This window comes from Rattus norvegicus, chromosome 4 (assembly GCF_021556685.1).
Source record: "Rattus norvegicus strain SHRSP/BbbUtx chromosome 4, alternate assembly SHRSP_T2T, whole genome shotgun sequence".
In the NCBI taxonomy this organism is placed as follows: Eukaryota; Metazoa; Chordata; class Mammalia; order Rodentia; family Muridae; genus Rattus; species Rattus norvegicus.
Genome location: NC_141537.1, coordinates 152811062 through 152883150, shown reverse-complemented (window position 1 = coordinate 152883150; position 72089 = coordinate 152811062). Strand labels below are relative to the sequence as shown.

At 44.7% G+C, this 72089-nt stretch overlaps 2 long non-coding RNA genes across 2 annotated transcripts; one reads left to right on the top strand and one right to left on the bottom strand.

Annotated features, from left to right (window-relative positions):
- The first annotated feature begins 17003 nt into the window (after nucleotides 1-17003).
- Nucleotides 17004-67632, top strand: LOC120102372 (uncharacterized). Its single transcript, XR_015686128.1, has 6 exons — nucleotides 17004-17186; nucleotides 17573-17886; nucleotides 63421-63665; nucleotides 66027-66728; nucleotides 66801-66973; nucleotides 67024-67632. It is a non-coding gene; the product is annotated as an uncharacterized LOC120102372 (long non-coding RNA).
- On the bottom strand, nucleotides 55494-62137 carry LOC134486836 (uncharacterized). The gene is made up of 2 exons (XR_015686129.1): nucleotides 61878-62137; nucleotides 55494-55724 (listed from the first exon to the last, which is right to left on the bottom strand). It is a non-coding gene; the product is annotated as an uncharacterized LOC134486836 (long non-coding RNA).
- Nucleotides 67633-72089: the final 4457 nt, after the last annotated feature.

Here is a 72089-nt window from a genome sequence, read left to right as displayed (position 1 = left end):
TTGTGTGTGTGTGTGAGTGTGTGTATGTGTGTGTGAGTGTGTATATGTGTGTGTGAGTGTGTGTATGTGTGTGTGAGTGTGTGTATGTGTGAGTGTGTGTATGTGTGTGTGAGTGTGTGTATGTGTGTGTGAGAGTGTGTATGTGTGTGTATGTGTGTGTGTGAGTGTGTATATGTGTGTGTATGTGTGTGTGTGAGTGTGTGTATGTGTGTGAGTGTGTGTATGTGTGTGTGTATGTATGTGTGAGTGTGTGTGTATGTGTGTGTGTGAGTGTGTGTATGTGTGAGTGTGTGTATGTGTGTGTGTGAGTGTATGTGTGTGAGAGTGTGTATGTGTGTGTATGTGTGTGTGAGTGTGTGTATGTGTGTGTGTATGTGTGTGTATGTGCGTGTGTGAGTGTGTGTATGTGTGTGTGTGTGTGTGTGCGCGTGCACACACACTGGCATGTTCGTGTGCGAGCATGTATGGCTAGTAGAGAGCTTGACCTCAAGTGTAAGGAATTTGTTTTTGCTCTAGACAATGGGAGCCGTTAGGCTTTCAGCAGGAAGCCATGTGATCGGATTTCTGTTTTAGAAATCAAGGCTAGTGTTTGAAGTCCTAGAATGAGGTTCTCAGAGCTTGAAAGGACATTGATTGTTCTTCCCTGAACCCTATCCTCTCCAAGCACCTGTCAACATCACCAAACCTTTCATTTGAAAGCAGAAACAGAACCAAGACAAACAGTGTAATCTCAGTGCTTCCAATTCCTGCCTGGTTTGCCATCAGATTTCTAACAGATACATTTTGATCAGTGGCAGCATGGGATCTCTTCTTCGTCTCAGTGGCAGCCAGAGTCTTCGCCGCAGGAGAGCCTTCTGCAGTGACACCTGTCACTTACTCTTGTCTTTGTCCCTTAGACTGGACCTAACTAACCTAAGGCAAAATTGTGATGTTGATGACACTTGATTTTAGTCCCAAGACAATTTGAATTTAACATTACTTAGTTACAAAAGAAATTTTAATGAAAACAAATGATGAAAAATATGCAAATATAGAGGGAAAGAGGAGTTGAGCTTACAGGTGCCCAGTCTAGTTCCTCAAGCTAAAATGCCACCCACAAAAAGACCCAAGAAAGACTGAGAGCCAGGTGACCAGCTGGGTACAGGGCTAAGACCGGACAACCTAGTCCTAGAGTACTTTTGTCGTGGTAGCAGGGGCAAAGAGCTGGGCACACACAGCAGATCCATGCCACTGTCTGCCACCGGCTGAGGTGTTTGCCTCAGAGACCTCTTCTAAGGCAGCACAGAACCTTAGCTTCAGCATAGGAAAGAGACTCAGGACGAATCAGTGCAAATGGAGTCAGAGTTTATAAGCAGAGATTTTAGCATGGATTTGAACAAGGGTGTTAACAGGGTGAGGGGCTCTGGGAAAGGACAGAACATACCATGTGTGGCATGAGCTCAAGACTCATGTTGTAGTTTCTAGCAGAAGGCATTTATATGCTTTGGAAATTTCACTCATTCACTCACTCACTCACTCACTCACTCACTCACTCACTCAATCATTCATCCCTTCATTCACTCATTCACTCAATCATTCACTCATTCATTCATTCATTCACTCATTCACTCATTCACTCAATCATTCACTCAATCATTCACTCACTCACTCACTCACTCAATCATTCACTCAGTCATTCACTCACTCATTCACTCATTCACTCAATCATTCACTCATTCATTCACTCACTCACTCACTCATTCCTTCATTCACTCATTCACTCAATCATTCACTCATTCATTCACTCACTCACTCACTCATTCCTTCATTCACTCATTCACTCAATCATTCACTCATTCATTCATTCATTCATTCATTCATTCATTCATTCACTCATTCGGGAAATGAGATAACAGTGCTGCTCCTGAGCTGCATGCTATGATAAAACAAAGGTCATAAGGGTCAGAGGAATCCCATTTTTATTTGAAATCTCTCTACAAAAGGAATATTGTACTTACATCTACAAATGGTTGAGGTGCTACTTTTCTATCCCTTTTCCAGTTTAGTCTCAAGTTGTTCTCTAGTGCCCCCCCCGCCCCCCAGGCATCTACATTCTTTTGCTCATACCAAACCGATAGGGAAGACCTGTTGCAGCAAATGGTGTTAGTTTTAATGAAATTCTCCACTCTCAGTGGTGAGAGAATTCAGCCAGACTTGGGTCAGGGGCTTGTTTCCCTCCCCATCCCCCTTACCTTTCCCTGATTATGTACTCGGCCTTACATCTGCCCACAGCACATACCTGCCTTTCTCTTACTACTTCTCAGTTCTAGCATGGCTTGACAGCAGCTCTGTTAGCTCTTGCGGCCCTGAAATCTATCTAGGTTTAGTGGTTTAAACTAAACGTTGATGCTCTTGTGGCCCTGTTGTTGGCTGGACACTGTACCCTGTATTGGCTGGCGAGCTCATCTGAAGGTTTACTCGTGCTGGGCTCACTGTACTCATGCTGGGCTGGGCTTGTAGATTGGCTGGGCCGTTGGCCTGTATGGTGCTGTTAAACTCAATGACTGGTCTATTCTCATTTCTTAAGTGGTCTGTATGTCTCACACACAGCAACAGGATTCCAAGAATGTGACCCCCAAGGGCCACAGGAAAGCTTCAAGGCTCCTGATGATCCAGTGTCAAAATTCCTAAGGCAACTTCCTGCTGCATTCTGCAGCCCAAGCAAACCACGCAGGTCAGCCCAGATTTAAGGGGAAAGGCATCAGAACCCACTTCTCACTGTGCTAAAGGAATTGAGGCCATACACGGTCGGCCACAAAAAGGGAGGAGGGGACAGTAGGATGAACTGTGATTATACCGAACAGCTCAGTCTGAGAATCATTTCAGAATGAGTTAGAGAGATCAAAAAAAATGAGTAAATTAAATCAGCAAGAGGCTGGTGACCTAGGTATCCGGGGACCAGAAGGACACCATCTTCATCTTTGAAGGCTCATGTTAGTACAAAGGCAGGAAGCAATTAGCTCCTTAGGTGATATAACAAGTGCTTACTAACTTATAAGTCTATCTATCTATCTGCCATCCATCATCCATCCATCCACCATCCACCATCCATCCATCCATCCATCCATCCACCATCCATCCATCCATCCATCCATCCATCCATCCATCCATCCATCCATCCAAATATTGGCTCACATACCCATTGCTCATCTAACTGTATGTGGGTTAATTTAACAGATATTTATTGGAGCTAAGGTCTCCGAGCCACTGAATTTATATTCTAATAAGAGAAAGTTAGACTTTTCCAAGCAGTGTTATGAAGAAATCAAGATTGGGGAAAGGGTCAATAGTGGGGTGGGGTCTTCATTATTCTTTCCAGATATACAACGATGACTGGAGAATGATTAGCATTTATCCATGGGAGAGCCTTCCAGACAGAGATGAGTATGGGCTATGAATGTTCTTGAGCTGCTCAAGGAGCAGAAAAGGAGAGAGTGGCTGAAGCCTGGGGAGGGATTGTGAGGAGAGGGCTTATGGTAACACTGGCAAATACAGAGTGAAGGGTCTCAGTCTACCTGGGGACAGCTGATCCTCACAGTCAGCTGACAGGCTAGTTGAGTCTCTAGAGAGAAGAAATGTTCTTAGGTTAATAAATATATAACGAGATAAGAAAACACGACATGGGGTGAACCACAAATTCTGAAATAAGTCTTAGATGGCAGCGTCAATCTTGGGAGAGAGATGAGTTCATTTTGCAGCTTCGTGAGGCACCAATGTGAGAATATTGAAATGCTAGCCCAAATCACTGTATTCTCCAGCAAGGATTTTGTGTGATGATTTTATTGCTTTGGAACTCTATTCCTGTGGTTTTTGTCTTGATTTTGCAGAGGCATCCCTACTGCAGAAGGCAGAGTGGCTCTGTGAGCTAGTGTGTGCGTGCATGCGTGCGTGTGTGTGCGTGCGTGTGCGTGCGTGTGTCAGGGGGCTGCAGCATCCTGACCTGGGTGCCAGGCATAAGCTTGCCTGTCAGTAGTCACAGCACATGGCTGTGTTGGAGGTGCCTTGGGGACTGGAAGTGGTGGCCAAAGACTTTAGAGACAGAAGCTCAGGAAAACTGATCAGTGGCTCAAGCCTGGGCCTACTACTCAGGTTGTCTCATTTTTACTTCACTTTTGTCTATACATGCTTTCTCAAACACGGCCTGGTCCCTTTTATATCTCCGTGCGTGCTGTTTGGAGTTGAGCGTGGAACTGCCCTGCAATGACTCAGTCCCCTCTGTGCCTGAGCTCACACATACTTTCTTATTATTTACACTTGGCTTGACTTCCTCTTGGCCTGACTTAAAGATGTTTGTCTGTTTTTTAAAAATAACCAACTGTTTATTTGACTTTCCCCATGAAGTAACTTCCTCCTATATTATTTGAATGCGTATATTTATGTTTTTCTTATTGATTTTGGATAGTTTTATTATTTTGATATGACCTTTATGTTGAGTGCTTACTTTGTTTACTTCATTCTTTTTCACTTCTAATGGGCCTTTCCATAAATTTTCCTCCGTGTGCCACACTGAACAAACTCTAGAAGCTTCTGGATGGAGAGCCTCGATCACAGTTCAGTTTTAGCTTTGTTTCCATGCCTGGTTCTGGGTTTATTTGGATGCCCGAGCAGAACGCTGTTGCCTTTCCTTTATTACTAACTTTGGGGCTTCGTTACTTTGCGAAGAGAGAGCATTCTGAAGAATCTCAATCTTAAAAATCACATTAAGAATTTTTAAAGCCTCAAATGTCAATTTTTGAGTGTTCCAAAAGCACATGATAGAATTTATGATACGTGTAGAATGTGGTAACACACAATGCTGTATGATACATAGCAACGTACTGGCGTCTGCAGGGAGTGGTTCTAGGAGCACATGGAGATCCCCAAGTGGTCAGATGCTGCCAAGGTGTAGTTTCCATCTAACCTTCGCACATCTTGCATGTGCACCGAGTCCTGTCTAGAGTGTGACAGCTGAAGGCCATGTGGATGTTGTGTAATCAGTTAGACACTGGGGAGGGAAGAGGTGAGCATGCAGCCGTTTCTATGTAGGGGCAGAAGTCTGCAGACTTCAGTTGGTGACATGTGACAGAAGCGTTTTCCCACTACTTTTAACTTTCCCGTTTACTCACAGCACGGTGGCAGGGCTAAAGTAGAGATGGTTAATTAGTACTGGAGTTAGACAAGGCCAAACCTGGGGAAGACCTGTAATTCCAGCTCCTCAGGAAGGAGGGGCAGGCACACTTTCAAGGTCTGCTTGCATCACAGAGTCAGCTCAAGGCCAGCTTGGGCAACTGAGCCAGACCCTGTCTCAAAATTGCAAAATTGAAAAATGGGCCACAAATGTGGTTCGGTGGTGTAGCACTGATCTGCTGCCTAGTACCTCTATTCATGCACACATGTATGCACACACATGCACACACCCACACCCACACAAATGCATACATACATGCACACATGCATGCACACATATGCACACACACAGAGACACACACAAATGCATGCACCTATGAACATATGCATACACAGTTGTGAACACTCGCACACGGGCGCGCGCGCGCGCGCGCGCGCACACACACACACACACACACACACACACACTCACCAGTTGGTAGAGTTTAGCCTTTCTCATCATGCAGCAGCACAGCAATATCCCCACTCATAAAAATGCAAAAAAGCTCACTCCATGTTAGTATGGAGTCAGTTCTGTCCAGTTAGCCTAGCATCTTTCCTGGCAGCATTTGACTGACTTGTAGGGGTGCGGTGAGAAGAGTGGTACAGGAGAGCTGTAAGGCAGGTCACTGGGAATGGAGAAGGTGTTAATATTTGGGGCAAATGACAAGAGGCAGGAAGGTACAGGGCTCACTAGAGGAACAACCTCACAGGACAAGATCCTGAATGAAGGTTGTGGGGGTGGGGTGGGGTGGAGTGGGGGTGGGGTGAACAGCCAGATGGATGCAGAGTTTTTAAAGGCCTTTACTGGTCTTAAAGTAGTTGGATTGTAATTAACAGGCTTTTCTAGGGCAGCCGCAGCAGGTCTGAAGCCAGGTGTGCATTTCTGCTATGTGTGGGATGCAGAGGAGAGCTCCAGACCTGGACCAGGATTCCAAGGAGGACAGATATGGCTACTTGGGACTGGGACCAATGTGGGAGTGTCCCTCAGGGGTCAGAGCGTACTGGAGTGGAATTTCTCAAATAAGCAGCTTGATAAGTGTATCTGGTCCTCAGGGACCTCGATGTCAAAGTAGGACACGGTGGAGTCTTAGGATTGATACAGGCTGAAAAAGAATGGCAGAAGAAGATGGGTTCTCACCTGGATAAGTTTGGCTGGAAGCATCAGGAGCCCATTCATGCCCCCTCTATGCCCAACAGCTAGGGGCAAGCAGACATGGCAGGAACTGTGGTGAGAGACACTCTTCAGGGCAGTGAGGAAGTGCTGTTGGGCACATCATGTCTCTGTAGCCAATACAGGGTCCAGCATGATGGCAGGGCTAACTACGGCCATAGAGAGAGCTGATAGGACAGAGAATGGAGGGAGAGGCACATTTATACGGAAAGGCACTAAGCTTAGATGGGAACCTGGAACCTCAGCAGAGATGCTCAGTAGACAAGTGGGGGCATCCAGTTACATTGCAAATGAGGCTCAAGGGGACGCCCCGGTTACTGAATGAAAGGCGGTTTAGGTGGTGATAGGAATCTGAGATTACTCAGTTCAAACAAAGAAAGCACGCCAAGGAAGAGCCCTGCCAAGGTCAAGGTGAGTGCAGTAGCCAGCCCAAAGCTTCTCCTTTCTCGTGCTGTGTAATGAGGATCTCCGAATTTTATTGAAGTGTTTCACACAAGTGGCTCAGAGGGAATTCTGGCTGGCTCAGTGGATGGGGTGCCTCTCACAGTCTTTTCTCAGTTGCTCGACACAATTAGACCATTCATCCCACTCCAGCGCTCTGTGTTTCCTCTTTTCTGGATTAGGCCTGTTTGCTGGGGAAACAATCCGCTTTGCAGGCTTTAATTATGTATACATTGATCTATGATTTTATTTCCCTAACTACTTTCCCACAGTCAACTGTTTTTACTACCTGGGGCTGAAGCAATGCACAGGATGCCAAAGCGCAAGTTAATTCATTTAGAACAAAGAACATGTCTATTATTCCAGTGGAGGGAGAGGAAGGAGGGAGGGGGAAGAGGGAGGAGGAGGAGGGAGGGAGAGGAGGGAGAGGGAAGAAGGGAGGAGGAGGGAGAGGAAAGAAGGAGAAGTAAGGAGGAGGGGAGGAGGTGGGGGGAGGGAGGGGGAGGAGGGAGGGGGAGAAGGGAAGGAGGAGGAAAGAGGAGGAAGGGAAGGAGGAGGAAAGAGGAGGAAGGAGGGAGAAGGGAGAAGGAGGGGCAGGAGTAAGTGGAGGAGGTAGGGGGAGGAGAGAGGAAGACAGAGAGGGAGGACTGAACACTTTAGCCAGAAGGACACGTGGCCTCAGCACCTATCTGACTTCATATTTATTTTTCTGCTAGCTCCATTGCTCTTGTGCTCTTTATTAAATCTTTTTATTAAATGATAGGTCTCTTTAGCACATTGAAAAGTAAAGAGCAGCTCTCTTCTCCCCAAGTCCATGAATTAAACAATCATAAGTAGGTGCTAGGTCCAACAAGGCCTTGGTGGGGACAGATAGACATGGTTCCCGCCCCCAGGACAGAGCTAGTGAACACGGGCCTCCAAGAGTGTTGATGGCTGCCTCAGGCATAGGCTTGGTTGTATAATGATGTGTATATTTTACATTCCTCCTTTAAGGGATGCCCTCCCTGTTAACATTAATGACTCCATGATTTTCAGGCAGCACAAGTCCAGAAGGTGAAGGCGTGGCTAATGTCTTAGCAAAATGGTGAACACTGGTACTTTTAGGACAATCCTTAAGGCTGTGGAGAAGAACTCTTTTTTTTTTTTCTTTTCTTTTTTTCGGAGCTGGGGACCGAACCCAGGGCCTTGCGCTTGCTAGGCAAGCGCTCTACCACTGAGCTAAATCCCCAACCGGAAAAGAACTCTTAAAACGTGAGTTCAAAAAAATATAATTTCTCAACTATGCAAAATATAAGTGAATTATGAGGGGCTTCATAAGTCTAAAGGAACAAAGGCAGCTGCATGAATGAGCCAGCTTGTCAGAAAGATACAAAGGCAGGCAGATTCCTGAGTTCAAGGTTAGCCCGGGACACAGCAAGTCTAGGCCCATGTGTGGTAGAAATGGTAATTTCAGAACAGGGTCCCACCCAGCTAGCTTAACATCTGTGCTTAACAGAGGCAGATCTTTGAATTCTTTTGCAGTGTTTAAAAAAACATGTGCTTGCTGTCTCCTAAGAATTAAGGGGCTAGAATCACGGGATGCTGATTTTCAGGATAATCAAAGGAAACCTGGAGAAAATGACTTGATTGATATGTAAAATAAAAGACTGGGCTTATAATCTGCAAGAGATGAGTTATCCAGAGGAAGTTTTTAGAATAGCGAGTGAGAACTGCTTGGAGAACTGTCTCAGCAGAACATAGAGAACGAGCTGCCTGGAGACCTGGAGAGGAAGCAAATCTCTAGAGGAAGCAAATCTCTAGAGAAAGCACATCAAAGAGAAAGAAAGCAGGTTAGAAAGCTGTCTCCAGCAGAACACAGGACTCCAGCTTAGACCCACGATTTGACTTCGAGTCATTTGTTTTCGCTGCTCCCAGATACTCCTTCTCTCAGAACCCCTCTCCAAGCTGAGGCTGGTCCTTGGCAGGTGAGCAAGCGTTCGAGTGCCAGTGGGAATGGTTTTTATAATGTCAAGCTTGGTCCCAAGAGACTAAGAGCACTCTGTGGTGAGCAACACATTCAAAATTTGATGCATTTAATTAAGGTAACGTCTTTACTCAGCTCCAGATGTAGAGATGAGATTCGATTTTTCGTGTGTGTGCCTAAAAGGACATGTCCTTTCACACGGGTGTGTCACTGGAATGGATTGAGGCTGCAGGTCAGCAACTTGCTGAAATCTCCCAGGACAGGGACGAAGTCGAGCCCCGTTTTGCTTCTGTGGACTTTTCCTCTGCTGGAGTATGGCTGTTAGGTGATGGGAAGAGGTGTTGCAGGAGGAGAGAAAGGTGGGGCAGGAAGGAGTGGAGGAGACATCATTGGGTGATCTTCGATTGCTAGGTTCGTATCAATGATGAGGACTTGATCACCTAGGAAGACCAGGGATGCCTAGTCCAACCCCCTTTAGCTAATTAACTGATAAGTGTTAATGGACCACGTGGTACCTCCTTGCTGGTCTGAGGTGGTGGGTCATTTACATAAATCCACTTGGGCTGAGGATGCCCAGATAGCAGGAAAAACGTTTTTGGGGGATCTGTGAGACTGTCGGAAGAGAATAGACTCAAATGAATAGAGAAGATAGACCCTCGCCAGTGTTGGAGGGCATCCCGTTATTCAGGACTTGAATAGAACGAAAGTTCAGGGAAGGGCCAGCTCTTTTGGTAGCTGTCGTATATTTATCTCCTCTCGCCCTCTTATGTCAACATGTCTAGTTCACAGGCTTTCAGACTGACCTGGACTCCACTGACACTTGAGCCTTTGGATTTGAACTGAGTCAGTCTGTCAGTTTTCCCGAGCTTCTGGTGTGCAGACGGCTGGTCTTGGGACTCTCAGTCTCTGTAATCTTACATGCCAATTCCCATGATAAATCTCTGTCCATGTAGTTACATATACATATTTTTATTAGCATGTTTCTCTGGAGAACACTGACTATGAAAGCACAATAGCCTCACCAAGTGAACCCTAGGAGTCCCACCACGGACTCCTGCCATGAAAGAGACCTGAGTCATGTTAAATGTGTGTGAATTTTCTCCACAGATCTCTTGTTAGGAAGCAGCTTAGCCTCTGCTTGATCATATCCAGGAAAAGAAAATGCTCACTCCGTAGGGTGAGCCTAGTCCACTGCTTGAGAATTCAGGCTGCCTCTTGAAAATGTCTTCTTATACCATTTTTGCAGATTTCTCTTCTATGGGTATTTCTAGCTTTGGCGCCTTTTCATTCTAGAGTCTCATAAAATAGCACAAAGGATGTGGGGTGTCCCTTACTAAAAATCCTCTCAACTTTTGTGGATCAAAAGCATCTCTGTCCTCAGGAGGAGTGTAGTTGATTGGACACTAAGAGAAAATCAGAAACACCGCGCCCTGGGGAACACACCTTTTTCATCAGTGTTTCTAGTGGCGTCTTGAAGATGCTTCTTCAAAGCCAACAGTACCTGTGTTACTTTTCTGTGGTTATTTCTTGTCTCGGTGTCACGGGGTGGGGTGGGGGGTGTTTCTTATTTCATTAGTGACAATTGAGTCCCAAGTTTCTGCTTCTTGCTCTCCACCTGGTGATCCCTACAGGACAAGGGTGAGAGCCCCCTCCTGGCTGGCCATGCTATGCCTGTGTCTGTGTGGTATCTGCTGAGGTCTCTATCTACCTTGTCCTGATGGCAGGTAACCTATTTGATCCTGGGACGCTCATACAAATTATCTATCTATCTATCTATCTATCTATCTATCTATATCTATCTATCCATCCATCCATCATCTATGATCTATAGATGTTCATTTCACCTTACTCAGGGAACCAGGAAGTAACTTCAACTCCTTCTAAACTTACTCGGCTTGAGAGCTAACACAGATAAGAAAGGAATTGCAAGATTGCCAATGGTGAGTGAGATAGAAGCAGCACTAACTGGCTTGGAATTGAGAAGAAAAGCTGTGATCCAAGTGCTGTACAGTCTACTACGGACTAGCTGAGGTTGCCCAAGCTAGCCTAGATCCCGTGTTCTGAATAGGTGGGACTATTATAAAAAGCTATTAGTAGGCTTTGGAAATCCTACTAAGCATGGAAGTCAATTCTTGGCCTGTTGGGTGCTACTATAACAGAATACCAGAGACTGAATAAGTTATAACAGAACAGATTTATTTTGTGCAGTTCAGGAATCTAGGAAGTCCAAGGTTGAGGGTTCATTGCAGAGCCTTTTCGTTGTATAATTCTATGGTGAAAAGCAGGAGTGGCTGATTGTGTGTGTGTGTGTGTGTGTGTGTGTGTGTGTGTGTTTGTGTGTGTGTCTGTGTGTGACTCCTTTCCTGAGGATCCTGTTTCTGAGAGAAGTCTTAGTAAATAAACAGAGGCTGCTGGCCTAATCCTTTCTCAAGGGTTCTACTTAGACACCCTTTTACTGGGGGCACAGTCAATCCATAGCATTAGGATGGGTCAGGCATGGTGGTCTGGGGAATCCTCAGGAGTTAACATCAGAGTAGAAATCAGAATGGGAAATGGATACCAGCAGGGTAGCCAGCACAATCTGAGCCACACATGCAGAGAGATGAGATGGACAGGATACACATGAGGGGACAGTGTCAGAGCTCATGTCCCTCACTGGGGCCTGACCCTACTGTGTAAAGAGGGTAGCATCCTTAAGTGCTGATGGCAAAACAGCTCAGCAGGAAAGAGTTTATTCCAGAATCCAATACCAGTCACCGTGTCTTGTGATCACAAATTCAAGTTACCCCAAAGACCATGCTCCAACATATTAACACTTTCATGAATATTTTAATAGTAACAGAACATAATATTTAAATAGTAATAGTAACAAAAAACCATAAGCCAGGCCCTTAGTAAGTACTGGTGGGAACATCAGGTAAGCAGGTTGCAGAAAACTGGGGAAATCACTATTCCCAGTCATTGAAGCTTTAATTGACCATTCAGCCTCGTGGATTCTTTCACTCAGATGTGGTCCCACCAATGGACACTTTAGTTAATGTGACCAATGTGAATATTCAGAAATATAGGCTAAACTTAAATTTAAAATCATGCAACACGCATATAGACATCACATAGAAAATGAAATATTAGATCCCTGTTGTAGAAATAAACATTAAAGTATAAAAAAAGGAATGAGAAGTTACAGATACCATTGGAAGAGGGAGCTGACTGGGTAGAAGCTTCAGGAGTGGTTGGCCTCTCCCCAGCCTTGAAGAGAGACCAGCCTAGCCCAGGACCAGTGATGGACCTGGCCCTAGGTACAGACACCTGTGTGGTGTGGAGAGTGTGTGAACAAATTAGCCCTGTCCTTCCTCTCTCAGGACCTTCAACAACAAGGAATAGAAAGGATTCTGGATCTCAAGCTGAAGCCCAGTGTGAAATAACTGCTGTTCAGAGTCAGGGCTCTTTGGCCAGCAGAGCCAGGTGCCAGCTGGGGGACCACGACGAGCACATTAACCGAGGGGAGCCATCCCTTGGTGTGTCCACCGCAGATTAGAGTAGGAGCCTTAAGTACCATTGCTGAGATGATAGACAAAATGGGTTCATGTAGCCAAAAGCTCTAGTTAAATTCCTGCCTCTCAGTAAGTACTTTATATATAAATTCTCAACATGTAGAGTATCTGTTTGTTTGTGTCTTGGGCAGACTGTACAGCAGATGACTTAAGACCAGGCGGCAAATCTGAGGCGGAGCCATGGTTATCACAACGGGCTGCCCAGACCACAAAGCTGATTTATTTCAATCATAACAGCAGCAAATTCCTGTTATGTAATGAATCACAGCGGGCAAGCACACAGATGCAGGGGATGGATCACGGGGCTGACTGGTTTTGCAGCTAGGGTAACGCAAAGCAGACTTGCAGTGTCTTAATGATGCGATTTCTGTAGCAACCAAACCTGCAGCCTGCTCACACCAAGCAGGCCGTAATGAAAGCCAGTATTTTTATGGACGATTTTTCCTAAACGATAAGGATTGCATATGGTTCTTTTCCCATTGTGCAGCCATTCAGTCCAAAGCAAACATTTGAGAGATTTTTAACTGAGGTTGGCAAGCCCCAACTTGCTTCAGCGTAAGAATGTCTAGGCCATCTGCTACAAACTCCCCAGTAGAAAACACACTGAGCCGTACCGCTCAGACTAATTTAATCATGAGATACCGTTTCCTGCATCTGAAGGGGAAAGTTCCTATTTGCCCACTAGGGCTTTTTGGGGAAAGGGGCTATATATTTGCAGTATGGTATGTTAGTCACTTGGAATTCAAAGAAAAAAAAAACAGAGCAGGGATTTTGGAAAACAACCGTTGAAGAGGTCATCATTTCAATTCTGTGCAGGTGATTTTAATAGAAGAGATTTCATTAAAATGTTAAAACAGTTGTGACAAGAATTGAGAGACAGAGACCTCATTTTGTGGGATGCTAATTGATTTGCTCTTGGTTTGTACTTTGGTTTTGGACACGTTTAACAAGCACTTTTCTTCTTTCCCTTTTCTTTTTTTTTTGTTTGATAATTTATATATTTTTACATGCATTGGTGTTTTGCCCGCATGTATGTCTGTGTGACAGCATCAAATTTTCTGGAAGAGGAGTTACAGATAGTTGTGAGTTGCCATGTAGTTGTTGGAAATTGAACCCAGGTCCTCTGGAAGAGAAGCCAGGACTCTTGAACTCCGAGCCGTCTCTCCAGCCCCAATAGAAGTCCTATTCTGTACCATGACAGTAAACCTCAGAATCCAGCAATGCGATGGTAGAGGCTGGGGTCCCGAGTCAGGAGATGTACAGAGGTGGGCCACTCGCTCACTCACATGGGCCATGCACACACTGCCACCCCTGTCCTACCCCTGCCCCACAATCCTTTACAGAACTATTAGCTGGTTGGTTCTAGAAGTGGGTTCTGAGAGAGCCTCATTCGCTGGCATAGGCTGACTGTGTCCTATCACAAGGTGGTTGTAGGGAAGAGTGAGGGTTTTAAAAACATGACCTATGCTCACATTCTAAAGAGGCTTGTACCATAGGTATGCCTGCTAATTTAATGAGTATGAATTTAATGCTTTTAGTTTTTACCTATAAATCCACACATAGATTAAGATCAGATGTGTACATTAACTAACAGTGAGCATATACAATAGCCAAACCAAACCAAACCAAACCAAACCAAACCAAACCAAAATCAAAAATGGGCGTCTGAGGTGGGTGTTTAGAAAATCCTTAGTACTGTGTTGGGTATTTATTAACCTGAAGAAAGGCTCCAGGAAGCAACTGACATGGAGCCTGCTATTCGGCCTTGATCCCAGATCAGCCCAGCTCTCTAGGTCCAGCGCCTCCTTAGTCACAGACACTCCCACCCCTGCTCTCGGGCATGCTCAAACCGTGCTCAGAATCCCATGGGGCATCACCCAGAAGGTATTCTCTGCAGCTGCGGCTTTCATTTTCTTCATTGGTCTGCCTTTTATGTCAGTATCTGGATTCTAAGTGTAAGAAAGAAAGGAGTGGGCGGAGATTCCTGTTCCCCGCTTGGGCTGCAGCAGTCCTGTCTTCTCTTCTGGTGTTCAAGCAGTGCCTCGTGCTTCTAGGAGAGTGCAGCATTCCAGTCAGATCTGAATCCGGATGAAGCCAAAGCCTCCCCTCTACGTTTAGCACGGGGACTGGTTTGCACCGTGATCGTTTCGGTTATCATCAATTCTTAACAGGTTTCACGTGGGTGCCGCTGGCTTTATCAGATGGGTGGCGGAGGCTGGGGGTTCTGGGCCTGTCGTTTGCATGGACACAGGGCCCAGTTTCTCACTGATGCTGGACTTGCAGGGTACTCAGAACAGCACCTTGTTCTAGGATCCAGAACTTGGGCAAACTGGCCCCTGCATAGTGAACTTCTGTCCTCATGAGCTCCTCAGCTCGTGAGCTCTGAATTTTCTCTCCATGAGGTAAATCCTATAGAAAACCTGGGTCTGAGAACATAGATGTTCTGGAAATTTCTAAGAATTCATCTTAGAACACCTGTCACACGACCCAATTGCCATTGAGGATTAAAAATTAGTGTTTGGACCAACAGGTTCCTTTATTAAACTATCCAAAGATGCTGATCACCATGCAGATTAAGATTCTGAGACTCGAGCTGAGGCATGACTGATGAAAACCAGTTTTTAAAAATGATTTTAGTATTACCTATTAAGCTAATCAGGTTTCTAACAGGTTACTTTTACATGTTAGCCAAAACAAAAGATCCATATCTCTCCTAGTTTTCTGGAACCTACAGACTCAAGGTGCACAGTTTCCATTTACAGGACAAGAAGAAAGAGACAAACATAGGGCCAGCGCCAGGATCAAGCCTTCTGCCTGCACCGAGGCTCACAGTCCTGAGCTGGGGCTGGCTCTTCCGCGAGGGAGAGCTGTCTTTACTATTAGTCTAGATGATGGACAAACACAGGCCAGAAGAACTGTGCACAGTGTGACTCTGCAACCTGTACTGCCGTCATGTAGATAACGCAAACCACACAACACAGCAGGGAAGTGGGGCCGTGCCCTTGAATTATCACCCACAGGAGACTGAGGGATGCTCTTCAACGCGCCAACATTGTCAAAGGTGTGGGAAGCTTGGCATCGGTCTCCACATGTGATGATTCTATTACAAGCGACCTGCTTTCTGTTTCTTCCCTTTACACATTGACATTCGGGTATTTTTCCTTGTTCTTCTTGGGTCTCCCTTCATCAGTTTATGAAATTACAAACTTAATGATAACGTCAGTATTTTTATGATACGTCTTTTTATAAACACTTTCCCGGCTCATTATATTCGCTCGAGTGTCTTACGTTCTAAAACATACGACTCTTCTCTTCTCCAACTGTGCATTTTTCCCACGGGGTCATTTCCCTTTTGGATTTCTCTGGGATGTGCCTGGGAAGCTTGCGAGAACTCCTACGTTCTCTCGTAGTAGAAAAGCTTTCAGGGGACACGTTTGGCCGTATCTAAGTCAGGTTGTGCTGCTGCTTTTATTGTTAAAGGTTTGGTTCCCAGACGCTGTTTGTTCTTTTAACGCCTGTGCTGAAGGACCTATTAAACACACGAAGTAGTGTCCACGTGCACCTTCTCGTCTGTCTCCCAGCTTTAGTCATTAGCAGCACTTTGGCCGTTTTTAACTTCGTCTAGTCCTCATTTTCCTCGAAACTCTAGACACCCTATTTTACCCATAATCCGCCAATATGTATCGCATACGGAAGAGGATTTAAAACACACCGTTGTATTCTTTTTACACCCAATACAGCAGCCATTAACACCGAACAGACACATCCCATTGAAAGTGTTCTCTTGTGGGTGGAAGACAGGATGCAGACAGGCTCTTTATTAAGTGTTTACTCGGGGAAACCGGGTTATGCAGCCTTGTCCTGTAGGGACATTTAGCTGACGGATCTCTTCTTGAAGTGTTTTTATCTTCCATACTTCCTGAAAAGGGGTAGTCATATCTTAAGGCTTGATTAAATTCAGGTTCTTTTCCTGGCAGGAGCATGTTATATCTCTGCTAGGCACTTCCTGTTACATTACACTGGGAAGCAATAGTGTCTGGCCCTGTCTCTTTTAATGCTGATAAGACCGGCGAGTGAGTAGACTTGGACCCAGAATCCCTTGCGTTTCTCTTGGTGCTCTCCCGCTAGGATTCCGAACTTGGTGGTCAGAAGCCCTGGGTGGGAGTCCAGTGTGGGCTCAATGCCTTATGTGGAGTGCTTAGGCTGGGTTGCTTTTCGGGCTGACTGATTTGCTCTGTGTGTGGGACATCTGGGACGGGACTCGGGGAAGCAGGCATTGGTAGAGCCCGGAAGAGTAGTAGCTGTGATTGACTGGTGTGGGTTTCAAGCAGATGGGATTTGTTTACATGACCTTCAAGGTCTGCCCAAGTCTGATGTTTTAGGGCGAGTGATCACAGAACCCTCTCTTGGGCTAGTAGGTATATTAAGGCTGAGTGTATGGGTAGAAGTGCTCATCATCGCATTTAATGGCTCAAGAGACACGACAACTCTGCCAGATATGGGTCCTGTGGGCAGAGCTGAGAGCTCTGCAAATTCCCATTCACTTTTTAAGTCCTGCTTCATTATAGCTTGCCAAGTGTGTCACCAAGATGAAGATGAATTATAATGACTACATTTTGGTAATTCACTTACTTCGCCGGAGTCAGTGCGCAATTGTATTACAGCTGAGACCCATCTGGTTCCAATCAGTGGTGAAGGGAGATCCATGTCTGGACAGAGGGCTGGGCCTGAGGCTGTGCAGGGAAGCTGCCCGGAGAGCTGCAGCTGAACAATTACCAGCGGAGAGCGGGGAGTGGGCGTGCAGACCACCAGGTGGGCCTGCTCAGGTCCAAGTCAGCTCACACTCTTCAGCACTCCTACTATGTGCCAGGTACTGGGGTGGAGAGGGGGAGCCGGGCAATGATTTCTGCTCTTCTGCAATTGCAGAATACTTAAGCTGAGAGTGGGGTGGGACGGGGCAGGCAGCCATCAAGTAATTGATATGATTCACAAATTATACAGCAGGCCTGAAAGTGATACAAACCATGGCAAAGGAAGAACAGAGCAGACGAGAACGGTGTAGGGTTCTTGTGTGGGATTTGGGTGCAATGGAGGATGGTTGGTAGGGAGCCAGCATGACAAGACTGGTCAGGACAGTCATTGCTTTTCAGACCTCATCTAGCCAGTAAGTTATTTGCTCAGTATGATTTTGGCCTTAAGTGTGTTTTCACAACCTAGTTTATTAAGGGTTCTTAAACATTTCACCCTCTCTTCTAGCCCACCAACCAGAAGTAGGGGAGAAAGAAGGTTAAAAGAAAAGGGGTTTGTGGCCCTGTTTAGAACTAGTTCTTTGAGGGGTGATTCCACTCCTCAGTGGAAGCAGCCAGAATCAGCTGGAATACCATGAGAAGTTCTTTGGTGCATTTCTTTCTTCAAAGAGAAGACCAGTAAAGACCAGTGAAGCATTGCCTGGTCAGCAAAGATCAGCAAAGACCAGTGAATACCAGTGAATACCAGCGAAGACCAGCAAAGACCAGCAAAGACCAGCGAAGACCAGCAAAGACCAGCGAAGGCCAGTGAAGCACAGCAGTGTAAGAGTGTCTTTCATGGTCTGTGCGTTCTACTTATGTTCTTTCTAAACATCACACGTTCTCTCAAGTGTCTGTTTTCAGCAAAACATCGATGCCCTCTCACAAGACAGCTTCTAGAAAAACATCACGTGACACAACTGAGTTTTTAGAGAAACCAGAAACTTCCACTTCAGGTCCTGTTATCCATGGGTTCAGCATTTGTGCATTCAATCAAATTCTGGTCAAAATTAATTAAAAAAATACTGCATCTTTACTATGCAAAACAGAGATAGACTTTCTTCCTTATTGTTATTCTCTTAATAAATTACAGTATAGTAAAACATATATAATATCTGCATTGTATTAAGCACTATAAGTCATCTAGAGATGAGTTAGAGTATGTAGGAATGTGTGCAGGCTATATAGTTTGTATACATACAGTGCCTTATTTTATATGAGATTTCCTTTCAGTGTGTTATTCGGTTTTCCATCACTGTAACAAAATACCTGAGTTAAGAAACTTAGGAAGAAAGGTTTATTTTGGCTCATGGATTCAGAAGTTTCAACTTCATTCTATAATGGGTTGCTTTAATCCTGTGGCAAGCAGCATATGATGGTAGTAGCATATAGAAGAAGAAAACTGTTCACCTCATGGCAAATGGGGAGAGAGGGGGGGGGGTTCATAGTCTTCAGCGTTTGGTCTCTATAAGGGGGTCCTGGAATTAGTTACCCATGAATACCAAGGCACAGCTGTAATTGCTGAGCTGACAAGATCAAGTGCATCTGAATATATCTACCTGATGCCCAAATCTTGGTGCTGTAATTCTCTGTTCTCCAGATTCTGCTTCCCAGCCCCAGGCTCTCCTTCTGGTTATGGTTTTTGCTATAGCTTCCTCTGGGGTACACATGCTTTCCCAACCCCTTCCCTTTATTCTGGCCCATGGAGAACTAGATGCTATTGATCTATTGCTATTCTGAGACAGTGTTGGTGTGTAGGTTAGTTTTTGTCAACTTGACACAAGATGGAGTAATTTGGGAAGAAAGAAGCACAATTGAGAGAATGCCACCACCAGAATATGACTTATAGGCAAGCCTGGAGGTACTTATTGATAATTGCATTTCTGTCATGATTGTCATTACTGCCACGACCATTATCACCTCCTCCTCTTCCTCCTCCACCACTTACTCCTCTTTCTCATCACTCTCCTCCTTCCTCCTCCCTTCACCTTCTTCTTCACCTTCCTCTCCTCCTGCTCCTCTTCCTCCTCCTCCTGTTCCTCCTCCTCCTCCTTCTTCTTCTCCTTCTCCTCCTCCTCCTCCTCCTCCTCCTCTTCCTCTTTTTCTTCATTATCATCTTTCTCATCTGTCATTTGCAAGTCTGAGCTCACAGCCACACCAGCCATCTGTGGGCTGGGTGGATGAGCACACCCTCACCTGGTCTGATGGATCGGGTTGGGCTATGTTTGCTACAGGAAGACCACTAGGTGCAGGGCTTTGTTTAACCCAACTTTCTCTCTTTAGAAAGAGAATTTTCATCAGATGAATCATTCTTAACATGCTCGCTTGAGCCAGAGACTTTTGGCTCCCGGGCTGTTTACTGCAGCACTGACTTTGTCCCATAAGTGTTCTTAGGAAATGACAAGGGTCAGAATTGTTTTTGTTTCTGCTTTAAAAAGCTAGAGACTTGGAAAGAAGCCAGGGTTGGGTAGAAGGGTGTTCCTACCCATGGGGTTGCTCAGTATCACACAGATCAACACCTCCTAGAGAAGCAACTTGCCTTTGTCGTGGAGGCCTGGCTGCCTATGTATCAGATAAGATACTCTTGGATTGTCTGAGAAGCCCTTGTTGCTGTCCAACAGGGTCAAACTGCTTATTTCCATTCGCAGGTGTGATGTAGCCAGTATGTAGGGAGGCCTGGTCTCATCTCTGAAAGTCTGGCTCATTCTGATACAGCCCAGCGTCACCCTCAGGCTCCTGACGTGTACTTATGAACACAGTGTGCCTGGATGGACTGGTGTATGTGTGCAGTGTTTGACTTGTAAATCTCTAAGATGAATAACTAAGGTAATAGCATCAGTGCTCTACCTGCAACTCGATTCAGAGCCTGCAGAGCCAGAGAGGACCGTAGATCTCATGCCTTTCCTCAGCATTTGTGTATGATTGTGATGAAAGTGGAACAGGTACAAACTGGTTCATGACGCTCCTTACTATGTCCACCCTTGAGGGTCAGCTTTGACCTTGTCCTTCCATTCTTGCACTGATGACCGGATGCCTATGCCACACTGTTGTTTGTTCAAGGGTCCAACTGGTACACAGATGACATTTGTATGTTGATGTCAGATTGACTCATGTGGCTAGAGCTGTGTCTTGATTATGTGTGGTATTTGCATAGCAACTGTGTCATCTTCCCCTCAGCTGGCTTCCTTACCTCACCTCCCATCGGATTTTGGGGCAGGAAGTGCTCTCAAGAGAACATGGTGGACCCAGAGAGGCAGAGGAGTGTTACAAATGGGGTCAGAGTTTGAATGCTGCAGTGCTGTGTAGAGTCTGGTGCTGCCCTTGCAGATTGTGTGGTGTAGCATGACTTCAAGTGTTTCATTCCTATCCATGTTTTGCTTTGTTTCTGACTTCGGATAGGACTTCTTTGTCCCCTACTCCCCTTTCTTAGACACAGTCTCCAGGATATCACAGGTCATACACAGAAGGACACCCTGAAGCAGCTCTATGGAGTTATGGCAGCCTAGAGACCTCTTTGGTTGTTCATAAGTCCTTGTAAGTAGCCCCTGCTTAAAAGTATCCACTCAAAGGGACCAGGGAGCCCCAGGGAAGAAGAAAACTCGACAACGCTTCCAGGCATGGGGTCCCAAGGGCTAAGAGACCTAATGCTGTGATGGTGGCAGAGTGAAATAAAGTAAAACATGCCATGAGATGTGGTCCTATTCTAGTCACAAATGGCTTGTCTAGAGAAATGGATTACATTCACTGTGTTGAGAGGTAGGAAAAGCTCAATGTCTTAGCATGCTGAGTAACCACTGAAGTTCATCGTTTCTTTTCCTCCACTCTCCTAGCTAAGCTAGAGCTTCCCACATGAAGCATACTAAGATGAATACATTCTGATGACCTAATGTCCCCTGTGGGACCACTGTTAGAACTACTGGGTGATATCCTTGAGCTCTGTTGAGAGCAGCTCTCAGTGGTTCTCATCAGAAGAGCAAGGTGACAGATATGCTGATTAGCTCCATAGATTTCCTTCTGACACCTCTTCCAGGACCCTGGCTGTGGTGGGCTCCCGAGTGTGACTGACACGGATGTTGAAGCGTCTTCTATGATAAAAGTGTGGAGATGGTGGGTGACAGCCATGCGCAGGACACCAAAGTCTCTGGGGGACTGAATCGGATAATTGAAGAGCAACTGTCTTATGAAGTGGGTGACAGTGTAGTCCTGCTAGTGGCAGTAGCAAAGAGAGAAATGTCAAAGCAGGGTGCATTCTAGAGCCCGTTCCAGAGGGCTCAGCCCCCACTGGGAAATATTCTTCAATCCTGAGAGCAACAGCTGAGGATCGGGACCACAGCTTCAGATAAAGAGGGCCTATTAGTTTGCCCTGTGCATGCAGGAATGCAATTTTAAGATGCTTGAGAGAGGAAGAGAGAGAGGGTAAAGAGGGAGGGAGGGAGGGACAGAAGTCACAGCCAACAGGGGCACAGGGTTGTGCTAAGAAAAGCTTTTTCTTGACACTGGACATGACAAAAACCTTTTCAGAAGGCCCTGACTCAGTAGCTGGGCAGTGCCAAGACCCTTTCTGTGTGGTTTACATTAGGAACCCAGAGCAGGTGTTGTGGGCCAGCATTGTATAACCTGGCCTTCAATGTACCTTTAGTTAGAGGGGAACTCTGAGTCAGAAATACTGTACTATGCAAGGCAGAAATCTGGTCTGAGCCATATACTGGAGTGGAATGCATGGAGATATGCTCAGACATGATATGATATGAATGATATATATAAAATCATCAAGTATATAATAATTATATAGCATATAGCATAATCTATATTGCCCTGTCCTTTTTCTCCCTGTGTTTTACTATATTTTTAACTTTTTAGAGGCTTTCCCAAAGAACACAGTTGGTCTTGGAGTTGGTGATCTTGCCTTATTCCCTTGAGAGCTGGGATTGTTTTAGGCTTCCTGACTGCATTTCTTTACCCTTTCTCTCTTCATTCTTCCTTTACTGGAGGTGTTAATCCCCTCCTTTGTCTGTCTTGTCCCTTCCTCTTCCTTCTTCTCTGTTTCCCCAGCATTAGTTGTAAGCCTTGGTTGCTCATTTTATTTCTACTCTTACCCTTTGAAGCCTGTCACTACATTTAGCCTCTCCACATACATTGTGTTGTCTTTACCCCTTACTCTTCCAAATAAGGTGACTGGAGTTTAAGGGGCGATTGTTTTTAATTAGTTATTGCTGTACTTTCAACTCTAAGTTGTCGCTGCTTCTGCAATGACTGCTCTATTCTCAGAATAGAGCTACAGGTTGAGCACAATTCCACTACAAACCTGTACACTTGTACACTGCAAATACCTCCTAAAAGAATAGAGGTGTCAACAAAACATAAATCAGCCAGTGACCTCGTTTCAGGTGTATATACCCTAGTGCAGAAGCACAGACATTGTACAATCACCAGTAATTGAAGAGGCTGCATGCAGAGTGGGAGAAAAATTTTGTTACCTATGTATCTGAAAAATGATTAATATGTAGGATAGACCGCTGCTGCTGCCACCACCAGCAGCAGCAGCAGCAGCAGCAGCAGCAGCAGCAGCAGCAGCAGCAGCAGCAGCAGCAATGACATGCCCAGAATATTACAGAAAAAAAATCAAATCAAAACAACAACTCAACTAATACAAGAGCCATGGATCTGAAATCAGAACTCTAAAATGAAGAAATACAAATGACTAATAAACATTAAAAAAACATGTTCAATCTGATTGGTCATCATGAAGATGCAAATAAAAGTATTGTGAGATTCTATTGGTCCTCGGTCAGAATGGCTACTATCAAGAAAACATGACTGATGTAGAAATCAATGTGACTTCTCAGAAAAGTAAAAATAGTATTTCCCTGTGACTCAGTTATATCCTTTCTGCTCATACACAGAGGAGAGAGACCTGCAGACCCATATCCACTGTGGCTCCATTCACAGTAGCTAGGAAATATTAATCATCATATGTTTATCGACTGGTGGATGGTTAGTGAATTGTGGAACATATACACGATGAAAACTGATGGAACTGGAAAATATTATACTGTACTAACCAAGTTTCAGGCATACAAATGCATGTGCTCTGTCATAAGTAGATCCTAGCTTTGAATGTCAGATTTCTCTGCTTATGCTGGAGCAACTGTTATAAAGGTCAGGGAGCAAGAATGAGCCTCAAGGTGGGGAAGGAAGGTCTCTGTGGTTAGATAGAAAACACATGTAATATGGAGGTGGAGGGAGGAAATACTAAGGAGGAAAGGTTTAAATGGGGATGGGGGAGAGGAAAATGTTTGAGGTTGTGGGGATGTCAATCAAAAAGAATATATGAAAAAAGCCACATTTTTTAAAAACAAAAATCCTAGTGCCAAATCTAGAGTACTTCCCTGCGGGCTGTTGACATTGCTCTTTGTTGCCCACCGGAACTATTTCTGTGAGTAACTTGTATTAGTTACTGTTACACTGCTGTGAAGAGACACCATGACCAGGGCAACTCTCATTTTTTTTTAAAGCATTTAATTGGGGACTGGCTTATAGTTTCAGAGATTTAGTCCATTTTCACCATGGGGATCATGGTGGCAGGCATGGCGCTGGAGCAGTATTTGAGAGCTTTACATCCTGATCCACAGCTAGGCAGGCAGAGAAAGACACTGGGCCTGGCTTGGGCTTTTGAAATCTCAATACTCACTTCCCAGTGACACACTTCCTCTAACAAAGCCATACCTACTCCAAAAGGCCACACCTCCTAATCCTTCTAATCCTTTCAAACAGTTCCATTCCCTGGTGACTAAGCATTCAAATATATGAACCTACAGGGACCATTTTCATTCAAACTACCACAACACCGTACACATTGATTCAGACATGAAACTGGGACTGAGCTGGAGACTTCCTACCAGCTGGCTAGCATTCATAGCGTAAGGTATTTGAAAGTTGCTGGGGAAGAAAGGACATTAATAGCCCCACTTCTTTGTGTCCCATTGTATATTACAATACCCATCTGCAAAGGAAGATACATTTACTGGTGCAATACTGCATGATTATTTGGGGGCTAAATAAGAGCTTTCTAATTGGATTTGAAGTCTGCGTGGGAGGGAATATATGCCTGTTACTGTAGAACTGGTCTATGGTTTGGGGTTGTCAAAATGCCTTGTACACAGAGACTGCTGCTACTCTCACTCTGGGCTAGAGGCGCCTCTTTTCACCGTGGGAAGTGGTTAATGCAGTGATATCATTGATTATTGCTGAGAATGAGTGACCGTTAACAGGGCATGTATATAACTTCCTCCAAAGGCTAGTGGACACGATGGAAGATGAGTAATAAAGATTGAAAGAACCAGATAATGGGGAAGGGTTCTAGGAAAAGCTGCCTCCTGCATCTGACAGCCATTAGAATCATGAACACACAGCAGCTATGGCTACCCGCAAGGGGTCTGCACAAAATGACGGCATGAGAGTAGGAGTGGAGATTAGGTGAGATGAAGATCAGCAAGAGTGGGAGACAAGAGACAAGATGCGCTAATACATGGCACGCGATTGTATGAATATGAGATTGTCCAGTTGCATATGGACAAAAAGAGACTCTTAAAACATGGCGGGGCTGTATTTTAACTGGGTCTGTAAGCTAGCCCAGTCTCTAAAGACATCAAAATGCAGATTTCTCCAGACTGAAACTATACCTTCCACATAACTAGTCTATTCCACATTTTGTACTTTGATCCAAAGACTTCAGGTCAGCATATCCTAGAGATACCCGCACATTGATGTTTATTAAAGTGTTATTCAAAGCATCTAAGCTATGGAACCAATATCAGTATCTGACAAGAGGAGATAAAGAAAATGTAATTTATATACAGCTTAGTTACTTTCCCATTGCTGTGATAAAAATATCACAACCAAGGCTCCTTAGAGCAGGAAGGGGTTGCTTTGCCTATGATTCCAGAGGGAACTGCCTGTCAACAGTGGGAGAGCTGGCAGGCATGGCAACTGGAGGGCAAGCTGGGGACTCACATCTGCAAATGTGAGGCAGAGAAATCAACTGGCAAAGGGAGTCTTTGACACCTCGAAGTCTGTCCCCAGGGATATACTTCTTCCAGTAAAGGCCACTTGTCCTAAACCTGTCATGAAATGGGACCAAGTATTCAAATGCCTTGAGTACGAGCACATCTCATTCACTTTATCTCTTTAGCTATAAAGACGAATCATTACGTCATTTGTAAAAAATGGAGAAATTGGTGATGATCATATTAAGCAAATTAAGTCAGTCTCAGAAAGACAAGCCACACATGTTTTCTCTTATTTGTGAGTTCTATGTATTACAATTCATTATATGAAAGGAGAGGGAAATTATCTGTGAAACAAGAAGGACTAATCAGGGAAAGAGAGAGAGAGGAAGTGGAGACTGGAAGGGCTTTGGGGAAAATATGTTCCAAGTACATTGTATTCTTATATAAAAGTGGCCTTATGTAGTAGCTCCATATAATAAAACATAATATTTTTATATGTAATTTAGATATAACTATATATAATTTATATTTATAGGTAATTAAACATATAATAAAATAATAAATCAAATAGAAGAATAATGAGCACATAAATAAAAGAATTTTAAGTAAATGCATAGATAATATATTCAATATAATCATAAATAGAATCACAAAAGGAATGTCTCAAATCTAGTGGAAGACTTTGTACCAGTTGACTCTTGTCAAATTCACAGAATCCTAGACATACCTGGGTTGAGAATTTCTTACTTGAGAAAATGCCAATACATAGGTCTTCCATTTAAAAAAAATCACAAAGAAACACCAGAATTAGATGATATTATAGAACAAATCAAGTTAACATGTATCTGCAGAATATTCCACCCATCACTGTAGGATACACATTTTTCTTAGCAGCCGTAATACTCTGAAATAGAGTAAGGATGTTTTAAAATGTCTGGAGCTTAAAAAGTTAATATATAGCAAATCAGAACCTCTGGTATGCAATTTAATAGCAGGGTTCTAGCTCTAAGTGGCTACATTAAAAAAACTAAAGAGATCTTAAACAAATACCCTATTAATATGCTTCAAGTCTTAAAAAAACATAAACAAGCCAAACTCCAAGCCAGTTGATGGAAAGAAATAATAAAGTCAACAAAAATTAATTAAATTCAAACAATAATAACAAATAAAATAAGGGCAAGCTGGATTTTTTGAAAAGATAAGGAAGACTGAAAAATTGAACTAAACCAGCAAAAATAAAGGCAGAAATTAACACAATTAGAGATAAAAAGGAGATATTTTACAATACATATTAACGAAAGACAAAGGGTTTTTTTTTTTTTTTCACTCACTGTTTCTCATTCATGGGTTGGAAAATAAGTATGGAGAAGATCAAATATATACATGATTTTTATCACAGTTTTATTCTTCCAGTTCAAGCAAAATGGAAAGGTGGCTATTGGTTTTTTTTTTTTTTTTTTTTTTATTAACTTGAGTATTTCTTATATACATTTCAAGTGTTACTCCATTTCCCGGTTTCCGGACAAACATCACCCTCCCCCCTCCCCTTCCTTATGGGTGTTCCCCTCCCAAACCTCCCCCCATTGCCACCCTCCCCGCATAGTCTAGTTCACTGGGGGTTCAGTCTTAGCAGGACCCAGGGCTTCCCCTTCCACTGGTGCTCTTACTAGGATATTCATTGCTACCTATGGGGACAGAGTCCAGGGTCAGTCCATGTATAGTCTTTAGGTAGTGGCTTAGTCCCTGGAAGCTCTGGTTGCTTGACATTGTTGTACTTTTGGGGTCTCGAGCACCTTCAAGCTCTTCCAGTTCTTTCTCTGATTCCTTCAACGGGGGACCTATTCTCAGTTCAGTGGTTTGCTGCTGGCATTCGCCTCTGTATTTGCTGTATTCTGGCTGTGTCTCTCAGGAGCGATCTACATCCGGCTCCTGTCGGTCTGCACTTCTTTGCTTCATCCATCTTGTCTAATTGGGTGGCTGTATATGTATGGGCCACCTGTGGGGCAGGCTCTGAATGGGTGTTCCTTCAGTCTCTGTTTTAATCTTTGCCTCTCCCTTCCCTGCCAAGGGTATTCTTTTTCCTCATTTAAAGAAGGAGTGAAGCATTCACATTTTGATCATCCGTCTTGAGATTCCTTTGTTCTAGGGATCTAGGGTAATTCAAGCATTTGGGCTAATAGCCACTTATCAATGAGTGCATACCATGTATGTCTTTCTGTGAGTGGGTTAGCTCACTCAGGATGATATTTTCCAGTTCCAACCATTTGCCTACGAATTTCATAAACTCGTTGTTTTTGATAGCTGAGTAATATTCCATTGTGTAGATGTACCACATTTTCTGTATCCATTCCTCTGTTGAAGGGCATCTGGGTTCTTTCCAGTTTCTGGCTATTATAAATAAGGCTGCGATGAACAAAGTGGAGCACGTGTCTCTTTTATATGTTGAGGCATCTTTTGGGTATATGCCCAAGAGAGGTATGGCTGGATCCTCAGGCAGTTCAATGTCCAATTTTCTGAGGAACCTCCAGACTGATTTCCAGAATGGTTTTACCAGTCTGCAATCCCACCAACAATGGAGGAGTGTTCCTCTTTCTCCACATCCTCGCCAGCATCTGCTGTCACCTGAGTTTTTGATCTTAGCCATTCTCACTGGTGTGAGGTGAAATCTCAGGGTTGTTTTGATTTGCATTTCCCTTATGACTAAAGATGTTGAACATTTCTTTAGGTGTTTCTCAGCCATTCGGCATTCCTCAGCTGTGAATTCTTTGTTTAGCTCTGAACCCCATTTTTTAATAGGGTTATTTGTTTCCCTGCGGTCTAACTTCTTGAGTTCTTTGTATATTTTGGATATAAGGCCTCTATCTGTTATAGGATTGGTAAAGATCTTTTTTCAATCTGTTGGTTGCCGTTTTGTCCTAACCACCGTGTCCTTTGCCTTACAGAAGCTTTGCAGTTTTATGAGATCCCATTTGTCGATTCTTGATCTTAGAGCATAAGCCATTGGTGTTTTGTTCAGGAAATTTTTTCCAGTGCCCATGTGTTCCAGATGCTTCCCTAGTTTTTCTTCTATTAGTTTGAGTGTGTCTGGTTTGATGTGGAGGTCCTTGATCCACTTGGACTTAAGCTTTGTACAGGGTGATAAGCATGGATCGATATGCATTCTTCTACATGTTGCCCTCCAGTTGAACCAGCACCATTTGCTGAAAATGCTATCTTTTTTCCATTGGATGGTTTTGGCTCCTTTGTCAAAAATCAAGTGACCATAGGTGTGTGGGTTCATTTCTGGGTCTTCAATTCTATTCCATTGGTCTATCTGTCTGTCTCTGTACCAATACCATGCAGTTTTTATCACTATTGCTCTGTAATACTGCTTGAGTTCAGGGATAGTGATTCCCCCTGAAGTCCTCTTATTGTTGAGGATAGCTTTAGCTATCCTGGGTTTTTTGTTATTCCAGATGAATTTGCAAATTGTTCTGTCTAACTCTTTGAAGAATTGGATTGGTATTTTGATGGGGATTGCATTGAATCTGTAGATTGCTTTTGGTAAAATGGCCATTTTTACTATATTAATCCTGCCAATCCATGAGCATGGGAGATCTTTCCATCTTCTGAGGTCTTCTTCAATTTCTTTCCTCAGTGTCTTGAAGTTCTTATTGTACAGATCTTTTACTTGCTTGGTTAAAGTCACACCGAGGTACTTTATATTATTTGGGTCTATTATGAAGGGTGTCGTTTCCCTAATTTCTTTCTCGGCTTGTTTCTCTTTTGTATAGAGGAAGGCAACTGATTTATTTGAGTTAATTTTATACCCAGCCACTTTGCTGAAGTTGTTTATCAGCTTTAGTAGTTCTCTGGTGGAACTTTTGGGATCACTTAAATATACTATCATGTCGTCTGCAAATAGTGATATTTTGACCTCTTCTTTTCCGATCTGTATCCCCTTGATCTCCTTTTGTTGTCTGATTGCTCTGGCTAGAACTTCAAGAACTATATTGAATAAGTAGGGAGAGAGTGGGCAGCCTTGTCTAGTCCCTGATTTTAGTGGGATTGCTTCAAGTTTCTCTCCATTTAGTTTAATGTTAGCAACTGGTTTGCTGTATATGGCTTTTACTATGTTTAGGTATGGGCCTTGAATACCTATTCTTTCCAGGACTTTTATCATGAAGGGGTGTTGAATTTTGTCAAATGCTTTCTCAGCATCTAATGAAATGATCATGTGGTTCTGTTCTTTCAGTTTGTTTATATGATGGATCACGTTGATGGTTTTCCTTATATTAAACCATCCCTGCATGCCTGGGATGAAGCCTACTTGATCATGGTGGATGATTGTTTTGATGTGCTCTTGAATTCGGTTTGCCAGAATTTTATTGAGTATTTTTGCGTCGATATTCATAAGGGAAATTGGTCTGAAGTTCTCTTTCTTTGTTGGGTCTTTGTGTGGTTTAGGTATAAGAGTAATTGTGGCTTCGTAGAAGGAATTCGGTAGGGCTCCATCTGTTTCAATTTTGTGGAATAGTTTGGATAATATTGGTATAAGGTCTTCTATGAAGGTTTGATAGAATTCTGCACTAAACCCGTCTGGACCTGGGCTCTTTTTGGTTGGGAGACCTTTAATGACTGCTTCTATTTCCTTAGGAGTTATGGGGTTGTTTAACTGGTTTATCTGTTCCTGATTTAACTTCGAGGACAAAGGGTTATTAAGGCATACATTGGAAATATATATCCAACAAACTGGGAAACTTACTAGAAAAGGATGGATTGCTAGATACACAGATGCTGACCAAAATTAAACTGGGAGCATGCAAACAACTTGGATATGTAATTGACGAGGCTGAAACGGTAGTGACGCCTCTGTATCACAGACAGCCTACGCCAGATGGAGTCACTGTGGAACTATACCAGACCTTAGAAAGAACGAACATGAACTCAAAAATCCTCAACAAAACACTTGCAAGCTGAACTCAGCAGCTCATCCAAAGACCTTTGGCCATCACCTGGTCTTCATGCCAGGGAGCAAAAATGATTTAGCATCTACAAATCAACAGAAGCAGTACCTCACGATAGTAGACTCATATGATCACCTCAGGAATGCAGAAAGAGCCTTTGACAAAGTCCAATATATCTTGGTGATAAAAGCACGAGAGACAGTAGGATAGAAGGATCATATTTCAACTCAGTAAAGGCCATGCATGATAATTTACAGTTAACATCATACCAAATGAAGAAAAACTCAGAGCATTTCCACGTAAAGTGGTATTTACACGAGGGCATCCATTTTGTCTGCTCTTAATCAATACAGTCCCATTGGGATAAAACAAGGGAAAAATTGATATGAGGAAGAAAGGAAGAGATCGCAGTACTTTTATCTGCAGAACACTTGTCGCTATCTAGGGAGGAGACTCTAAAGACACTACCAGAACGATCCTAGATCTGATCATACTAAATCAACATAAAAACCAGTAGCTTTTCTATGTGCCAAAGATGAACGTGTTAGGAAAGAAGTCAGGTAAACAAGCTTATTTGTAAGCTTTAAAAACCATAAAATACACAGGATAAATTCAACAAAAGAACCGAAAACCTATACAGTAAAAAATTTTAAATAGATGAAATCTAAATGGATAAAGGAAACAGAAGAAAGACAGTAGAAGGTGGAAAGTCTGCTCACCTTCATGGATTGGAAAAATTAATGCAGTGGAAACAGATACATAACTGATCTACCGATTCAATGTAATGTCCCCAACATTCTGATGTCATTTTTCACAGGACAAACAGTAGTAAAATTCATATGGAACCATTAAAACCCCTTGGGTACTGAACAATGCTGGAAGTTATCATAAAACTTGGTTTCAAGTTATACTACAAAGTCTAATCACAACAAAAGCACAGTATTGGCACAACATAGACATGGGGATCAATAAGGGATCCGGGGTGAAATCCACAGAGTGCAGCCACTTAATATTCGAAAAACATGTCAAAAATGAATATTGGAAAAAGACAAACTTCTAAAAAATAATATTGGGAAATCTTGAAATCCCCATGAGTAGGAATAAAATCTAAGGGCTGGTGAGATTGCTCATTGGGTAGAGGTGTTTGAATGCGACTGGACACAAGCCTAATGGCCTGAATCTGGTCCTTGGATCCCACAGGGAGCAAGTGAGAATCTTCTCTTGAGAAGAGATGTGACCTCCACATATTTGCTATAGCATTTGTGCACTGACCCCCCCATTCATGTGCATGCATGCATTAGTACATGTGTGTGCATGATTGTGTATACACACACAGTCAATCAATAAAAAAAAATCAAAATCAATCGAAATGGGCCCAAGTTTTTCATAGACATTGATATGAGTCTTGTTTAATCTTCTTGAGGAAAACAGAGAAAACAATTAACTCTACAGGGAGAGGTGAGGACATTTTGAAAATAGCTCACATAGTTCAAGAAATAACACCAAATATTGACAAGTGGGATTACATGAAATTCAAAAGCTTCTTCACAATGAAGGGAAAATCAACTGAGTGAAATGAGTAATATTTGCTAACTATATACCTGACAGATGAATGATACCCAGATTTCGTAAAGGACCCCCCAAACCACATACTGAGCAACTCAACCTCAAAACCAAGCTGCACATTGAGCAAAGAGGCTATTGAACTGAACAGGTAATTCTCAAAGGACAAAGCACGAATGGCTAATAAACATGTGAAGCAGTGTCAATCAATAGGTCAATGCATAAGGAAAATGTGGTGTATATACACCAGGGAGATGCTCTTTTTAGCTCTAAAAACGGAGGTCGTTATGCCAACTTGTAGGAATCGGGTGCAACTGGAATCAGATAGTTACATCAAGTAAAGTATGTCACACTTGGAGAAATTAATAGCACACGTTTTCTTATTTGTGGATCCTTAATGTTATATAGGTTCATTAAGACCACACACTCTCACTTACACATACCTACACACCCACACCCACACTTACACACACTCATGCACACACTCATACAACCCACACTTACACTTATACACACACACACATACTCTCACACACAAACTTATACATACACACTCACACACACTCATACACACACTCACACACTAACACATATAGAGTAGAAGAAGAGGAAACAATTGGGAGAGGTAGGAGGGGGTCAACAAACAAGGAACACGATATACTTGGAATATATTGTCGATGAAGCCCACCATTATGTACAACAAATCCATGCCAATACAAATGGATAGTTTCTAAAGTGGTGGCTGTCATTACACAGTGCACTCATGGAGCCAAACATCATGCTGTACCCTTTCATATTTATAATTTTTATGAGCTAGCCAAAAGAACAATGATAATAAAGACCAAAAACCAAATATAAAAAACAAAAAACCCAAATCCTTCTACACCTCTAATCTCAGACGCTGAAACTCAGTGCCTTCTGGAAGCTTCCATGAATATCTGTTCCCTTTTTGACCATTCACTTAGGCTTGTCCTCCAGACCCCAGGCTGGGGGTTAGCTCCTTTGACAATCCTTCTCTCCATCTGAGCGGAGCACTGGAAATGAGGGCCACATAGCACACGTCTCTTCTTTGACGCCCTTCTGCAGTTGAGCTGTCAATTTATGTCAACTTGGATGATGACAGCCTTTCTTGTGCTTCAGGCACATGCCCAGTTCAACTTCTGTAGCTCAGTTCTACTGTGACACAGAAGTGTCTGGGTTGTGTTCTGTAGAAGCCACTGGGGCTTGATATACACCCATCTTGGCTGAGGAATTTTATGCAGATTCTCAGTATAAACCAGGCAAAAAATGTGAAGAATGGAGGTGACAGGCCCGCAGAATTGGTGCCTTTAGATCTCTGAGGATTCCTAATTTGGCTACCTTTTTTGGTGGGAGGTTGGGGGGGGATCTGGGTAAAGCTCATAAGGGGAAGTAGCCAGACTGGGGACAGAATGAGTCACCCTTGGGATCCTGATTGTGCCCGATTTACCAGGAGGAAGCCCAGGAGGGATAGTCATTGCCTGGATGGAGTAAGAATAGGGTTCCTGAGTTTGTTGTGAAGGAGCTCCTGGCTCCCTTCTGCCCCACCCACCACCTCTGTCTGTCTCCATGGCTTCCTGATTCACTTGTTCTTGGGCCTTGTGCTTTTGTCTTCTTCCTGGTGTTGCTCTGTCCTGCAGTCTTCCTGCAGCCAGGCTGTCCTTGGGCTCGCCCCTCCCACAGGCAGCCAGGGAGTCCTCTCCTGACCTGTTAGAGCTACATTGCTGGAGACAATTACTGATCGGCCTATAAAAATACATAGTGAGGTTTAGAGAGGTATTGTGTTACATACTTATTATTTTACCAGCAATAAATCCAACCCTTTTCTCTTGAGTAGATGTCGACTCTATAAATTAGGGAACTATTTTGAAGGAGGAAGATTTCATAGGCCCCCAGGTTCCCTACAACCAGATCACATTTCAAGTGCTGTACCAGGGTTATACTGAAACCTTCAGATTAGGGGAAGTTATATACTCAGAGAGTTGAGATTTGGGGTCCCCATCTACTTCTTATAGCATCCCTGGGCACAGTCGATGTGCATACGTATGATGGAATTTCCTGGGGTTCAGGCGAGAGGGGAGCATTACCTCAGGCACTAGGAAGGACTGTCCAGCTGGGTGTTGGGCAGGCTGGGTGGGAGGGAAGCTTGCTAGCACAGCACAGCCACCCCGTTGTTGGGTCTTTCCTTTCAGAGAAGCTACAGAAGAGGAGAACTCGGGCTGATAGCTGGTCCAACACCTGCTCTTCATCAGCCATTCCTTTGTCTCTCCCTGGCTATTGACAGTCTCAGGGCTCTTAACAGACTTTGGAATGAAACTGGCCTCCTAGTCATCCATGCACGCTCCTTCTTGTGAATCCCCAAAACTGCATGCTAGCCCTGATGGTGAAGAACCCATGGGGGTAGGGTCAAGTATTGAAGACATTTCTAATTTCTATCTGGGCTTCCCATCCTGCCTTTGACCATTTGGGATAAGAGACACACACGACCTTTATATTTACAATAAGCCTTAAACAGCACAGGAGCTGGGCAGAGATCTACCCTCTACGCCATTAGAATCTATGTTTCTATCAACAGCACCAAGTTATTACTTACTATTTCATCTGGACTGCTCTTAGCTCCAATTGGCCAGGTCTTCATGACCTACCTAAGCCATGGCGGCTTCTTTTCCTCTTTCACCTACTTCCCTGACTCATGGTTCTCCTCCGATCTCCAAACCTGGGAACCCTAAACCCCACTTACGTTTCTTTTGGCTGGCTATTGGCTGTTGGCATCTTTATTTACTAATCAGAAATAACTTGGGGGCAAGGTCACACAGTGTCACTTGGTTCTACCTACAGATTCTCTGTCGCTGGGACAACCAGGTCTTGGGGGACCACACTTAGCATTATAATAGACAGCAGGACCAAACCTCAATAGTCAGTACAGGGTTAGGGCATCGCATATGAGCCTTCTGTCTTGGGAAACAGTGTTTTCATTCGCTTCTAGTGTCAGTTTCATGCACTAGGGTCTTCATTCCTGAAAAGACTGAAGACTGCCCCAGGCTCATAGGAACTGTGGATGCACCATTCTTTGCAGACACTTCTCCAGAATGAATGTGCGTAGCGTAGTCAAAGAACCCATTTATCTCGGCCCAGATGCAGGAGGGACTAGGGACTTTTTATTCATACTTTTAGAGTTTTATAAATGAGAGTTTATATCAATTCCCACCTTTCCCTCCTTCCAAAGGCACCTATGTTATCTTTACTCCTCAAATTCATGGCCTCTTATTCTTTAAACACACATGTGCATGCATGCACCCAAGCACACACATTTCTCTCTCTCTCTCTCTCTCTCTCTCTCTCTCTCTCTCTCTCTCACACACACACACACACACACACACACACACACACACACACACACACACACATCTAATCTGGTGATGTGGTGCCGTGTTGCTCATATGTGTCTGTATTTAGGACTCGTGACTTTGGGGAGCTTGATCCTGGAGAAGCCTGGCTCTCCCTCTGTCACAAGTCATTAAGTGCCTCTCGCTTTTCATCCTGGTAGTTTGGATGCATCTAGAAATTTGTCCGTCTCTTTCACATTTTCTAGCTTAAAATTTCTAACTTCAAAAGCTTAATGGTTTTTGAAGTATTCTCATACATTAATTGTAATTTCTTTGATGTCTGTTGTAACATCTCCCTGTTCATCTCTGATTCTGCTAATTGGTGTCGCCTCTTCCTTTCTTTTGCTTAATTAAGCCTAGAGTCTGCGCCTCTTGTTTATCTTCTTAAGGAGCCGGCTTTAGCTTTATTGGTTCTTTGTGTTGTTTTCTTTCCTTCGAACTAATTTTTCTTCACTGATTTTTATAGTTTCTTGCTGTCTTCTAGATTTTGGTTGGCTTGCTCCTGTTTTTCCAAACTCTTGAGTTGTATCATTAAGTCATTTATTTGTGCTATTTTTTTTTCTTTTAGTATAGTCACTTTGGTCTATGACTTTCCCTCCTGGGAAATGTTTTATGTGTCCCGGAGGGTTTGTTGGGCTGTGCTTTCATTTTCACTTGGTGCCAGGACTTTTATTTCTTTTAATTTTTCTTGGTTTCTTCATTGACTCATTCATCATTCAGTAGTTTGTTATTTAATCTCCATGAGTTTGTGTAATTAGTAAAGAGTCACTTGCTACTGACTGCATGTTTTCCTATACATGGTCAGATAGGATACATGGAACTGTTTCAACTTTCCTTATGAAGATTTATTTTGTGTTTGAGGATGTGGTCTATTTTGTAGAAGCTTCCATGGGTGGCTAAGTGGAATCTCCATTGTTTGTTGTTTGTATGAAGACTCTGTAGATGTCGGTTAAGTTCATTTGCTCTAAAATGACATTTAATTCTGAGTTTCTCTGGTTCGTTTGCTCGTTTGTTTTGTTTTGTTTTGTTTCCAGATGACCTATCTGTTTGAGAAAGTCTGGTATTAAAATCATCTCCGCTTACTGACTTGGATTTAATCTTTAAGTTCAATAGTTTGTTTCTATGAAGTAGGGTGAGCAGAGTGTAGTGTGTGTACATGCAATATGGATGGGACTGTAATCTCTTTTGGGTTGATTGTTCCCTGGTTAGAATGAACTGTCTGTCTTTATCTACTTTGATTAGTTTTAGTTTGAAGTCTATTTGGTCAGTATTAAGACAGTGACAGGGCTTGCTTTTTGGTCTCATTTACTTAGAATAGGTCTTCCTATCCTTTTACTTACTGGTAGTTCCTATCACTGAAAATATTAGGAGTTTCTTGCTGACAACAGAGATAGGAGATTTGGTTTCTTAATCTATTGAACTAACCTATTTGCTTTGATTGTGGCATCAAGGCCATCAGCATATAAAGCTATTGAAAGATGTGTGTTGGTCACTATCACTTTTTTTCTGTTTATCTTATTTCTGTTTTGTGTTCCCGTAACTATAGCTTCATTTGCTAGTAATCTCTCCTATGCTTGTTCCTCTCTTCAGCCCAGAATATTGTTTCTAGCATTCTCTACAGGACTGGTTTGATGGATATGAATTCTTTTAGCTGGTTTATATCATGAAAAGTTTTTGTGTATCCTTCATGTTTGGCTGAGTTAAACAGTCTAGGTTTGAGTCTCTGGCTTTTCCAACCTGGGGTGCATTGCTGTGGGCTCTTCCAGACTTAAAGATTCCATTGAGAAATAGTTATTTTGATGAGTTTTCTTGTATGTGTGGAATTTTGTTTTCTCTTTTTTGCTTTCTGTGTCCTCTCTTTGTTCTGTATATTTAATGTTTTCATTATAATGTGCTCTCAGGAGTTTCTTTTCTGGGCATGTCTATTTGGTGTTCTGTGCGTCATATATTTATATGAATACGTCTTTCCTTAATTTAGGGGACTTTCCTTCTATGACCATGTTGAAGATCCGGTCTATGACATTGACCTGGGATTCTTCTCCTTTACCTACACCTTAGTTCAAACATTTGATCTTGCCATGATGTCCCACTGTTCTTGCAGGTCTCAGGATTTTTTTTAATATCCCTTGCTCTAGTGGTCCTGTTCTTTACTTTCTCTGTCTTACTTGAGCCCTTTGGGTTTTCTAATTGGGTAATTGAGCTTATTACTTTTTTAAATTCCATCTTCATTTCATCCCAAATGCCCTTTAATATTTCTATCTCTTTACTGAGTTCAGTTTTCAAATCTTGATTTGTCTTCCTCATTTATTTCAGCCATATGTTTGTGTTTTCTTGGCCACCACTCAGGTATTAATTTTTATCCTCTTTGAGTTCACTGTGCTAGTTTTCGTGTCTTCTTTCCACTCACTGAATTCACCGGCCTTCCTGAGAATAGTTCTATCTGCCTGTTTGGTCACCTCATGATTTTATGGGGCAGGTCACTGGTTGTCAACTCTAGGGGCCATCAGAATGGCTACAGAAATGGCATAAAAAAAAACTCCCCTCAGGACCTGGCTGATGTGGAAGAGCCTAGGGCTCTGTGGCCTTTCTGATCTTCTAGATGACATGGATATATCGAAGCCTGACCAGGTATGTGTTGCTAACATGTCTGTGGAGTGGGCTCGTCACATGTGCACACAGAACTTCAGCAGACTCTTGAAACAGCCCAGATGTGAGCTTTAGCATCTTTTTAGTGCCTGATTCAGAGCGTTGACCCAAGCTGTCTGTCTGTGTAGATCATGTGACGATTTCAAAACCGATCTGCCATTTTACTTCCACTGGTCTGGGGAGAATGCTGGCCTCAATCCTGATGTAGCTCTCTGGGTCTTTATGACATATGAGCAGGGGTTGGGCTCAGGAAAGCACCTAACTCCTGTAGATACTCTGATTTTTATGTTGATTTGTTCGTGTGTGTGTGTGTGTGTTGCCAGGGAGTTGAACCCCAGGCTTCCTGAATGCTAAGCACATGCTCTGGCTTTAGATGCCATCTTTATTCAGAGGTCCTGCTTGAGATGACCTCATTCTTGACCCTACACTTTGAGACTGAACCGAAAGTACTGAGTATGGTAACTGTGTCCCACTTGTAGTTACTCTGAGGAAGGTTTCACTATGGTAGAGAGAAGGTGTTTCCTACAAGTTAGGTTTTGTTTTAACATCATGTAGCATGAACAGAATATCTGAACACAGAGACAGACAAGCAGAAGACACCAACCTCTAGGAATGGACAAACTTCCACAAGATCTCCTCAAGGCCCAAGCAGCCTGCCTTTAGAAAGGTTGTGGGTAATAATGCAGCATCCTCATGACTTCTTAGCCCTCTTACCCAGAGTGGCAGGCCTGAGTGTCTGAGGGTAACCCACTTGAGTTTAAAGTGTGTTGGTGGCTCTTGGCTCTGTGGAGAGCTGTTGTTCTCATGAGCGGCATTCAGTTTCCACCTGTTATTGTGCATTCATTCTCAGGGGCTGAGGCTGGGGGAAAATCCAATCTCAAAGGAAGAGATGTTTTCTATGTGAGGCAGACGTGATCCAAAACCACATAGGGCGGTGCCTTGGCCAGTACGGCATGGGACTTGCCAATGGCATAGTGGACCCTGGAGGCTCATTGACCTGCTGACTTCCCCAAGGCCACACCCTTAGCCTTCCGACTCAAGTAGACTTCCTTTGTGTACCGGCCTTGGAGTTCAGAGCTCAACTGAAGGTTGACTAAGAGCCAGCAGAGAGATTCCATGGTTGCTCTAAGAGGACTATGCCTCAGGGCAATGTGAACATCAAGGTCTATGTTGTCCAAAGTCAGTGTCCTGCTCCTGTGGCTCTGTCTTTTCACTCATGGGCCCTGTGGGATCATCATGGATTCCATGAGTGAGAGATCAGGAGGAGGCAGGACTCAGGTAGACCCCTATTTAGACTGAATGAAGGTTGTGGTATAGCTGCTCAGCTCTATGTGGTAGAGTGACTGGGGAATTCTCCATGTCTCTGCCATGCCGGCTTTTTAATGAGACCCGCTCTCACAGCTTGTTTCCTTGGGACAGTGGTTAGAGTACAGGGATGGTAGTAAAGGCTAGTCCTGGTCTCAGCTCTCTTCCAATGCTCAGAGCCACTGAGATGGAGAAGCACCTACTCTGTGGTTCTGTCCTCACTCTTGTGGGGTGTAAAGGTATAGAGAAAGTCTTACCAGGGCACTCGGCTGTTATGTCGTTTGTGTTCCAGGTTACTACCAGGATGGTGATACTGGGCTGGCAAGATGGCTTAACACCTAGAACCCATGTGATAGAAAGAGAGAGGACGGACTCCTGCAAGTTGTTCTCTGACTTCTGCTCTGGCGCTCATGTGCAAAGATGCAAATACACAGAATAGTGAAATATTAGTGGCACCATACTTCCTTTATTAGCGCAGCCAATTTCATAATAACATCACTTAGGATATTCCTCATAAGCTTCCAATAAAGAATGTTTTTCTCTTAGGATGCAGAATTTACATTTATTTCCATACAGTTTATATTTCTTTAAAATACACATGTTATTACTGGAGAATATTACATGAGGACCAACAACAGGCTTCATGCTGGTAAAGCAAGTTAAAATGCAATTGGAATTGGAATTTTATTGTTATATTTGACACAAATACAAGGCTCTTTTCGTGATTATCACCCCTTTATTCTTTAAAGACAAATATTGTCCAAATACTCATGTTCTCTGCAAGATAAAGAACACAAAGGCAAGACCTTTAATTTTGATGTTCTGTTTCAATTGTCTCATGTAGTGAGCTTACAGTGATGGGTTAAGCATTCCTCTTTTCTCTTTAGGGTAAACATCAGCAAGGCTACATTTGAAAAGTTCTTGCTCATGGATAGCCTTGTTTCTTAACAGCCAGCTTGCTGGGGTACCTGCTTTCCAACTTAACTGGGAAGGGCTTTAAAACTGTATTCCAGATTGGGGATTTGGCTCAGTGGTAGAGCACTTGCCTAGCAAGCGCAAGGCTCTGGGTTCGGTCCCCAGCTCCAAAACAAAACAAAACAAAACAAAACAAAAACACCTGTATTCCAGAGAACAGTTACACCTCTTCTCTTTGGAGAACTGTCAAAGAGCTAAACCTTAGAGCCAGGGCAAAGCTGCAGAAGAACAGACCTGGGCTCTGCTGGAGGCTTAGGGACCGGAGCTGTGAATGGTCGCATTTGTGAGGGACTAACCTCCCTAGGCCATGGATAATTTATCTGGAGGGACGAACTAGCATTAAGTCACACTTGCTGAGAATCTGCTCAGTGCCAGGCACACGCTGCTGGGTCCTAGCCATCCAGGGGCTTGGCAGTGCACATGCTGAGGGGGACCAGAGGGTGCCAACAAGAGGCAAGTGAGTCACCATAGACTGGGACAGGCACCCAGAGGAAATAAACAGAAGGGTGACAGAGGATAGGAGGAGGACTAGTTTAGACATAGTTGTCAGAAGACCTCATTGAGGAGGTGACAATGGAGCTGATTGTAACTTAATCCTGATTGTGGCATCCTGGAGGTGATGGGTGTAAATGTATATTGGTCACAGAGGAGGAGGTATGTAAAAAGAACTGACCATGTTGGGGACAGGGACAAAGCTATGGCTAGGATCCAGGGGCTGGGCTCTTATATATCCTATGAGTCTGTCACACACACGATTCTGAGGTTTTATTATTATATAGAAGACTCCATCAGCATGAAGTGTTCTGCACACCTGGTTTCTGAGACAGTGGAAACAAATTTCAAGTCATGAATTCCATTGTGGACCAAATTTTCTGGATTGGCCTATTACATTGGTTTCAAATTAGATGGCTATCAAACCAGTTTGGCTCTCTGTTGACTTGATCCAGCCAAGAAATTAGCTCACCTCCTGACTTGAAAGATGAGAAGCACATGGTGGATGCAGGCCAGAGACTTACAAAAAGCTTCCTGGGACAGGTGACTTTGCTAGCAGTGTTGAGATTTAGCTGTTAAAGGCCTGATCTCCAGGCCGTGGTACCCCTGAGAGGTGACTGGATAAGGAAGATGCTATCTACATCGATGGGCGAATCTGGTGATGAGCTCATAGCTGAACCGGCTCTTAGGAAGTGCAGCCTATTGGAGGAAGTAAGTCACTGGAGATGGGACCTTGAAGGCTTTGTCTCTGTCCCCAGACTTCCTGGCTTTTGTTCTCTGCTCCCTGAATGTCTCAGGTGAGCAGCTTTCTTTCGTGTGCACTTCTGCCAGACGTTCTACATCACCACAGGACTAATAACAATGGACTCACGGACTGCTGAGGCTGAGACCGGGAGCCTAAGTAAACCTTTCAGTCCTTAAGATGATTTTTCCTGATTTTTTTTTCACAGAAACAAATAGTAGACCACTGCAGTGAACTCTGCACTCTAGGTTTCCTCCATCTTTGTCCTGAAGAAACTATTAGAGTGGATCCACCATATTGGGCTTCCTGACACCAGACATGGATACTGAGCGTGTACTTTTGTCTTTTCCAGTCTCTAATTTTTTAAACTTAGCACACAAAGTAATGGGTTTCGGCATGCAGTTGGTGCACATGTTCTTGCGTGCATGTGTGTGTGCACACGCAAACAGAGTTGCAATTACTCTGGGTTCTTATTCCCCCCCCACCCCCCAGCCTTCTTTAATGTCTGCACCATCTTGGTGATCTTGTCATTCCCTCAAATTGTCCTTACTTCTGCCTTCGTGACGTACGTATTCTATTCCCTGCTAGTTTTCCCACAGTTTTCTCCACATTTCCTCCTCCTCCTCTCTCACCATGTGTCTCTGTGTGCATGCCTTTGTACTTGTTTGTGTAAGTTTAAATTTAGATTCTTCATAGGAAAGAAAATATGGCATCTGTCCTTCGGTGTCTGGCTTATCCTGGTTGACATAACGGTCTGTGTTCTGCTCATTTCCCCAATTGCGCCATGTTTTCATTCTGCTTTGTGACTGAGGAAAAGTTCATTGCTTACATGCATCACATTTTCTCTATCTTGCTTTAATTGGAGTCTGCGGGTTCTATGTGTTGCTGATGTGAGAGGTACAGTGATTGAATATGGATGTGCAGACGTCCCTGTGGTATGCTGTTTGAGGAACTTTTGGTATATACCTAGAAGTGGAGTAGCTGGATCATGGAGTAGTTCTAGCGTTAGTTTCTTGAGCAACCTCCATAGTGATTTCCACAGTGGTGTCTCCAATTTACCTTCATATCGGTAGTATATAAATACCACCCTTCCCCATCGTCACCAGCATTTATGTTCTTAATGATAATGTTTCTGACTGTGGTGAGATGGAATCCCAAAGCAGTTTCAACTTGACTGTTTCTGATGGCTGAACAATTTTAAAAGTACTTATTGATCCTTTGTATTTCATCCTTTGAGAAGTTAACTGGATCATTTTGCTCTTTAATTTTTGGAGTTCATTTTAGGTGGCAAGGATTCCCTCCATTCTTTAGCTTGAATTTTGAATTTGTCTATAAGGCCATACACACAGGCTCAGGCATTGTGTGAAAGAGTCTGGAAGGAGGATCTGAATGGGGTGGCTGGGGCAGGAAGGACTCGAGGAGTCTAGGACCTCCACCCATCCCTTCCTCTGGGGTTGGCTGGAGTGAAGCATGAAAGGCAAAGGCAAAGTCTATTGAAGGTACTTTTGGTGTCCTGGGCTTCTTTTGCTACCCTGGCTTCTTTTCCAAGTTCAAGTATTGCCTTAGAGACAAATCACCATGTAGGTGCAGAGTGGAGTTCAAATCTGGTCTTTGAGAAGAGAAGCCTAGAATAGAGTGGATTCTTGAAGTCCCACGGAGGACTGGCTTCATTTTACCTGGAGACGAGATGATCTGAGAGGCGAAGCCAGTGATGTAGAACGCCAAGACTCAGCAGATGAATATCGTGCTGGCCTTGCCCAGACTCGGCTCAGACTCGGAAGGAGCATGTAGCGATAAATAAAGAGAAGGTCTGATGATATCGGAGAGTTTGACGTCATGTGCAATGCAGAATGTAAAGACGATGAAACGGAAAACAGATCTGGGGCTTCCAGGCTGCCCACGCCTCTGTGCTAACAAGGTAGATGAGAACGGACATGAAAGAGTTCTCCATGTAAGCGAAGAATACCGAACAGGACAAGTGTCTCTGAGCGGAAACCAGACATGACTATCTGATGATTCTGAAGAAGGCAGGGGTCCCTTTAAATCAGAACCTTCAGATGCAAAGTAAGAGTGAGGAGGTGCCCCCGTGAGAGGGTTCTGTGGTGACTTTAGAAAGTCTGGGTTTATTGTCCAGGCATAGTGTCAAACAGGTGGTTGTAGAACTGTACTTTTGTTTAGGAAGAATGACTTATGTAGGAGGACACAGGGCAAGGTCGGGAACAGGGAAGCCATTGGAGTCAATTGAAGAAGTGAAATCATTGCTTTGACCTGGGGTGGGCAGATAAGGATAGAGTCATCCATTTAGATAGATCTGTGTATAATCTGACCAGACTCAGATCAAATGAGAGCTCGAGGCAGAGCCATATGGGATGTGTGCCTCACGTTTCCACTTTCCACTGAGTAGCAGGATGGTCGAATCCACGGTGTTCAGTATTTGTAACACACAATTCCACTGAAGGCTGTATGACACAGGACCAGATCCTGAAACCCACATGAACGGACCTGGACAGAAGCAGAACCTGCCGTCACTGTACTGCCTGCCCAGATGGTGCTGCTCCTGGGTTGCTTGAACCAGAGCAGACGCCCAGTGCCCCGGTGCAGGAATGCCCAGGCAGAGGGTGGTGGGAAGGCTCCGGTCTAGAAAGGAGTTTAGACTTTTCTGAAAAGTTTAGAGCCCCTTGTCCACTTGTGATGTGGCATGATTCTGAACATCACCACAGCTACATTTAGCCACTGACAACCTTGGTGGAGGGGTGGGGAGAAATAGTTAAATGGTTGCCTTCCCGAAGCCTGCCTTATGCAAATGGCAAAGCCGGACAGCAGCTGACAGACTCCTGTGCAGCACGTGTCAGGACTGTGGGAATCGCATACTAATCTGCTTGTCACGTGTGGTGGCCAGCTTTTCCCATGTGCTGAATTTCATGAAATTATCCAAAAAGCCTGACACAGAGATGCCTTTGTGCTCTTAAAATCAGCAAGTGGTTTGTGTTTTGTTTTTAAGAGAAAGTGGCCTTTAGAAATAAGGGAAGTATATTTTGGTGAAAATTTACTGTCATTCAAAAGCTGTTATGCAACATGGATAATTAGATAGGCTGGTGGCAGTTAATTAAACTGTTTGAGGGAATCCTATGCCATCCCAGTACTTGGCACAGAGTGCTGTCAGCTTAGGATAGTTGCTGGCTGGAGGAGAAGAAAGCACAGTTATTCCGAAAGAGAATTTTGAGGTTCTGGATTTATGCTAAAAAGAGACACTTTTTGAAACTCTGTACACATGACATCACATCTGGTACCTGATATTCTAGAGCCTGGGTCAAGAGACCCACAGATTAAAACAAAGCCTGGGCCCTCTCGTGTCTAGAAGAGATGAGCAAAGAGAATATGGACAAGTTTGCACCAGATTTCACTTACAAGAGATCAAAGAATATTTCAAAGCACTTCTTGAGTATTTTATGAGCACTTCTCTTGGGAGTGGCGCTAGCTTGTAGTGGTTCTGGAACTTGTAATAATTCCCCCCAGACTCTGTCTTCTGCACATCACAGGGAGCACAGAGCATGCGTGTCACCAGTGGAGCCACAATCCCAGTCGGGACATCCCCATCATTTAAGCTTTTGGCAAAGTAGACATTCAGGGTTCCTGATATTCTCGTACCGACAGGCCTGGCTTCTCGGGCATTATCATTTCACCTTGACTCTTTGAACTGAATGCTGGATGAACTTGCTAAATGCCCATGGTCTGAAACGTCACTCACCACGTTGGGAAGGAAAGGCAAGAGCACTTGCTCCTTTAAAAATTCTCAAGGGCTGGAGAACAATTTCAGAGTCACAGAATGATTTGATATGTTAAGTAAAACAAACTCTGAAATTGTGTTTCCATCCACATTAATGAGAATGATCCCTTCTGTGGACGTTCTTAGCTGTTACAGCCACTGAGAGATTCGGCTAACATAAAACAGACTTCATAATAAAAGGCAATACTGTCCGAGGGCATTGCGATTGGATCGCTTCTCTTTCAACAGAGGGTCTAGAACCACAGCCTCTGGTCCCTGCTCCATGTCCTGGCTACACATCATACGCCATGTTCCTCTTGTGTTCTGGTCAGAGGTCACACATCCCATGTTCCTCTTGCCTCAGAGATAATTGCACAAGTAGTTGTTAGAAATACTATGGTGTGGCCTTTCAAAGGTGTCTACACCACATGCATCTGAAGTTAGTAGAAGTTATGGACTTCGGTGGGGTGTTTATGTCTGTCTTTAATGGAAGCAGGTATTCCTGTGTTTTGTTTCAGTAATTCCTGTCAAACAGTGTGTGTACTAAGTGTGTGTAGTTTGCTCCCGTTCTGCCTCCCATCCCACTAGCTGCCTCCACCAGGAAGAACAGGAATAAATAGTCCCTTCTCTTCTTTTTTACCATCCCAGCCACTGTGAACTTATTACAGTATAGCATATAAGGCTCAGGGACTTGGCAAGAGGGAAAGAATTCGGAAATGGGAGTTCTCCACCTCCCTTAAAGTCACAGTTTGTTATTCAGCCCAAGTGATGGGAAATGAGCATCCACATGTGAAGCCAACTTAAAGCACACAGGGTCAGGGCTGCACACGCATGTAGGGTCAGGGTTGCACACAACATACATGGTTAGGATTGTACACAGCATGCAGGGTCACAGTTGGTCCGCTGTGAGGATGGCTTCTATGTCAGCGCTAAGCTTCGCCCCTCCTGTGGTAAGTACAGAAAATCCCTGGCTTACAACAGCATGATGCATAATATCCAACTTTACACGGTGAGAAAGCCATATGTACTTAGAAGCCATAGCTTATGCTTCTGATTGTTCCTCAGGCTAGCATTATTTGTGGCCGTCTGTAAAGGTTAAACTTCGCCTCTTGTTAAGTCAAGAGGCAAATAAGTGCTGGCATTGCTCTTCAGTGCAATAGATATTTTGAGAAAGAGACAATGTTCACATTATGTTTGTTACAATATATTGTTATGTGTTGTATTTAATCATTGGTTTTTGTTGTCAAATTCTTCCCATGCCTAATTTATAAGTTAGTTTTGTCATAGGCATAAGCAGAAACTATAGACGTGGATTTGTGGGCTCCAGGTGTGCACCGGGGCTCTTGAAACACAGACCCTCAAGGATAATGGTGACCTCTGAATTAGGAGAGAGGGTTCCTGACTGGGTGCTGAAGATCCTGAGGTAACTTGTCCTTCTCCTAAGAGCAACACCAAAGTTTCAATGACAAAACAAACACAATTCTACCACTTTTCATCCCGGGGAACTGGTAAGCTATTTTATGCACCTTCACACACACTGCTTAGGGATTACTGTTGGGAACTGGGGTGACTCTAAAGCAGATACACTGGGAAGTCTTCAGCCAGGGATCATGGCTTCCTTAGAGCCATATAGATGGAGCCCTTAACGACCCCTAGTCTTCCTGAGTCTATACACTCTCGCCCTTCCCTCAGCCCCATACAGATAGGGCAGGGTTGCACGCACATGGCTTAGTGGAGTGGCTGGGCATTCAGGTGGGGTTCCAATCTCCCTCCATACTCACTCCTGCTAGGAGAGAATGTCAGCAGTCAAGGGGGCCAGCTGTGAGGCCCGTCCCCTCACAGACACAGCTGGTCTTAGGAAGATGGTTGCTCTTCTGGGAGGACAATGCTGTGCAGCACCTCTCCTTGTGAGACACTGAGGAGTGTCAGGGGACAGCTGGCATATGACAGGGGATGTTGTCATAAATCACAGCATCCAGTTACTGTGCTCTGAAAACGTAACTCAGTCATTCATCCATTCATTCATGGTTTGGTTTCTCAAGTCATGGATTTTTTTTTTTTTCTGGTAGCATTGGCTGTGCTGGAACTCTGTAGACCAGGGTGGCCTCAACTCAGAGATCCTCCTGCCTCCGCCTCTCTAACGCAGGGATTAAAGGTATGTGCCACGCCCCGAATGCTCCCGATTTTGTCAAGCGATCTTTGTGCCTGTGTCAGAACTCTTACATGAGCACACCAATCACCACTCAATGCTTAACAGGAACAGAGAGACTCAGAGCAAGGGTGGCCCTCAGACCACTGCTCGGCCACGGGATGTGTGTCTGTGCAGCCTGACTTCTTGTAGCCATGGGTGCAAAACGCAGGGACTGCTGCCAGCAGGGTTGTGCGAGCTGTGGATGACAAAGTCCCAGCTCACAGGCTAGTCATTTTGTCTGGATATGTCTATCAAGGTCGGGAATGCCAGTCAACAGCAAATGCAGGAAACTATAAAAGTTCAAGAGCAGCTGACGGTAAAATCCTTTCTGGGATGTTTTTAGCAAAACAATCAAGAATCTAGCACTTTCCGGGGCTGAGGGGACCAGAATGGAATATAATTAGCAAGCCAACACCACCTCTCTCATCTTGCACGTATGCTCTGAACCATGAGAGACGGTCTAAAAATACTGCGTGGATCCACGCGGCTGGCGCTTTTGCTGTTTACTCTGCTCTTTGCAAAGTGTCGGTCAGAGCTGAGAACTTCCTATCCCTTGTCTTCATAGAGTTCTTTATTCTGAAGATAACTAAGTGTCTGTTCCCATTGAACGGAGGCAGGAGGAGGTGAGAAGAGCAGAATCCTGTCCTCCCTCGCATGCCTGGTGCACAGATCCCCACGATAAAAGGCCATTCTAAGTTGAACTGAAGGCAAACAGTGGGCGCGGAGCAGCCAAGTAGCCCTGACAACCTAAAGATGGCTTTTCTCAGTGCAGCATAGGAAGCCTCTCAAATCGTTTCAGCCTTTTGCCTCAGTGAATTCATCTGCATCACAATAAGCCATTGCAGAAGTTTGCAATTTAAGAACTTCTGAAATAAGTCCTCTCCAAACTCCTGGGTTTGATCTCCCTGCAATAATAAACAAACAAACAAACTTGCTCCAGATTGTCCAGGATCTAATTTGAGACATGCATCTGCATAGAAAGCCTTTCTGGGTTTCCTGGAAGCAAATGACAGGAAAGGGGTGAGCAGAGCTGCCTCCTTCTGCTCCTGGACCGCCCGGCTGTAGGCTGCACATACCTGGCAAGGATGAATTCCTACGCGCTCAGTTGAACCCCAGCACCACATTCCTTTGCTTTCCTTGTCACTCACAGTCCTGGGTGACAGGTGTGTTTCTGCAAGCCTGGGGTCACCTGAAAATTCAGGAAACAGTTTGATGAGCCTCCACTTCCCCCGATGTGGAGCTCTGCGCCTTCAGTTTGAGGGTGCACAGCCTGTGAGGGATGGCTCGGGGGTTCTTGCGTCTCCAGACTCAAGCTGGGGAACCGTTTCACGCAGCTCACTTTCCAGGACCCTGCCCAGTTGAAGCAGCCGCATCACAATGGGCGGGACATCCAGTCTCACTTGAGGGATCAGTGTTGTTCTTAATATCAGATATCAGTTGTCAATAATATCAGATATCGGCCACACCCGTGGGGAAAGAGCACACCAAACCAACACCAACCCGGTTCCACGTGGTGAGATTTTAATGGGGGAATGAGACAAGGGGAAGGGGCGTGGGGAGAGAAAGGAGAAGTTGACACGCAGGGAATCTGCCTTTTATTTGGAATGTGACATAAAGGTTCCCAGGTGGAGGTGTGAATTGCGCCCTGGCCGTTGCCATGGCAACAGTGACCAACAGGTGTCAGAGCTAAAGGCAACTCCTGATACCAACAATCAGGATCTTTCAAACTTTTGTTAGCCTGTCCTTGACATGGAATCAAGTCTATCCTAAGTTTATAAAAAAAATGTCTTTCATCCGATTCCATGGGCCATTCTGAGAGCGAGGATGGGAGGGGTTATTGATAATGATACTGAGAATAGAAATGAACGGGCACTCACCCGAAGTTTTGATCGTCACTTCTTTAACTACTCTGGTGCCTTTAGTACTGTTACCTTGACCCCTCCAGCAATCATCAATTACTGGTCTATCATTACAAGGAACTCTCAATGGCTTCTCTTCTCGTTCCCAAGTTCCCAAAGGCACCTCAGGATGGCTGTGCTCTCACTTCCTGAGTCCTTTGCCTGCTACCCACTGGGGCTATTAATCTTAATAAAACGATCTGAAGCTGTAATTTTACTTAAAACAAAGCAGAAATAGGATGCAGAGAGTATGGAAAGGCTCAGTGGAAAGGGCTGTCCGGGAAAGCTGGGTGCATGGAGGTGACTGGGTCACATGCTGGAGGTGATGATTTTGAAGAATTCAGCAACTAGGGAACCGAGTCTGCTGCAATGATTAATGAAAATTAAAACAGAGGCTATTAAATTGTGCCACTTACTCTGTAATTTCATGAAAATAATAACAAATCATGTCAGGGCAGAGAAGTGCCGACACGGAAACAATGGTTTTGTTTCAATTATGGGATTAGGGTGACTTTTTTCTTCCACTATTCTCTGGAATGTGGTTAATAGACTGGAAACAATGCTCTCCCCTCCAGCCCCCTCTTCAGGAATTAAATGAGGTAATTATTGTAAGGTGCATTTTCCTTTGTCTCTACCTTTTTCTCTTACCTCATTGTATCCGTATGACCTTGTCTTGGAGGAGGGATGGAGTGGGCCTGGGCTAGACACCCCCTCCATCCACAGCAAGGCATGCTTGGTTTTCTTTTCTTTTCCTCTTTTTTCTCGGCCTCTGACTATGCCAACCTCAACCACACAAACTGCATTAGGAGACCATCCTTGGGGACTCACCTTGGGAACCACGTGCACCTGCAGGGTGAAGGTCTCCATATTGCTTTCACGGAACTTCAATCCTGTCAGAAACAGCTTTGCTGCGTGACAGTTTATTGGGGGAAGGAAATGTCGCAGGAATTTTTTGCAGGTCGGCGTGTTACAGAAGTTCTCATCTCCTCTTTGACACCCACTCAGATTTCCAGCCACAATGGTGGTCCGGCTCTCAGCCTGTCTGACTAGGATTCCCACTCTAGGCTGTACAGTCATTCTGGGTTTAGCCTCTTTGTGATGGACTCTTTCCAAGTCTTCAATTTTATTTCCTAAATCATTTGTGGAGAGGAAAGGGGATTTTGTTTTTGTTTCTTAAAGATGAACCATCATTTCTTCATGATCCACCTCTCCTGGAGGGAGGCTTAGAGAGCCCCAGATCTCCTACAATCCTGTGCTCAGAATTAGAAAGGTCAAAGTTATGCTTTAGGGGATCCTGAACACAGTTCCTATTTTCTTCCAGGAGTTCTCCTAGAAAACTGACCATTACAAAGACGTCCTCTGTTCTAGCTCAGGCAAAGGGGCCTTGGGAATATATCCTAGATACTGATTGATGTTAGCATTGTTCTTAGCTCACTGCAGCAGAGCACTGCAAACATTCCAGGGTTCCCCAGTAGGGACCTGGCACAATAAATTAGAGTTCAACCCAGGAAAGAAGCTCCTAAGTTTGAGAAAGCCAGGAGTCCAGCGGAGTGTGTCATTCGCATTGAACTGTTCCTATGTGTGGAGCATCTTAGATGTGCACAGAGCATTTCTGCCTGCAGTGGAGATCGGTAAGCAGAGGAGCCGAGAGGCAGAGGAAGAGGAAACAGACGCTTTGCCCAGTGTTGCTTCGGTCCTTTTCGAGTTGTTTGTACACACACAGGCACATCTTGCTGGAAATGCTAAGAGACTTTTCCTTGTGGCTGGCTTTCCTCTTGGGAACAGAGCTTTCTCATTTTCATCCATCTGCATTAAAAGGGGAAATAATTTCAATGCCTAGATCTCCGGCAAGCCCCCTCCCCTTCTCTCTTAAATTGCTTCAGGCTGCCGTGAACACATTTCAGGCTTGCTTTTCTTATTCTTCAGCTGCATAGTCTCTGGGGCGTTGCTTTGGAATTTTTTCTTCTGGCCGAGAACTCATTCCATCACTCCATGCCCCACCTGCAAAAGGTGGCGAGAAACTTAAAACACCAATAGCAGAAAACTGATCCCTCCTCACCCCCACCCAGGAGCTCCAGAGGGAACATTTCCACTAACTTTGGGTCTTGGGAAGGTACCTCTAATACGAGGGTTTGAAGGAGCTTGGTTAAGGGACCTGAAGCTGTTTACATGTATCAGGAGTGCCTGGTGTGAGCACTGAGCCAGTCAGCCCTTCCCACCCAGGTGCAAACACATCCTCTTTATCTGTTTACACTCCATTGCACCTGGTGCAGCATCTGCTCCCAGAGTTACCCACAATGGATGCTGACTCCCAACCACCCACTCCCTTTCACTGAGATCAGTGCGCGCTGGATCTCATGCACGCTGCGTCTCATGGCCTCTGTGCATCTAAAAGGTTCCCCAGGCACTGCTGCATCCCTTGGGTTCATGGCCACTAAGCCATCCCCAGCATGCAGGGCTTGAGGTCTATAGAAACTCTGTTCATTCCATACCACCGGCCAGATGGAATGCATCCTTCCAGCTTTATCTGTGGTCCTGTGCAAACGGACAGGATGTTTTCCTTCCTTAAACAGAAAAGGAGACAAACTTTACTTATGTCATTTGCTCTGCTGTTCGACTCTGACCTTCTCAGGGTCAACGTGATCTAACTCATTCTTTGTCGAGCGTCTCATAGTATTTCATAGGCCTTACTGTAATTTACCTTTTAACCTCTTCTTTTCCTTCTTTCTCCTTTTCTCTCTTCTTCCTTTTGTTTTTTCCCCCTGCTTTTAAAAATTTCCCCTGCCTTCTGCTCCTCTCCTCATATTTCCCCCAGGCCTTACAAATATTCTACCCAAATCCCTTTATCTTCTAGGCAGCGCTGAGGGCCCCGGTGGAACCTGAAAGGAGGAAGAGGCATCTCTCGAGACACTTACTGCCAGAAAACCACAGCGCCTTGCAGGGGAGAGCTGTGTCCCAGAGTTCACAGCTGCACCACTTTCTGCAACACATCCCACATATTAATATCAGTATTTATACAAGATCAGATTCCTAGTGAGCGTATATATACACACACTAAACTTTAATGGCTTCTGTCAAATTGTATTCCAGAAAGAAGCTCTACTGTAACAATGTGTGCGACTCCCGGCCCACACCCTCAATAGCATGGCTTTCTACCACGAGGATAAATGCTGCAAAAATAGCTTTATTGTTTTATTATAAAATAAAATAAGCTCATTGCCAAAAATCTCCACAGAGTTCCAGTAGCTTAAGACACCCATTGTTAACACTCAGCTCCTAATCCAGTGTTTCTCATGTCTTTCGACACCGATGTCAGTGCACGCAGCATAGCTGGGACAACAGCTCTTTGCCCTACTCTTTCAGTGTAACAGATAGAGGTCATTTTCTGGGGAACATGCTCTTACCCCTCATGCTCGCTCAGGAAGCGCAGAGGTCCGTCACCTCCTAGCCTCACTTTGCAGGTGTATGCCCCTTCACCAATCCTTCCTTTCCCTGCAGTGTATGGTGAGGCAGGCGCTCTATTCAGACATTGTCCATGTCTGTGCTCCCTTCTCAGTCAGGATGGAGGCCTGTCAGGTTGGTCGGCTGGCCCAGTGGACTGTGTTGAAGACCTTTCTCATCCTCTGCTCTCCTGCCCTCTGCATGGCTTTCCTGCCACGGTCTTCGCTATCATTTTCCTTGACTCATTCTGAGCTGTCACTGGCTCAGCTTTTCCCAGTTCCCTTTTCAGGTATCAGGTGAGTCCTTAGTATTCTTTACTTCTAAACTAATTTTAAATTGGCAAGGCTGTATATACTTTCTATGGACAATCTGATGTTTTGAAATATGTTCCCCACTTTCTTGAAGAGACAGCTGAGATTGCTGACTTGAGGCTTTTTCTTTTCTTTCTTTTCCTTTCTTTTTCTTCCTTCTTCCCTTCCTTCTTTCCTTCCTTTTTTTCTTCCCTATTCCTCTCCTTTTGCTTCTCTTCCCCCCTTCTTCTTTTTGGTACAGGGTTTTATTGTGACAAAATGTTCACAAATTCTGCTTTACCCAAATACCGCCCATTTCACCATGTTGTCTCTTCTTCTTTCTCCTCCTGCTCTCTTCCTTCCTTCCCCTCTCTAATCCCTCTCATCCTTCTCCCACCGTCTCCTTCTCCTTTGGTTCTGGGAAACAAACCCAGGGCTGTGCTCATGCTAAGCAAGCAAGCTATATTTTCACATTAGAGTCTTTCAGATGCTATTTTTGATTTCTTCCTTGCTTTAGGACTCATGGAGAGCTGGGTTACTTACCTTAAACAATGGAGATTTTTTTGTTTGAGGTATCTTTCTTTTACTGGTATCTGAACTAGCACCAGATAGTCATAGACCTTTGTGTGACATGTGCACATTTGGATATGGGGAACCCTTACTTATGACCCGCAGAAAGCCTGGACATCTGTGCTTGTCGATCAGGTTAAAGTTGTTCAGTATTTATTTCAAAGGTGTGGTTTTTAAAATTTTTTATTTTTTATTTTACTGCTTTCCCCATCTGTTTTAGTCATCACTGAGATACGAATTTAGAAAAAATAAGTCAAAGTGTCACCGGAAGGTGGTGGCACGCGTCTTTAATTCCAGCACTCTGGTGGCAGAGGCAGATGGATCTCTGAGTTTGAGGCCAGCCTGGTCTACAGAGGGAGTTCCAGGGCAGCCAGGGCTACACAGAGAAACCCTGTCTTGATAAAAACCAAACCCAAACTAAGTGTCAGTTCATCTGTTTCATCTGAAGCGTGCCAGTGCTTCCTCACATGTGGGGAGCGTCGGTCTGAGCTGAGGACCATGTCATTCTGACATTGTGAAGAGATGCTCTACCATGGCGGGGTCTCTTAGCTCAAACCTCTCTTGCATGTTTCCTACGCAGCATTTTTCCATTCCCCATTGCTGGGTGTCAGCCTTGTACACCTCTTGTCAGACCTTAGCTTTTCATCTTTTTCTGTCTTTTAACTCACACTATGTGTCTCATGCTCATGTCCTGCCTTCTGTCTTGCCTTCTGTCCTTCCAAGCTCCTGACATTTACTTTGTTACTTTGGGGGTCTGTTAAGTTGAAGCCTGTTGTCTTGCTATTTGTCTTCTCCTTGCCTCATTTTTCTCTTGGGGTGTGTGTGTGTGTGTGTGTGTGTGTGTGTGTGTGTGTGTGTTACTTGCTTAATCAGTTAGCTTTATTTCCCTTATCTTAATGCCACAATGTGGTCCTCCAGTGATTACTGACGTTTATAGTGTAGTTGGGCATCTGTGTCAATGGGTTTGATGCCTACAGATTGGACCAACTGCAGTCAGAAAATATTTGAAAACTAATCACATTTCTATGGAAAGGGTACAGCCCTTGAGATTCACCAAAGAAGAATACATTCAAACGACCATGTTGCAATTGCACCATGTAGCAAGAATGGGTGTGGTCTCCGGGTTATTTCAAAGTTAGTATAGCACAGGTGTATAGTGTATATTTGAACAAAGTCGTTTTTAAAACTTGACTTTGCTAGCTTATGCTTCGAAGGATCATAATCTGCATCAAGATAACACGTCTGTCTTGGGACGTGTTTCCTCGCTGCTGACACATGGTGCCTGGGCCCTGATGGAGCTCTCCTGACACACTTTCTCCTGCTGCTTTGCACTCTGCAGGGAAGAGGCAGTAAGGGTGGTGCTGTAGGTGGCTCCCCTTTTAGGATACCAGCTCTACTTCTCAAGGTCTCTATCCTGGTGTTTTCTATCCTGTAATCCTTTTATTGGGATGCACTGGGACAGCATCATATTTAGTTCTGTTCTGCTGTATGACACGGAACCAAAGGCATCCCATGTCATACAACTTTATTTGTTTTTTTAAATGTTAAATCTATTTCCTCTCCTAATTGATTTTTTAAAATCATTTTTGCCCTGATTTTTACTTCTATATTTATTTTTACATTTAATTTTTTTGTGTGTATGCAGGTGTGCACACACATATGTGTGCGTGTGTATGGTGGCCAGGAGTCACCTCAGGTATCATTCCTTAGGGGCCACCCACCCTGTTTCATGGGACAGTGTCTCTTCTTGGTCTGTACCTTGCCTAGTAGGGTAGGTTGGCTGGCTGTGACGCTCAGTAGTGGCCTGTCTTTGCCTTCCCAGTACTGGAATTACAAGTGCATATTGCCAAACTTGATGGTTAAAATACATATTCTGGCGATAAAACCCGGGTTCTCATGCTTGTGGGGCCAGCACTTTAGAGACTGGGGTGTCTGTCTCTGAAGCCCAATTTCCCCCAGCCATTCTTATCACTTTCTTAGATGAGCTAAGTCCTCCACAGTTAGCCACCCGCTTGGCTTTGTGCATGCTCTGGGCATTTTCTTCCTTCTGTCCCCTTCCCCAAGGCATTCTATACTTCCTCCCCATCTCTCTCCTTCCTCTGTTTAAAGCTTTATATGATACTGGACAGAGTGATTGAAAGACATTTGTCTTGGGGCAGTATCAGTTCTGCTTGAGTTTAATAACCAAGATGATGTAGATGGAGTTTTCGTGACCTCTTCTTACATGGTGTTCATCACCTCTGTAGGACAGAGTTGCCTTAGGCTCTTGGCTTAGAGTCCAAGAGCAGAGGGAGTGACACTGACACTGGAATTCAGTTTCCTGTAGGATCCCATCAAGTCCATGAGAAGATACGAGGTACAAGCTGCTCCACTAGGTACCTGTCTGAACAAATAAATACAAAGTTACCGTCCGTCTGCAGACCTTGGGCTGAAGGTATCAGAACTGACCAAGGTGGGGCAATGCCTTGTTTTGTCAACTGTTTTGTACTTGGGCCACTTATGCTCTTTTGTGTGACCTTAGAATAACGACAGTTATTACAAATTACATATTTGTGGTTACTACCAAATTCCCAGAGGGGTGACTTTAAGGCCCCAGACAGATATCTATGCTTCCAGGAGCAGACTGGGGAGAAAGGTCCCCAAGCAGTGCTGTCATTGATGAAACATATCTGGGCAGACATCTAGTACAAAGTTTTCCTTTCCCAAACATTTCCTGTCCTGCTGTGGGGGAGTAGATCCCATGAGATGCATTAAATACATGCTATGCTGGGAGGCCCAGGACTCTTAGTGGCCCTGCGAGGCAGAAAGTGATCTGGGGGTTACTGGGTTCCCAATCACTCTTGTTCCCTAGACACTGTGACATTTTACGAGGAGTTCACACTCATACATGTCAGAGCTAAATGGTGACAGGCTGATGTGGTGTCATTTGCTAATGTCTGAGGCTCTTTATTACTCTAGATATGCACATGTGAGAGACAGTTGGGGCTCTCAGCTGCCTGCTCTGCCTGGCATTTAACATACTGGATGGTGGACAGAAAGCTCCTTCCTTTCATTAGCTGCCTTCTGAGTAGGCTTAGCCTCTACCCTATGTCTCGGATTGCTTCTTGGACATTGATTGAACTTCTGTTCTTTATATTCTCTTGCTACTGCTTAATCTGGGCCACAGGCTTGTGTTTTTGAAGACAAAATGTATCAAGAGAGAATGACTCATAAATTGCTTACATGAAAGCAAACAAGAGATGCTAGATTTGCATCGTGGAAATTAAGTTCAAATTGACTGTGGGAGCCTCAGTCAGAATTAACATGAAACAAGACCTCTTCTGGATTGAGTGGACTCTAGTACGTGGGATGCTGTTGAGCTCCCAGGTCTTCCAAGCATAGTCACCCACCATGCCTCTGGCCATGGCTGACTGATTCTCAGGAGGTAAAGCTCAGGATGTCAAGGCTCAGGATGTGATCCATGCTCAGGATGTTGAGGCCCCTTTCTTAAGACTGTTAGCTCTGGGACTTCCAACGTAGACGTTCTATGTTCTTAGGGGTGTGTCTTTGAAGGGGATTGTGGGATTTTAAACCATTCTCTTTCCCCTATTTCTCCTTCCCTGTGAGGTGAACAGCTTGTCTGCACGCAACTCCATCTGTGGTATTCTGCTTGATCACAGGCTGGAAGGCAATGGAGCCAACAGACCACAGAATAAAACTTCCAAAATTGTGAGCTAAAGCAGACCTTTCATTTTTCAAACCTAATCATCTCAGGTATGCACACACACACACACACACACACACACACACACACACACTCTACAATAGTGAAAATCTAGTCAATACAAAGACTGATCTTGTTGCCATGGGAAGTAAACAAAATAAGGAACTTTAGTTTTTCTCAAGCAGTTTAAACTAAATAATACTGATTCACTTGTTAAGTGTTGGATGTATTCTTTAACGTACTTAATGACAATTTATCTTGTCAATAAAACTTTATTGAGAACAGTTTCTCAGTAGGTTATACTTCAGAGGAGAGAAAGATAGAAACAAAATGTAGTTCAGGGGTAGAAGTCAATCCTGAAGAACATGTCAGATACATTGATGATTTGAGGAAAGATTTTGGGGCATGATCCTGAGGGAAATTGAGCTGAATATAAACACAGTGAAGGGAAGAGGCCAGAGAGTCTTTCTGTCGTGCAGTGGGAGTTCTAGGCTATGGAGGTAGTACAGAGCACAGAGGCTATTGTCTTCCAAGAGACAGATGAAGTAGAAATTGGATGAGTAGATGGTTGGGAGGTAGTGAGGGAAAATGTCCCGCGCGACCTCGCCAGCAAGAAAACACGCAGGGACATACGAATCCTTGCTGCAGCTTAAACGTTTATTGAATCTTAAGGAGAGGCCCCGCGCACCGGCATGGCGCGGCTTATATACACCCTAGCGCGGCGCATCCACACCTGATTGGTCGCTTACCCATGATCTCATTAGGCACGCCCCGGAGTGGGCAAAGACCTGGCACGAAGGCACTCTTGCACATGTGCACACAGTTAACTTCCTGAAAGGAAGTCGGCTGGCGCGGCGGAGGCCAGCGCCATCTTGTAATGGCAAAAGCTATCCCAGCTTTCCACGTGGGGCGCAGTGGAAGCCAGCGCCATCTTGTGGTGGCGAATGTTATTGCGGCCCTCTACAGGAAAATAGGAATAGAGCTTGTATTCCTGATTGGGTGATCTTGGTAGATAATGACAGAGATGGAGATGTGGCCATATGTGGGAAGTTCTGTTATGTCTTCCCATACTGGATGGCTAGATCCAAGGAGAAATGTCGAGTACACGTGAACTGAGAGATCTGGGTTAAGCATGTGACTGGAGGATCACTTTCCTTTGATTTGTTTCTAGCTTGACAGAATGATTGGGGAACAGTTTTCATAGGAGATGTAATGAAGTCTCTACAGCTGGACGTGCGCACAAGAAAAATAGTGGTCGGGAGAGAAGAAACCATCTTAAGATTCACCAAAATGTAAATGAAGACCCGAGAAAAATGTGAGAGAAAGCTGAGTGTGGGAGAGAGAAGTAGACAGAAGTCTAGCAGAATGTGGGGTGGGGGAGAGGGAGAGGCTGAGGACAAGGGGGGGAGCATTTCTGTTCAGCATTGGTACAGTGTGGAGAAAGATGTTCACTGTGTCTTAATAGATGGCTTCTATCTTCTCTGAGCAGGAGAAGGTTGTCTGATGTAAATGAACTTCAGAGATTTGAGGACAGGAATTCTGGGCACCTGGCCAGCCTGATGTAGAAGGCAGGATGAGATAATCTATGTAATATGCTTTGAATGCTGCCTGGCAAGGTTAAACCCTCAATGAATGTTGCCAACTATTATAATGGTACCAAATTGTTCAACCCCGTGGAATTGTTTTTCTTGAACAGTGATTAACATCTGGGATATAAGCACAAGACAGTTGGCAGATGTAGCGGTTCTGAGGGGATTTTTGTCAAAAAGGGAGTTGGAGGAACCAGGGCACTGTGGAGATCAGCAAGCATGGTAGAAATTGTTCTGTGCAATCTTAAATGGATTAGAAATCAAACAAGCAGAGACGCAAGGAACGGCTAGATAACAAGAAAGTGCGCGGTTCTTGAGCCAGCAAATTTGATGGTGTTAAAGCATCTATGTCATAGTTAGTGACTGAGGGAAAGGAACTGAGAGGAGAAGGGAGGAGAGGGTGGGTGTCGAGAGGCTGGTTCAGGAACACAGCAGTCATCACTGATGACAGCATTCTGGAGATGCCATGGGCACAAGTGGTTAGGAGGTGACGGTCCCTGGAAATCAGCTGATCAAAGGGCTGAGAACTCATCCAGGAGGATGACAGGGCTTGGAGAAAAGGGGTGTCAGGTAGGGGTGCTGCAGGCACTAGGAGTGGTCATCAGGAATGGGTGAGACATCTTAGCATTGTCCAAGTTCTCCAGAGAAATGGAACCACCATAGGAAACACACACATGCAGACACACAGACATACGGGCACAGACAGACAAACCAACGCGCGCGCGCGTGCGCGCGCACACACACACACACGCACACCACACAACACACACACCTGCCCTCACCCTCACAGACATAGAGTCTCACTATAAGAATAGGATTCTGTGGCTATGAAGACTGAGATTCCCATGGTTTTTTGTCTGCAGAACTGGAGAACAGTACAAGAATTTGTCCTGCGTCCCAGAGCCTGAGAGCCAGGAGTGCTTAGCCGTCCTGGGCAGTTCCTGTGACAGTGAATTATAAAGCCAGGCCACACTACACCAGGAATCCTTCTGCTAATGGCCAGCTTCCTTTCTGTGTCTTTGCCAGTTGTGAGCAGAGAGGCCCCTTGTTAAGGGTCAGAGTCCATGCTATTTGGACTCTCTAGACACCATAGTTGTGAATTTAGTAGACTTCTCTGTCTTATAAAGATAACCTTGCTCTGACAATAGAAGATGGACTAAGCCACACTACCTATTTCAAATGTTCAGAGCACTGGGTGGGGCTTCGTGGACACACATAAGAGATGTAGGGAGGCCTGGTCACAGTAAGACAAGGACATACAATGAGAGTTTGGGATAATTGGGCTTGGTAGAACATTGTTAAATAGGCCACCAAATAGCAGCCATTCCTGGGATTCAGGTTGTGGACAGTCTGAAGTGGAGCTAAGACTGCTAACATCTGTCAAGAGTAGGATGGCGTTAGGAGGGAGTGGTTACATCATGGGCAAAGAAATGGTTCACTAAAAAGCAGTCATCTCTAACACACAATAGAATAAGTCCACCAGTTCATCTCACCCAGAAATCAGGCCATATCCCTGCACTCTCTGTCCTGGACAGAGTTAATACCAAAATGCTGTGGCCTTTCAGCAACCTCAGAGTTGAGTTCTCTCCCTCCTCCTTGAGGCTTCAGGCAGAACCTGATCCCCTCACTACTGCTAAGATGCGAAACTCCCTTGAATTATAGCTAGTCTTTGTCACAGCCTTCTAGTACACAGGCTAAGTCATATAATATAGAACTTACCTCCCATGAAGACAGAATCCCCCCTTCTTTGGACCTGAAGGGTCTCTCTCTCCCTCAGAGACCTTATTGCTCTGTCAATGTTGTAACTCTCCTGATCCTCAGGAACTGAGGTACATTAAAGCTTCCCCCTTTAAGGATCCCTACCCCAATATTCATGACAGCCAACTTTCCTAATGTGGCTCCCATCCGAAGGGTTATTTTGTCTCAGCTTCCTTTCCTTGAGCCCATAATGCACTTTGTCTTTAACAATGTCAGTTTTGTGGAAAACATCTCACCTATGCCACCTTTCTGGATATTCCTGGTCATTGTGACAACCTTATCGATAGGATTTATTGTCACAGAGCCAGGTCCTGGAAACCTGACTAGGGTGATGAAGCTAGGACAGGCACACAGACACATGCCAGCAGCTTGGAGGCTTCTCATATTGAATACACACCACTGCCCAAGGAGGCAGCTTCGCTGTATAGATCCAACATGGCAGAGGAGGGTGAGCTAATGGGGTCTCTGTAGTAGGGGTCTCAGAGTAGGTGGTCTCTGTAGGGGGACAGTCTCTTGTCACAGTCTTCGTGGGAGAAGAAGCTATGGTTAGTTTGTGCACACACTGGATTTCATTGGTAACATCTGTACTTAGACCAGGGGAAGGCATTGCCACGTCCATGGGTCTGAGGACTTGGGATCTTGACGTGACACGCTAATGTCACATTCACTAACAATGTCATCTGCTCCCCCACAGCTTAGCATATTTCTATGGTGAAAAAGTAGGGCTCAGTGAGGTTAAGCAATTTGCCCAGATGTCATAGAATTATTAAATCTTGGAGCCAAGATTCAAAACTAAATTTCTCAGGCTCAAAGGCACCAATGCTCCTTATATGTTTACTCAGGAAAATGTGGGGAAAAAAAGATTAAGAAACATCCATGATCATTGCCTATGCAATGCTTCAAGACAGAGCTTCAAGCTTTGCAAACAGGCTGGGAGGAAGAGAAGTAGAAATAGGTGTGTCAGGAGCAGGCTGGATCCTCGCCAGTGTCAGTTTACTGGGGGGGGGGGGGAAGTCTACTCTGGTGGTTGGGCAATGACAGACATTTCTAGTGAAGTGGGTGGGATTCGATGGGAGTCTTTGCTTCATTTAAGCTGTAAAGCACAGGGGAACAAGACAGGATTGCTCCTTTCCAGAAAGGTCTGTAAAGCCATGACAGGAGATACTGCTTCTGCATGATGTGCAGAAGAGGCAGAGTGTATCTGGGTGCCCATCAGAATATGGAGAAACTCCGCAGAGCCCATTAACACCGGGACAGCCTTGAGACCATGAGTCCTGAGTGCTAACAGACACAGGTGATTCTACTCTTGCAGCTTGGGGGAAGCACAGAGAACTTGGGCTGCCCCAAGAGCACAGCTTAGGCTGCAGAGAAAGTTGGTGCAACCAATTCAGACGAGACAAACTGACAGGAGTTACACAAACAGTTTACCCATTCAAATGTCAGAGGCGATAGCCAGGGATCTGTAAGATCAGATGTTTATTGTTACCTCAGTGGTATTATCTGTGGGTGCACGCGAAGACAAAGTGATGGGCAGGTATGTGAAGTCAGGCAGGTGACGGATGCCAGAAACTTGGAGTTGATCAGACACACTCTGTCATCCTGTAGCATGAATCTCTTCCGATCCACAGACTGACAACTCTGGCCCTTGCCCGGTTTGGTTGGTGGATGCAGCTTCAAGCAGCCTGGGTGGGGCACTGCTTTCCAGTTGTCATGCGTCCCATAGCTAGACCTCGACCTTGAGTTCATGCACTGGTCCAGTTACAGAATCACACGCCCTTCCCCTCACCCTGCTGCATCCTCTCTGAGGCCAGGAAGCCCTGCATGATGTGGGAAGGGAGTCTCAGAAGGGAGAAGAGCAAGATGAAGACAGACTTGGGCAGCAAAGACTAAGCCTGCTGGAAGTTGACCTGTTCTGCAGTGTATCAGTCATGGTCCTCTAAAGACACAGAACTGTTAGAGCGAATTTATATTAAGGGGAGTTCATTAGATTGGCTTACATGACGTGGTTCTTGTAGTCCAACAATGGCTGTCTCACACTGATAGTTCCCAGTGCTGGATGTTTTAGAAGTTCCAATTTGACGCAAAAGGCCTGGAGGATTCTGGGAGAACTGCTGGTCTTCTGTCTGCTTTGGAAGCCTGAAGAAGTTGGTTCCAACATCAGGGCAGAACCTGCCAGTGAGAGCGAGGGCAGCCGGTAAAGAGTGAAAGTTTCCTTCTTCCACGTCCTTTTATGTGGGCTGCCACCAGAAGGTGCTGCCCACGGGTAGGGCGGGTCTTCCTGCTTCAAATAATGTGATCAAGAAAGTCCCTCACAGGAGTGCCCAGCTGCTTGTGTTTAGTTGATTCTAGATCAAGTCACATTGATAACCAAGATGAGTCATCGCAGCCAGGCAGCTCCCACTCAGGCTGTATGGTTTGGCCGGACCTATTGAGTAAGGCTGGCAAGAACCCTGGGAGCAAAGGCTCCTTCAGACTTCCTCAATTTTTCATTTTATCAACACATAACCGTGAGCACTCTCAGGGTACCATGTGAAACTTTCATATCTGGTGCCAAGAAAGATAAAAAACAAAAGGGCTGATAGCATCTCTTTCCCTGTGCTTCTTTGATTTTTAAATCGCATAGGCTAGACTGGCCTGGAACTCAAAGTCGTTCTCCTGCCTCAGTCTCCCAAGTGCTGGAGTTAAGGGCATGCACTGCCATGGCCAGAAGCACTCCTGTCTGAAACGTTTACTCTTTGTTCATACTGGGAAACTTTAAAATCCTCCGTTGGTTCTTTATTCTGTAGTGAGGTGTAAGTCACAATCCCCTGCTGCTCTCTGTGGCATTAGAGAATGCTCGGACTTACTCCTCAAATCTAACTGTAGTTTGGTTTCTGTTACCCAGCTTCCCCCTCCCCCCGCCCCCACTCCCTCACGCCCCACCCCCATTCCAACCTCGGCTGGCTACTCCTCTGCTTTCTGTTTCTATGAGATTGACTTTTTGGTTTTCCTGTATAACCCAGCTTACCTTGAGTTATTGTGCTAAACAGCAGGGCCAAAACAACGTGTGGAGGAGACGGTTTACTCCATCTTACAGACGACAGCCTACCGTGAAGAGAACTCGAGGCAGGAACTGAAGCAGAGGCCATGGCGTAATGCTGCTTCCTGGCTTGCTCCCCATTTGCTTTCTTATAAAACTGAAGACCACCTGCCCAGGGATGGCACCCCCTACAGTGGCCCAAGCCTTCCCACATTAATCTTCAATCAAGGAAATGTCCCAGAGATTTGTCTGTAGGTAAGTAAAGCCCTTAACATGGTTCCCTCTTCCCAAATGACTCTAGTTTGTGCTAGGTTGAGAAAACAAACCGACCAAGCAGGCATGACATACGAGGACCTTATGCATCTGTCTTTCTGTCCCTGACTTAATCACTTGACACAATGCCCTCCAGTTCCATCCTTGTTACCCTAATGACAAGATTTCGTTCTTTGGTTGAATGGCAGACACCCCATTCTACATTTTCTTCATTCATTGGTCAGCAGAGGCCTCTTTGATTCTACAGCTTGTCGGCGTGAAGAGTGCTGCCTCTCTAAAGGGCCATGCGCAGTTTATTCAAGGGGCTGATAAGGTGGTGCATCCTGGAGGTCTGTACTGACTGGGAAAGGGAGGCTTCAGGTTCAGGGAGACAAAAAGGTGAGCGGGGCTGAGAGTTCAAGAAGGGTCTTGTTCTGCACAGCAGTCACTTGTTAGTATGCAGGGCTACTGGGATGGAGGACGGTGGATTGCTGGAGTTGCCTGGGTGCGCCAAATGTACCCAGACTCACTTGGGTTTTTAAGGCCTGGAGTAAAGAGAAGAACATCAACTATTCCATGGATCAGGTTAATGCCTGCTACACGCTAGAATGGGAATGTTTCAAATACTTTAGATCAAATATAAATTGTTCCTGATGATTTTAGTGGTTTCTGTGTGCTCTTTTAATGTGGCTATGAGAAAATTTGAAATTACACATGTGGTGTGTATCACACTTCTACTGGGCTACGTGAGTCTGCTATTCTTAAATTTCTAGAACTAAGATAAGAGAACACAAACTCCCCCATCCCCCAACATTCTAGATACTTGAACACTAACTTTGCAGGGCTTGTCTCTTGCAATTCTAATACATTATAACAGATGCATGCCCTAGCCTTTGGCAGTATTTTGTTTTATTTTGAGACAAGGCTTCTCTTTGTATAGCTTGGCTGTCCTGGAGAGATCTGCCTGCCTCTGCCTCCCAAGTGCTGGGACTATAGCCATACGCCGCTACAGCCCAGGACTCTTGGGCATTTTTGGTTAATGACCACACCCATTTTCTCCCTGTATTCTCACCCTCTATTCTTGGCCTCTCCTCAAATCCATTTTCCCACTTTTACAATGCCCTCATAGACTTGGGTGTGCCAGATGTGCCTGGAGAAACAAACACGTAGCTATATTGTGGCAATAAGAAATTGCCTTTCCCAGACATTGGGCGTTAACACGATGGAGCTGTTCTGTGTCTCAGCCCCAGTGCTGGGCTTGGCAGACTGGCTGGTCCTTGATAGAATAAGACATAACTCAGTGGTCTTTCCAGTGCACAAACAAGGGCGGCAGCATTGTTTGAACTATCATCACAGATCAGGAATAACTTTCTCAAGAGACTCCATTGCCACTTGATTTAGTATTTCCTGGCACCTTGCCTATCACAGAATGAAGCCACAATTGCTTCCTATACAAAATCTTATCTGTACAACATCTTGCCAGAAACCTATAGAAGGCTGAGCAGCTTGTGGGCCTTGATAATTTATGACTGGACTACGTATTGAGAATAAAGTTGACAATGGGCCCTATTGTTAAATTGGACTATATATTCAACAGAACAATTTCCAAATGCAAATGGAGTTTATATAGCATTTGTATAGCATTTGTTCCAAAGACAGGAGACAAATGGGCTCTTTAGTTGGAAGAGGAAAATTCAGGAAAATATTTTTACTGTGACATATAAGAGATAATGCTCAATGACTTTACTGCTGAAAAAGAAGTGTGGGTTGGGGTTTGGGAGGGGTGACAAGAGCAGAAAGATACCAGGCCTTCCTTTAAGTTACCCTCATGGAGTGTATAATGTATAAGTAAAGGCTGTTCTTGGAAAGTATGGGGAGTCAAACTTTGAAGATCCTCTGGTTTTGCAGGAAAAACTTAGTAAATGAACTTTCTGCCCTTCACAGTCTCATAGTTGTGCTGTCGCCCTGCTGACCCTTGTCACAGCTTTGAGGCCAGGTCAGGAACAGCCATGATCCTAAGCCATGGCTACACAAAGAGCAAAAACACTTTCAGAGCCATGAAAAGAAGTCAGGGCAGCCCAGCAGTGCACCCCACATGCCACTCAGAGCTAGGCTGCCTGCATTTTAGCATCTCCCTCTTCTCAGGAGACCTCTGAAATAGAACCCTCTTTTTCTCCCCTGCCCTGGCTCTGGAGCAGAATGGCATGGCAATGAGTACACAGAGGGTCATCAGGTATAGGAGGACTCATGGTTCAAGGACAATCAATAGTCAAAACAAACATCTCCTTAAGAACTGAGTTTCTGCAGGACACCAGAAATCTGGAGAATGCTTCTGATGTTTGTTTCCGGTCTGTCTCAAAACAGAGCTTGGCTTCCGTGAAACTTGAGCAGAGTCAACCAAGCAGTCTAGGGAAAGGAGAAGGAAATGCAAACCATCAGAAAACGGCAAAGACTCCTCCGGCACCGAGATCGATGGAGCAGGGTCAGCTTTGAGCTCCCAGAGCCCAGAGAAGCCAGAAGCCAGCCAGTGAACTGTATGAATGGCACAAATGAGATGTGTTTAACTCATGTTTATACACACGTTAGGACTTCCAAGAAGACAGCCAACAGGACAGTCACCAAATTGCCATTTAGGTTGAACTTTCTAGAGCGACAGAAAGACTTAACTTTTCTAAATAACAGAATTAATTAGATTTTTTTTAAACCTAGGCTTATATACTAAGTTGCTTTGATTTCAAGACCATTACAAAACAAAACAACAACAAAAAAGCTCAAAACCAACCAACCAACAAACAAACAAACAAACAAACCAACCAACCAAACCAAACCAAACCAAACCAAACCAACCAACCTACCAAACAAACAAAAATTCCCTAATTCAGTGAGGAGCAAAGTAGATGACATTTGGCTCCAACTTGGCCTTTGAAACAGAAAGCTGACATTGACCAGTCAGACTCTGCAGAATCAAGGTGACACTAAGGACTGTAAGTCACATGAGACCACCAGGTTAAAGGGGAAAGGCTCAAGCCAGTTAAAGGGGAGGTGCCCAGGCCAGTTAAAGGGGAGGTGCCCAGGCCAGTTAAAGGGGAGGTGCCCAGGCCAGTTAAAGGGGAGGTGCCCAGGCCAGTTAAAGGGGAGGTGCCCAGGCCCGTTAAAGGGGAGGTGCCAGGCCAGGTTAAAGGGGAGGTGTCCAGGCCAGGTTAAAGGGGAGGTGCCCAGGCCAGGTTAAAGGGGAGGTGCCCAGGCCAGGTTAAAGGGGAGGTGCCCAGGCCAGGTTAAAGGGGAGGTGCCCAGGCCAGGTTAAAGGGGAGGTGCCCAGGCCAGGTTAAAGGGGAGGTGCCCAGGCCAGGTTAAAGGGGAGGTACTCAGGCAATCCTGGGTTATGTTATTCTACAGAAGCCGCTGTTCAAAATGAAGATGGGTCTCACGCCTGCACCTGTGCAGGCATCCTTTGGCTGTATTGCAGCAGTCAGTAGACTTTTGTATACATAAGCTCAAAGCTCTCTATCCTACATGAGTGCCTGAAAAAAAAATCTTGAGTTAGATAAGCCAATTTGATGAAAGAGTCTAAGGAAAACAAACAACTCCTTTCCGCCAAAGGAAACAAAACCTCGTGAAACAAAATTAATTCTCAATATTATATTAAAACGTAATAAAGTGGCTACATTTTTGAAAGTGATCCCATGCTTAAAAATCATCAACTTAATAATAACTGTACATCAAATATCACCACTAGCAAAAACTGAGAATTGAATGGCCAGAAGACCAGACAGCACAGAATATTCTTTATAGTTTAGAGAAAACAGTCAATTGACATCGCTTTATTTTGATAATAAAAATTAGATGAAATTGATTTGAATGCATATCGATTAAGCATCATTAGTAAAAGAATAAAAAAGTAGATATGATTTTCAAAATCACAAAGGAAAAGTCAGGTTGAAAAAATAGCCGGCATATGAAAAGATCTATTAAAAAGAAAAATAAGACAGCAGAAATAAAACCAAGTATATGAATCCTGTTAAGAAAATGATTACGATGAATTTTCATCTTGAATCAGATTTTATATTAGGTTAAAAAAATCTAAATATTGTATTAGTGTGCCTAGTCAATACAAAAATTATTAACATAAGGCAATAGGAAAAGATATAGTGGGTGAATTCCAACACTAGGAGAGCAATGGCAGGACCCTGAGCAGGGAACAAAACGGGACTCATTGTTGACAGAGTCAAATAGTAACCATGTTCATTTATTTAGCTAAACAAAAAGATGTCCAATGAAATTGTAACAACTTTGCATTCTCCAATGGTATGTATGAAGTATCCAGTGTAGTTAACCAGAGGTTTAGAGAACATGGGAGAGGACTGCTACTGCAGGCGAGGGTGACGGATCAGGTGAACAGAAACAGTGGGCTCACACAGCATCCTCTATAGCCCTGATGGGGAAAGCACAGTCTCCCAACACTCTCGGAGCCATGTCCTCAGGCTATCTCAAATTCCCCAAGTAGTGAGCCCACTCCCGTCATGCCCAGCTTTAGCTAGCACAGATCAGCCAGTGCTGTTTGAAGGTCCTAGGGTAAGGGCTATTGTCAGAGTCTGTGAGGAGTATGTCTCATGAGATTAGCAAGGCCCTGAGCATGCATTCAAAGGAGGAGCAGAGAAGCGGGGGCCTAGTCATGAGTGTAACTCAACCCCTAGACACTGGTTCTTCTGCAGTCTTCCCCAGCACTGATGCAACCAAAATGGAGTAGTGTCGCCAGTAAGTAGTCTCCATTTTGAGCAGAGCATTGATTTCCGTAGATTCTCACTCCCCCTTGTGTTTCAGGCGTGTGAATGTGTTTCTGAATGCTGCAGCTGTGGGAGGAGGGTACCACCTCCAAGGCCCATGTTTAGATGGAGGGGTCTTCATTGTAAGTCTCAAACAGCCCCGCACACACACCCTTGTAATCTAGGGTGCTGGTGCACAGTGATGAGACCTTTGCAAATTCAATTCTCACAGCACAAATGAGCTCAAGGGAACTTAAACACTCAACACCCAGAGTGTCGTAAATTAGATTTAGCTTTTTCTGGCGTGCATTTTTTTTCCTTTTGGCGCACGATATCGGGTGCATATCTAGGAGATAAAAATCGACTTGGCTTAGCGGCAAGCCGAGAATATGATAACAAGACTTGAGAAGTGAGGTGTACTCGAAACATGTCCTGCATGACCTGGTACCCGGCTTTTTTTTCCATACATGGGTAATTTGAAGATAGCTCACTCCTCAAGCTGCCCACGCAGCATCTTGACAATTACTGGGACTGTGTCTTGAGGGCGCTGGCCTGTCCTCATCTAGTTAGTTGAATCTGACCAGGAAGAATGAGGACCAAAGGTGCCTGCAGTTGTCTGAGCCCCACTTATCACCTGCTGTGAGCGAGTTAGCTCACTCCCTACCCTGCCTCTCCTCTGGAGAGGTATGTATGGATTTACATGTGCACACACACACGATCTCATTGTTGGCTCCTTTTGATTTAAATCCTCGTCGGCTATTTGCAACTGTATGATTTCATTCCACACAGCAGTGAAATTTTTTTCTCCAAATATGGACTCACTGGGTGGTAAGGAATAAAGTGGCCTGGGCAGAGGAAATGCGGCCTCCTCCCCGGGTTATTCCAGGGGACGGAAGCCTGGAAGGAAGCAAGTCTTGCTATTTCAGGAAAGCTGATGGACGCTGCAGCCCAGGCTGGGCTGCAGGGTTGGGGCTGGGCGGCAGCTGCGCTCAATCTCGACTTCAATAGAAGGGAGCTGCCAGGTTTACATTGTTTAAACACTTAACTAAATTAGCTATGAAAAGAAGGATGGGAGGAGCCCGGGTTTGTGAAGGAATTCAAGCCTTTTTTTCTGGCTTCACACATTTAACCACACACACACAGAATGGGATCGCTGGTGGCTAGAATAGCTAATAAATATGGGCTCTGGGTTCAGGGAGAGATGCTGCCTGAAAGGAATAAGGCAGAAAGTAAAAGAGGAGGACACCCAATGCCCTGGCCTGGCCTGTTTGTGTGTGTGTGTGTGCACACGCATACTCATATATACCACCCATACCCACACACACTCACATATACACCACTCATACCCACACACACTCACATATACACCACTCATACCCACACACCACCCATACACACACACACCATCCATATACACCACACCCACACCCACACACACACACACACACACACACTTACATATACACACCCCCTTCACATACACCACACACACAAGAAGGGGCGGGGTTTCTCAAGAGTTTTCCAGATGTAACTTGTAAGATGTGGTGTAGCGGAATTTTCCCCTAATTAATTAAATAATAAAGACCACAAGAAGCCAATAACTGGGCGAGGAGGAGGTGGTCCTTCCGGGTCTGAGAGAGGAAGAGGGAAGGCAGGAGGAGGGCACTTCCTTTTGGACGGAGAGGCAGGGGCAAAGTGGCCAAGTTGTAGGCTGGGGACTGGTAGATCTGGTGGCAGAATCCACAAGGATCCGCCACGGGAAAACGCCTACCATAGAATAGTTGATATGTTTAAGATGATAGATTCCGCGCCCGGTGATTGTGTTATCTGTTGAGTCTAAACCAAGATTGTCTGGTGTTTCCCATTCTGCGGCAACTCAGGTGGGCAAAGGGAAAGAACATAGCGGAGGCAGATTTTGGCCAGGCTTTGGGAAGGGAAGATTGGGCAATGGATTGAACTCTAGGGGAAAGGAGCAGGCTGGCAGAGTACACTCACAGCTGCCCATGGGGGCCCAGAGGGCGATTTCAGAGCTCTGGAGAGGCCTTGGCTAGGGGAAACGTGATCTCGGGCTATGTGCAGGGCTGGGGACAAACCGAGACCACCGCGGGCCGGTACCAAGCCGGTGATAGTGTGGATTGTTTTTTAATTATTACATGCAACAACATGGTGTGCACCTTATAGCAAGCTGTAAAAACAATAATAACAAATATGCCTGCTCCTGGAAGCTGCGCCTTATGGTGGCAGGCTGAGGCTCTAGGGACCTGGGCTCACAGGCTTAGCCGAGTGCTGGCGCCACGCTTCAGCTCCTCAGTGAGGGCTAGCTTGGGCAGTGGGTTGAAAGCCTAAGGATGAGGAAGCAGCAACTCCAGTACTATGGATAAAAGGGCCAAGGTCATGAAGGGCCAAGGTGGGCTCCCTTGAGCAGCACTCGCAGAAGTTGATCCGGTTCCCTCCAGTTCAGGGTAGTAAGCCCTGGGCTATCGCTAGACCAGCCCTGGGCCACTGTGAGACATGTCCTGGTCCATTGCTGATGCATTTCTGGTACCATGAGTGGCAAGTGGACATATCGCTCCCACATAACTCAGGGAAGGGCCCGATCTGTTCAGTCCTCTTTCAGAAACAACAACGGCTTCCTCTGAACCATGACATGATCCTAGTGGGAAAATTTCAACCTTCAGCCTGGGAGACTTTCTAGGGATTGAATCTTGCTGTGGTGAAGGCATATTCTGGGTCCAGTCAGTCTGCTCCTGTCTTCTATGCTGAGGCTGGCCTTTGGGGACCTGACACCCGGGCAGGTATGCAGTATCCAGGTTCCGTGCCCAGAGGATCGGCCTCTCGAATCTGTGTGTTAGCACTTCTGGGGCCTAGGCTGGGAAGATTTGGCAGAACTGTGTGGTCTACCACAGATCCCGTCCAGTAATTTCTGCTTATTTCTCATTAATGGCAGTAAGAAGCTGGACTAAACACAATACTAGATGTAGATAGTGGAAACCCAGTATGAAACATATTTTCTAGGTTGCAGGACAATGTATCTGTGTTTTGGTGAACTTTTATATGTTCTGTATTTTCCAGGGTTTCTGTGGAAAGATATTTGATATTATTTACTATTCTATTAAAGGGGCTGGAGAGATGACTCAGTGGTTAGAGCATTGGCTGCTCTTCTGGAGGACCTGGTTTTGGTTCTCAGGACCCACATGGTGGCTCACAACCACCTGTAACTCCAGTTCTAGGGGATCCATCACCCATTTGGCCTCTATAGGTACAGTAGAGGGTGGTTCTGATGTTTTGGTTTAATTGGGAATCTGTGACGCTAGAGGTCCTTGCCCTCAATTGGTTTTTTGATCTATCAATAAAGCTGCCAGCAGCCAATGACTAAACATGGGGCACTGAGAGGAGGTAGGACAGACGCAGTGAGAATCTGGAGGACTGGTTTCTTTGAAAAAACACAGAAGTAGTATATGCTTTTGTTTTAATCCCAGATGTGGAATGTGGGGCTGCTTCGGATTGGCTACAGCGGCTGACCGATTTACCTGATCTCTAGCAGGGGTGTAATTTTGCCAGCTGCAGACAGTTTCTGTGATTGTGTGATGTTTGAAATTCTGGGGACTCAGAGAATAGACAAATGCCAGAGCCCTGAGAGGCGGGGAGGGTGTCGCCGTGAGTT